General features: G+C 37.8%; 1 protein-coding gene across 2 annotated transcripts; it reads left to right on the top strand.

Annotated features, from left to right (window-relative positions):
- Window positions 1-15,771: 15,771 nt before the first annotated feature.
- On the top strand, window positions 15,772-68,415 carry LOC142626111 (actin-related protein 2/3 complex subunit 4). Of its 2 annotated transcripts, XM_075799898.1 has the most exons (8): window positions 15,772-16,162; window positions 16,273-16,338; window positions 35,717-35,769; window positions 38,307-38,334; window positions 47,424-47,498; window positions 58,320-58,424; window positions 65,167-65,256; window positions 67,961-68,415. In XM_075799898.1, the coding sequence occupies exons 1-8, from the start codon at window positions 16,160-16,162 to the stop codon at window positions 68,048-68,050; spliced, it is 510 nt and encodes a 169-aa protein (XP_075656013.1). In that variant the 5' UTR covers window positions 15,772-16,159; the 3' UTR covers window positions 68,051-68,415. The 2 variants fall into 2 exon arrangements, with proteins under 2 accessions (XP_075656013.1, XP_075656014.1); XM_075799899.1 differs by lacking the exon at window positions 65,167-65,256 and having other exon boundaries at window positions 15,791-16,162.
- Window positions 68,416-72,089: the final 3,674 nt, after the last annotated feature.

Below are 72,089 nucleotides of genomic sequence, written 5' to 3'. Positions count from 1 at the left end.
TGATATTTTAATTCATAAAAGCCCCAAACTAAAAACCTGAGACCTGCACGGCCACATGCATAAAAATTGAATACTTGGCTGCCCTTGTGAATTGGACCTTGCTCACAAGCCATAGCTCCCACCATTCAATCTTCCATGTTTATCAATGGTCTTGGTTCTGTTTTTTTAGGTACTCTTGCTTTTCCTCTATCTTTTCTCTAAATTTAAGTTTTTTTTTTTTTGACTTTCTTCAACCTTCTTAGTTTGTCTACTGATTTTCACTAGGTTTTAATCTTTCTATAGTTCTGTTTTTTTTTTTTCAAATAAATATTTTTGCAAATCGGGATTGGACTCTCTTCAAAAGCACTCTCTTTTTATTGCTATTACATTGTCATTCGGGATTCCAACAAACATATGCACCAAGTGTTTGATAAAATGTGGGTAAGTACCCTTTCTTGCTATTAGTCTATGTGGGCAACTTTTTTTTTTCTCTTTTGATTTTATGTTTTTAGGTTGTAGTTGAATTGCAATGGTAAATATGAATTTTGATAGTTTATTTATATATAAAATAAAAAAATTTCCACATTTTGAAGGGTATGAAAAGAGTGTGGGCAGTTTTTTATTTATATTATTATTATATTATTTTATGGGTTTTCCACTTCTTTCATACTAGTCGCTAACCCGTACAATGCACGGAAGAGTCGAATAAAAGTTGTAAATTTTCACTTATAAAAGTTAAAACTTAAAAGGAAAAAAAATACTAAGACCAATAGCGATAACTCTAACACCAATAATGTTATATTGTCTTAACTTTCAAATGAATAAAATGACTTTGTTAGAGAGTGAAGACAAATAAATGTACCAAATATTGAGTAAAGATTGCTTCAGTCATTTGGCTTAAATAGTAGAACTATTTTTTTTTTTTTAAACTTCCTTTGGACACTTTTAAGCAAATAAACAAAACAAACCCTCATCACGCACACAAATATGAGAAATATGGAAAGAATAGATTTTGCAATATATGAATGTAAAAAAGAGAAAGAAGAAGTACCAATTGAAAGGCAAAAAAGAGCATTAATCTATAAAGGGTGAGGTATTAAAATCAAGCTGAAGATGAGCTACTAATAACATATTACATTTCATAATTTATATCTATAAAGATGTAATTCATGCCTCTTAGCCCACCTTTTCTTTACATACCAACAATAAAAAATAAAAAAAATTATAAATCAAAGTTTACAAAATTATTTTATGTGTTAGTTTTTTATTTATTATAATTTATTATAGTTTCTTGATTACACCTAGCATCATTGTACATAAACGCTAAAATACAAATATATTTGTAATAGATTAATGGTGAAGTATATCTGGTATTCAATAGCAAAAGTGATTTTCAACGGGCAAGAAAAACAAACAAACTAACAAAAAAAATATATCCAAAAGATTTTCTTTCCTTTTCAAATTAGTGGTGAGGGGAAAAAAAAAAACTACAGCTCCTCGATCGATCGATCTTTGATCTCTCTCTATATATATTAGTATTATATATATCCCTACCAGTCCTTCATTGAGGCATTCCCTTAAAAAAGATCATCAACATTGCTAAAATCAATGCTATAAACTCCAATATGTCAGAGTTGGGAAAATCAATTAAAAAAAATTTTCTGCCCAAACTCCTTTCATAATTCATACCCAACAAAAGCTAACATGTATAAAAACAAAAAAAAACAAAAAAACAAAAACAAAAAGGTAGAAATTTTTTATTACCTTTAGCCTTGATTTAAGGTTGCTCTCTAAGAAGCTTGGCTCGCTCCATAATGGTTTGCAACCAACTACAAATCAAAAAATCTCAAATTAAATTGCTGAAATTTTTGAGATTTACCAATTTAGGGTTTTGTTTTTCTCTCTCTAAAAGTAGGAGGCTTCAATTTTTTTTTATACACATATATATATATATGTATATATATATATATATATATATATATATATGTATATATATATATATATATATATATATATTGATTAATGATAATGATGAGTTTTAGTTTAAGTTGGACTTGTTATAAAGATAAAGTTTAGCTCCTTATTAAGTTTGGACTAAACAAAAATAATTTTACTTAAATAAAATGATAATTTTATTTAAATATTGTGCTGATGTGGAAAATTGTGGGAGTTTCAGAGGTTTCGGTTATATATATATATATATATATTCAAGCCTCCCAAGAGTCTGACAAGGAAATAGAACAACTAGAAAACCAGTTTTAGGATTTACAGATAAAAAGACTTTACCAGCCCAAAGTAAGTCCAACCTTGGCTATATCAGAGCCAAGTTTGGCCGGTCAAAGTTGTAAGTTACATTTTATTTGTTCAATCAAGTTGGCTAGCACTGTAGTTATCCAATTATTTTGAGCATTATTATTATTTTAAATTATTTTCATGGATATATCTCCCATCCCCCATATATTATTTTACATCTATTTCATGATAACTCTTCCATTTCCGTTCATTTATTTCTTTGTCTGTTACTATTTCATCATCTTCTTCTGTCTATATCGTTGGTAGGCTGAGCCTCCTTCTTAACCTTTCTGTTTATTATTCTGTGATCATTTGTTTATGCTAACCTTTATATCCCAGTTATCTGCTTCTTCTTGTTTCTGTGTTTAGCCCCAAAGCTTGTTGCAGATATGTATTGTTGAGACGTATAAGTCCGGATCTGTGCTGTTTGTCAATCTAGTAAGTCCCAGTACCCTCCTGGTTTGTGTTGGTTAGCTCGTGCTAGCCGTGTGTCAGGCGTTTTAGGGTGGTCCTGCAATTTGGAGTGGTTGTGGCAATTGGAGGTTGCGTTTGCACGAGATAAGGCAGTTGTCTTGTTTGTATACCCTGTTTTAGATCTAAGGATTAAATCCAAAAGTTGGAGGATAAAGGTTATTAGGTTGTGATTGTTTGTTTAAGCTCATGATCCAAAACCATGAATAGGTTGTTTAGAAGTTATTCTTCCACCAGTTCTAGATGTTCTCAACCATCATCCCTTCTAGAAATTCCACAAGATGTTGGAATCATCAATTCAGAGTCATATGAGTTATCAGATGTAGATCTAGATATAGGAGATTGGAATATCCCTAAAGTTCCCACCATCCAGATCTATAAGTCCTCATAGTCTTGGAAAAAGCCTTTCAAGACAGATTACCATGTTAAGACTATAGAACAAGTTTATGGTATAAACAAGGAGTACGAGACATGCTACTTGTTATCCCCATCCGCCATAGTAGCCCATTGGAAGCAAGATCATAACTTCCTACACATAGGTTTAGTCCAGGTTGGAGTTAAACCTCTAATCAGAAAATGATTGAACAATTCAATCCTCATGGCCCTCAGAGATACTCGTCATATCAGATTTAATGACAGCCTCTTAGGAACCATAGAAACCAGTCTTAGCAGTGGACTAGTTCATTTCAACTGTTTCCCTGATTTTACCATCCATATTCATGATGACAATGTCATCAAAGCCCTTACACTCAATATCAAGACCCATGGAACCCTTATGACGTAGGGAACTAGCCAGATAGCCTTGATCTACAGAGTGTATTATAAATGCATGAGAACCAACATGAATGTTCAAGCACTTGATAAAAGGAGATTGGGTGAAACTACTCTCATCCAAACCACTGACCCTGCAATGGTCCGAGGTCACATTCCTCACAAATTGGACTTTAGAGAATGAGAATCATCCTCTATAGATCTAGAACCCAGCTCGGAATCCAGATCTAGATTTTATCCAACAACTAGCCGACGACACGGTTAGACTAAGTTTTGATAGAACCAGACTTAGTACCCCTTTAGACTATGAGTGTAGAACACCTCTGGATGAATCCTGGTTTAGATCCCTAATAAATATACACCAACCCATTAGGCAGTCACCTATCCTTCTTAAAGATAGACCTGCATACCAGTGTAGCTCAACCAGACCTTTGGCACCCTTCCTAAAGTCTAGAAGAGATTTAGGGTTAGAACTCCAGGAAGTCCAAACTAGATCTCAAGTTAGCACACCTTGTTACATAGCCAAACAGGACTCAGTTGTCAATGAGGAAGACAACAGAGAGCAATCCTCTCCATCCCCATCTGGGAATGATATGGAACAACCATTTCAGCAAGAACCCCAGTACCCCCCAATAGATCACCAGCTTATGGTAATTAGAAGAAACTTCACCCCTGACCTAGTAGCTTTAGGAAAGGAGTTTGATTATGAAGAAAACAGAGTCAAAAGAGAAGCCTATAGAGCTAACCATACCAGAGAGCAAAAGTTAGAAGTTTTGGAAGGATGGAAAACATTCATGAAAGAGATATCCAACAATGTCCCTTTCTTTGAATAGTTTGAAAACCATTTTCAATGGCATAAACAGTCCTGTGTCATTACCAAAACTTGGACCAAAGAAAGACCTAATGGAATTAAGGAAGTTGTCCGGTCTAGTCATCCACCACCAGAAGCCATAACCTTTAAACATCGTAACAGTGATGTAGTAGCCTCTCCTTTCAAGATTCCCACAGTTGAGGAAAAACCAGTCAAGAAAGTGATAGAGCAAAATAACTACACCAACCAGTGTTTAGAAGTTATTGGAAAATAGCTTGATAGGATTGAAGATAGGATTGAAAACAAGGTCATCCTTCAGCCAAGAAGCCCTAGCAAACCTATCCAAACCCTAGAAAAGCCTTTAGTCAAGCTTCCCACAACTAGGCACACTAGCCTCAGACCTAAGGACAAAACAGCCTTAGAAATAGTCACCCAGAAGCTAGAAGAACTAGTGAAGAAGGAACCAGTCACCCCTTCACCAGTTTCAACCAATAATCCCCAGGCTAATGTCTTAACCTCTAGGAGCCCGACAACCTTAGAGATTGTCACCCAAAAGCTAAGGAACTAGCGAAAACAAAACCAGATATCTTTTCACCTAGAAAAACCACACAACTTAAGGTTTTAGACATCTATACAGCCTCTAGTAGTTCTAGTCAAACTTCCCAAGAGTCTGACAAGGAAATAGAACAACTAGAAAACCAGTTTTAGGATTTACAGGTAAAAAGACTTTACCAGCCTAAAGTAAGTCCAACCAGTTTAACCAAGAATTGGTACCCTAGACTAACACCCCTTGACCTCTACTTCGAGGAAAGGAATATCAGTAACCAATTCTCTGTATCCTTTGGTAAACTTTATGAATGGAACATAGACGGTTTATCAGAACATGAAATCCTAAACAAGATCCAGCATATGACCATGGTAGTCTAACTACTTGGACGAAGGTCGTCCACACAAAGAAGTCATAGAAATAGCCTTAGGATTCACAAGAAAACTCCTGCAATGGTGGAACAACTGCCTAACAGAAGAATCTAAGGAAGACATCAAATGTGCGATCCAAAAAGATGAGGAAGGACTCCCCATCTTTAAAGATCCTCCAAGAAGTGGGATCCCTGATGGAGTCAATACCCTGATCTATACGATCATGAAACACTTCATAGGAAAACCCAGCAACATCACATTTAGGATTTACGAACAATTGAGTAACCTTAGATGTAAAACCCTAGGAGACTACAGGTGGTATGAAGATGTCTTTACTACCCAAGTCATGCACAGGAGCGATTGCAACACTCCATTTTGGAAGGAGAAGTCCATCGATGGCTTACCCACACTTTTTGGTTAGAAAGTCAAAGAAACCCTTTGCAGCCCCTTAGGTGTCATAGATTATGATAACCTAACATATGGAGATATCTCTAGCACCATTCGAAGTGAAGGAATGAAGATGTGCAGAGATCTAAAAATCCAAAGCCAAGTCAACAAAAACAAAGCTAAGTACGAAATAGGACATTTCTATACACAGTATGGCTTACCCTCAGTTAACCCTTCCAAAAGGAAATCCAAATACAGAGGAAAGGAATCCTCTGAGAAATTCCATAGGAAGAAAACCAAATCCAAGTATTATAGAAAACAGAAGTACAAGACTGATGATTTCTATAACAAAGGAAAATCCAAAAGAACAGAAAAACAGAAAAACCCATTCCATAAGCATAAGGAAAATGCTTCAATTGTGGAAAAATAGGTCATTTCAGAAAAGAGTGTAGAGCTAAGGCCAAATCCCTTATCGACAACCTTGTTAATGACCAATCCAGCAAGAATGAGATCTTTAAATTATTTGGACTTGACCACTCAGATAGTGAGTCATCTAGTGGTTCTAGTGATCAGGAGATCCAACAGTTATATCAAACATCCTATGAAACCTCTAGAGACTCCTCTAATACCTCTAGTAGTCCAGATGAACCCATACCTTGCAAAGATAGTTGTTGTAGGAACAAAACTATCAATGTCCTCACTAAGCAAGAAGAGCTTCTTCTAGACCTTATTGAAACAATAGAAGACCCAGTCATTAAAGCTCAGAAGCTTAGCCAATTTCACCAAACCTTAGTAAAGGAAACCAGTAAACCTGAACTAAGAATCCAGCAACCCAAAGTAGATTTAGAGAAAATCTACAATAGGTTCACCAAGTCCAAGAAGGAAGTTATGGTCAACGACCTTCAAAAGGAAGCTAAGGAGATAAAGTCAGAAATTAGAACCCTAAAGCAAGAATTAACCATTCTTAGGGTTGATCACAATCTCCTTAACCAAAGAGTCCAACAATTGGAAAATACTTCTCATTAAGGCAATGAGGAAGGTCCCTCATTTCAAAATCCTTCTGATGAAGAAGTCGATGAATCTGTTAACCCTACAGCTGATATGGCCCAAGAACCATCCAGTGAGAAGTTCTTAGATACCATCACTAGGATTAACTTCCAGAAATGGCATTCCAAAGTCAGGATTATCATCAGCAAAGATTTTGAATTCGAGGTCATAGCCTTAATAGATTCAGGTGCTGATCTAAACTGCATTCAAGAAGGAATCATTTCCTCCAAGTACTTCAAGAAAACTACGGAGAGATTGACATCAGCAAGTGGCGAAAAAATGCAGATTGAATTCAAACCCCCAAAAGCCCATGTTTGTCAAGACAACATATGTTTCAAGATCACATTTATCCTTGTCAAAAACATGGCAGACAGGGTTATCTTACGAAACCCTTTTTTGTGTATACTGTACCCGTTCACAGTAAATAGTGAAGGCCTCATTACCCACCCATTTGGCCAGCAAGTCAAATTTGAGTTTCTTAGGGGTCCTGAACCTAGAGACATTAGCAGCCTCCAAGAAGTTTCTGTCTCCAAAACCTTGAATTGGATTAGTGCCAAGACCCAGCATCCTAAGCACTTACAAGATGAAATAAGATACAAGAAAATTGAGGAACAACTAGCTTGCAAAAACATCCAGGATCAGATCAGAAAGTTTGAAGAAAAACTTAAGCAGGAAGTCTGCTCTGATCTACCTACCGCTTTTTGGCATAGAAAGAGTCATGAGGTTGCTCTCCCCTTTGTCAAAGGCTTTGATGAAAAGGATATCCCTACCAAAACTCGACCTATCCAGATGAACCAAGAACTCATGGATATTTGTAGAAACGAAATAGAGGACCTCCTTAAAAAAGGAATCATCACGAAATCTAGATCACCATGGTCCTGTCCAGCCTTTTATGTCTAGAATAAAGCTGAGATAGAAAGAGGTGTCCCTAGATTAGTTATCAACTACAAGCCCCTAAACAAAGTCTTAGACTGGGTAAGATACCCAATCCCCAACAAAAAAGACTTAGTCAATAGGCTTAGTAGAGCTGTAGTTTTTAGCAAGTTTGACATGAAGAGTGGTTTTTGGCAGATACAAATCAGAGAGTCTGATAGGTATAAAACAATCTTCACCACCCCCTTTGGACATTATGAATGGAATGGAATGCCCTTTGGTCTAAAAAATGCACCATCTGAATTCCAAAATATCATGAATGAGATTTTCAATCCATTCTCCAACCATGCCATTGTGTACATCGATGATGTACTTATCTTTTCAGAATCCTTAGAACAACACCAAAAACACCTAAGAGCATTTATCCAAACCATCAAGCTCAATGGTCTTGTTGTTTCAGCCCTAAAGATCAAACTCTTCCCAACCAAAGTTCGATTCTTAGGTTTTGATATTCATCATGGAGTTATCAAACCCATAGATAGAGCTATTCAGTTTGTGGACAAATTCCCAGATGTAATCCTAGAGAAAACCCAACTTCAGAGATTCCTAGGATCCCTCAATTACATCTCAGATTTCTATCAAAATCTCAGACAACAATGCAAACCCCTTTTTGATAGACTTCGCACAAACCCGCCTCCTTAGACTCCAAATCATACAACAGTTGTCCAAGAGATTAAAAAATATGTCAAGACATTTCCTTGTCTAGGAATTCCTTCAATCAATTCCTTCAAAATTGTTCAGACTGATGCCTCTAACGTAGATTATGGTGGCATTCTCCTTCAACAAGTCAGCCCTAATTCCTCAAAACAGATAGTCTTTTCCATTCAGGAATTTGGACCCCCACTTAGCTTAATTATAGTACTATTAAGAAAGAAATATTATCTATAGTACTATGCATTTCAAAATTTCAAAGTGATCTTTTGAATCAAAAGTTTCTAATAAAGATTGATTGTAAATCTGCAAAACATGTTTTAGGAAAAGATGTTCAAAATATTGCATCAAAACAAATTTTTGCGAGTTGGCAAGCCATCTTTTCAGTTTTTGACTTTGATTTAGAATTCATTGAAGGAAGCCAGAACAACATCCTTGATTTCCTCACCCGTGAATTTTTGCAGAGTCACAGCCAGGATGTCCGGGAAGAAACTCGTACAACCCCAGCCCCCAAAATTGCCTAAACAGTATGCCCCTGGTGGTACCAGTCAGACAAAGAACCCTGACAAACTAGTACCAATCACCCCTAGCCAGTTAGTCTCATTCTCCCCTAGTCAGGCAAAGAACCCTGGCCAGTATGCTCCAGCCTCATCTTCAACCATTGCCAATCGATATTTGGTTTCCACAATTCCAAAACCAAATTATCAAAGACCACCTTATGGCCAGCCCAGTTACAGTTCAACCCTAGCCACCCCCTGCACCCAAAACTATCACCCCATACACAGTAGAAGAACCTTTTGGCCCTATACAGTCCCAAAAGCCTTCCTTCCACCTTACCAACAAAGGAAGATCTTCTTATGTTAAAAAGCCCTTCATTCAACATATCTCTTATATTGAACCCCACTTAGTTTATATAAAAGATCCCCTAGCCCTTACCATGGAAGTCTTGCCCCCAGAATGGCATTACCTCCTAAAACATCCAGAGAAAAATATTAAATTCTATAAGAGCATCCTCATCCAGGAACAGTCTGCCAAAATAGAAAATATTTTCAATAGAGGAAATCCCTCTGAGGTCCTCTACCACAAGTTCATCATCACAGGTTTTGTTAGCTGCAAAGATTGGGGACGGCACCCCTCCTGGCTTAAAACACTCACAAATCTCAAGTCACTCGCAGGTTCAAAACTCCATTATAGTCATTATGACTACATGGACACCTTTGAGAAAGTTCTTTTTTATCAGAACAAAAATTATGACCACTCATGGTTCTTGATGTTTGATAAAAAGTTCTTTGGTCAGATTCCTTCATGGTTCCTCAAATGGTGGGAAATGTTTGGATCCATTCCTCAGATTTTCCGAAAACCTTTATAGAATGCCCTCAGGTATTTTGACTCAAGATTCCAAGCACCAAAGCATGGTTCTCATTTTCCAGCAATTCTGCATTTGACAGTCAGGTACAGAATCCACTAGATTAGCATGTGGAGTTATGTAATTAATACCAATCTCTTGGATAGAGAATTTTCAATATAATGGTGGGATAGTCTTAGAATTGATCAGATTATCAATAAACTCTATGAAGACTTCCCTCTTCCAATCCAGAAACTCATTGCTCACAAAACAAAATCTCAGTTTAGCCTAGACTCCGTCCAGATCACTGAAAATTCTAGCAAATAATTAAAAGATCTTGCCCAACAGCTAATTCTCTGATCAGAACAGCTAGAGTCGGAAGAAAAGGCTTTTCTTGCTGAAGGAAAAATTCTGGTTTTGCATCTCATGCAAAACCCACAGCGGAAGCAATGAACAAGAATCTATTTCATTCATGATTGATAACGTGCACAATGTAAATTTCAGAATTTAAGAACAAGATAGCGTACCTTGGTGTGGAGAAATTCAAAACAAAGATTAGAAGCACTTGGGAACACTTTTAATCTTCACTCTAATTCCACTTTACGCCCAAGATGTGTGGTCTCTCAATTAGTTTTTCAAAGGAGAATGAAAGTGTGTCTCTCACTCTCTCACACACCGTTTTTTTTTCTTCTAATCTCATCTAATAAAATTCAGTATGTTTCTCCCTTTATAACTAACTGATTATCTAATTGGGCTGGCCTATTGGGCCTTTCCAATTGGGCTTTAGTGTGTGGCTTGGAGTGGGACCAAAATGGACCAATAAGACACTAGCTCTAATGGGCCTTGGGCTTATCCGTCAACTCTTGACAAGTACAAAGTTACCATTAATTATATTTAATACCACTATATAAATATAATTACACTCTAGGCCTTATTAATAAATTATATCCCAAGACTTTATTATACACGTAACCCCTTCATAAAATATTCGTAGTAACACAAAGTCATAAATATAGACTGCCACTTTGTAAATTACTACATCTTATCCTTGAGTACCCGGTTTAATTCTTTAAAGTTATTCATTATATATTTATGAAATCCAATTTCATAAATATATACTTTAGTAATTTCTTACTAAAGTGGTTAGGCCTAACTCTCTGAATAACTGAAACCATTAAACTTATCTCAAGGGAATATTTTATATCTTCATCAAGAGACTATGAATTCCATCTTGAAAATATATGTTCCATCAACACTAAATGTGGCTGCCCAATATATTGAGGTTTTGACCGTCACTTCAGATCTCACTCTTGATATATCAAAGCAACCTACACTTCATGATCAGGTCCATTATTCTCTCAAGATTAAGAGTTCATGCAAATAGAAGTTGTGAGATTTATTATTCATTTGACAATCGTTAGAAGAATAATAAATCTCACAGCGGTCCTGTTCGATATGTTTTAATTCTTAAAACATATCAACATATCAACTAGAAGTTTCCACTTCCATGATCAAGACAAATCATCTTAGTTGACATGTTATAGTCTTCGCAGATGAAATGCCCAATTTCATCACCGACTACGAACTATAAATTCTGAGTTTACAAAGAACTTGTGATTTACATCTTCTGTGACTTTTCATATAAATCACATACAATGCATCTCATGGACTATATGATAATGTCTCATATTCATGTTACCATTAATTTAGATAATAATAAAATAACTTTATCAATCACAATATTAAGTCATACATCATGTCATACATAATATCATACATAGCATCATACAATAGGGTTTAAGGGCACAAATCCTAACACTTGCCTCCTCAGAAGCTTTGGTTAACCGCAATCCAATTGATTCCTTCCAGGATTCTCAAGATCCGTATGATGGTTACAATTTGGATAGTGATTAATTCTGGATAGCACCAGTCACTATTCAGAATAATTCCAGCCAAGCACATGTCAACATCGGTGAACAGTCAAAGTTTCAGACAAGTTACTATTCAATGAACAGTACTGGACAAAAGTAGCCGTATAAAGACAGAAGACAGAACACTATTCATGAACAGTAATCAGCATCACTTTCCAGCACTACATTCCAGAATTGTTGATAGCTTTCGGTGGAAAAGATTTTCACTCATAGGTAAAAGCAATTCACCATTCCGGAATTTAAGCAAATTTCAGAAGAATCCGAAGCTCCCTTTGGCTATATAAGGCAGCCTTGTTTCCCTTCTAAAGCAGGTCAAATTTTAGGAAAAATTTCAAAATACCTTAGAGGTTCAATTGCAGTTCTAATTACCTCAGTTCAACTTTGCCTCCTCTTTACAACCTAGTAATTGTAATTAGATGGCACTTCTCTACACTTGTATTACCCTAGTCGGTTTTTACATCTGTAACCAGATGGCCTCAGTCGGCCTTTTCTTTTGTAATTATATGGCCCCAGTTGGCCTTTCCCTTAGTCTGTAACTTACCCCCTTTTAGTACTTTATAGGAAGTTTTATTTAGGAGATATCAATTCAAAAATGGAGCCTATACAGACTTACTACCCTCCATTAAATTTATCCTTGATAACCTCCAACTTGCCTTCACCCTATACCACAATGGCATTTTTCAAAGAACCCTCAAAGCACTAGAAATACACCTAGTTAACCTTGAAGCAAGAAATGAAGCCATTACTAGTCAACTCTTTGGCAAAGAGGAAATCCATTCAATGGATAAAAAGACTATTATGGGCACTACTTATGCTAGACTTAGTCTTAAGACTCAGACTACCTTAAGAAGTGCTGTTACCAACTTGCTTCTTGAGATACAAACCAGTATTTTAAGATCCAAGACAATGTTTGAATCATCAGACAAATGGTTTGAACATTTCAAGACATTAGTTACTACTAGTTTCCCGGTCTATGGAGATAATTCAGATGACACGGATGACATCTTTGTCTAGGCTAAATGAGAAGATTACTTTGGGAGCAGTCTCAGAGTATATGAACAAAAGAATTCATTTCCAGGTCTCCTCATCAACTATGAGACTGAACCTGATGACACGATAATGGATCCTAACTGGTTGTCAAGAATGTTTGAATATGGCTTCATAAGAATGATTAAGTTGGCAGGCCATAACCAGATCAGTCAGCTACCACAAATCATCCAACAGGTTGTGACTCAGATTAAAAGTCCTTTTGTTTCTATCAGATGCTGGAGCACAATCCCACAATGGGACAGAAACAACTGGATGACAGTCCAGCCTTCCACACACTTGGTACTCATTAATGGGTACACTCATCAAGGCCCTTGGTATGGAGGAAACTCCTACTTATCTTATGATGATCCATATGCTCTTGCCAATTGTTATAGAAATTACTTCACTAATGAGATCCTTGATACGGTCCAAGACCTATGGAAAGATTACCATCACGTAGGAAATACAGGATGAATTTCTGTTTTCACTACCAAGCCTTACTCCACTGCAATCCTAGATCTCCACAGGAGTGGTTATATTAATCCCAGTCAATTCATTACAATGGAACTAGACTACGAACCATTGATATACTGTGGACTATGAAACCAGTATGCTGTTTATCATGAGCATGACAACAATGATGATCCCCCATGGACTCCTTATGATGGGTATCCATCAGATGCTTATGATACTGATTAAAAAAATTGGTAATGGGGAAGGATAGTCTTAAAATTGACCATATCGTCAATCAGCTCCAGACCTTCTTCCTCCAGATAGGATGGCAATTAGATTAATTCTAGATAGCACCAGTCACTATTCAGAACAGCTTTAGTTAGCACATGTCAACATCGGTGAACAGTCAAAAGTTTCGGACAAGTTATTATTTAATGAACGGTACCGGACAAAAGTAGCCGTATAAAGACAGAAGACAGAACACTATTTATGAACATTTCATGAACAGTAATCAGCATCACTTTCCAACACTACATTCTAGAATTGTTGATAGCTTTCGGTGGAAAAGATTTTCACTCATGGGTAAAAGCAATTCACCATTCCGGAATTTAAGCAAATTTCAGAAGAATCCAAAGCTCCCTTTGGCTATATAAGGCAGCTTTGTTTCCCTTCTGAAGCAGGTCAAATTTTAGGAAAAATTCCAAAATACCTTAGAGGTTCAATTGTAGTTCCAATTACCTCAGTTCAACTTTGCCTCATCTTTATAGCCCAGTAATTGTAATTAGATGGCATTTCTCTACACTTGTATTACCCTAGTCGGTTTTTACATCTGTAACCAGATGGCTTCAGTTGGTCTTTTCTTTTGTAATTATATGGCCCCAGTCGGCCTTTCCCTTAGTCTGTAACTTACCCCTATATTAGAGTTTATTGCATTGATTTTAGCGATGTTCAAGAATTTTATTAAGGGAGGTTTGTCTATAAGTTTATAACATGACTTATAAAATTCCTCAATGAAGAAGTGGTAATAGTACACATATATAGATTAAAAATGATTTTCCCTTTCTTTTTGGTGGCTAACAAGATGAGAGAAGAGAAGGAAAAAAAAAATCTTTCGAATTTCTTTTGTTAGTTTATTTGTATTTGAATATTTCAGATCCTGTTGATAATCACTTTTGCTATGAAATACCAAACATACTTCACCATTAATCTGTTATGAACATATTTGGGGTTTAAAGCTTATACTTTATATAGTTGGTCAGTTTTCAAAACCGAGATATTAGAGCTATTATAGAGGGGATAATGTTCCATTTAAGGCCTGTGCTGCTATGCAGAGTATTGCCTTCGGATTTCATGGAGCATAGTTATGTGCCATTTCATATGCAAATTCACTTTGGTTTCCTTTATGTCTCTAAAACCAAGCACAATAAAAACCCTAGAACCATCCCAAAGCCAAATTCAACATTTTTTTTAAAAAACTTTTTGCTTCCAATTTGTTTATCGTGTTTTCTTTATTTCTTTTTCAGTTTTCAGGAAACATAGCTCTCTTCTCATGAAAGCAATAGAGAGTCCTCGCATGGATTTATATATATATATATATATATATATATATATATATGTACCTCTCTTTTCTTCTTAAAATTTTCATTTTGGATTTTGTTTTTTCAAGTAATCCAGTTTATTACAGGTTATTAGTTTCAACTTTATTCCCATGTAAAGGTTTTTGGCTTTAACTATCCCGTGCATCGCATGAGTTAGTGATTAGTAATTATTAGGAATGTGAAAATGTAACTTAGTACCCATTTGAATAGTGTTGAAAAGCACGTGTCTGCGTTCGTGTTTGTGTCTGTGTTTTTTTTTTTTTTGTTTTTTTTTTGTTGAGAAGTGTGTTTCAGCTTCCTTTAGGCTCTGTTTGAGAGTTCATAAGGGAAGATAATGGAATAAAATGGAATGATCATAAGGGAATGGAATGGAATTGAATGAAATATATTTAAGTAAGAGAAAAGAATGGAAAAGAATGGAATGAAATGGAATTAAGTAACCTTAATTGGATATTTTAAAATAAAGGAATGAAAATGAATGGAATGTAAGTAATCTTGTTTGGGAGTAACATGGAGGGAATGTAATAGAATCATTTTATGACAATATTACTATTAAACCCCTATTTTAAAATAAAGAGTTGAATATATAGGAGCGTGGAAGTTTTAGTAAAAAATTCATTAAATCTAATTTCATTTCCTCCCATTCTTCTCAATTTCGAGAGAAATGAAAATTTGAGGTTTAAGGGAATAGAGAGGAATGAGTATTCCCTCCTACTCATTCCATTCCCTTCCACTTAAACTCCCAAATATGAGAATGAACTTTCCTTTCCCTCCATTAAAACTCCCAAACAAGGGAAGAAAAGAATATTCTAAAATTATTCTTTTCATTTCTTTCCATTCTATTCTCTCCTCCCAAATGAGTTATGATTTTTCAGTGGGTCTCGTGCATTGGTCACGGAACCCACAAACCTTTTTTTTCAGTAAAACTTTCATTAAAAATGGGTTTCATAATACTATTCACACATTTAAAAATTATTTTGTTACAGTATTTTTAGTTTTCAGCAAAATAAGTAGTATCCAAAAACATCATTATTATCAAATAAAAAGCATAATATAGCATAATATTGTTTTTGAGTGCCTAGTAGATAAATAGAGAGGTGGAACAAAATATTAAAATAATAATATAATTAAGTTTTGGGTTTCACGAAAAGCAACGGCAGCAACCCCATTCCCTATTAAAATCGGTTTTCCTCTCTCTCTCTCTCTCTCTCTCTCTCTTCCCTTCTTTTTGCAGCGAAACGTCCATAACCACCCGCTCCAAGCTCCATTTCGGTTCAAACCTAATTTCGGCCTTGGAGGGAGACCCGAGCCTCCGATTGCCCAACAGAGATCCGATTCGGGTCCCTTGAGGTGAAGGTTTTATTATCTTACAGAATCAACGGCCCGACCTTAGCTCAGTTGGTAGAGCGGAGGGCTGTAGTCGGGTCAGCCCACAGCCAATCCATAGGTTGTTCCTATTTCCATTTACTCTTCGAGATCACAGCTCAAAACCCATAGCCAAGCCAGAAATAGCTTCTAAACAGTATTAGAAGCATTTTACAAAATGGTAAAAGCCCAAACATTTTTGTTGTCAAAAATTTAACATTCCTTTCCGAAAATTTCAATATTATTCCTCTGTTTTCTGAGCTTGAATTAAGCTAATTGTTAATAATGTAGGCGAACACGCTGCGGTTGTACTTGACGTGCATAAGGAATACTCTCGAGGCTGCCATGTGTCTCCAGGTTACTACTAATGATCTTCTAGCTTTATACAAAAATTTATCGTTTCAAATTCTGAACTTTGGTCTGTCTTGTGTTATCTACGTATTACATAAATTGTGCGGATTTAAATTGATTATTTATTTATTTTTTTAGCGTGTGTTGTGCCGGCTTGTGTTGAGTCCCACATTGTGTGTTTACTGGGTGGATCTTGGGTTTATAAGTGATTACGAGGAATCTCAATTGCAACTTAACTAGTCCTTTTGGAGAATAAGATTAGTAGATGTGGTTAGCGTGTTCCTTAGGTTGTTATAGTTGCTTTATTTTATAAGCTTATCGTAATGTGATCCTACAATGAAGTAAAAGTGACATAGAACATATTGTCCCATCTCAACACCATAGGGGATTATGTGCTCTTCTTTAGAAAGGCTCCCTACATTACCAGGAAAAAAAAGGGCCCATGCAGATCATCTCTGGAAAGTGCAATGAGTCCTAAAGCTGTCAAAAATTCAAAAGTTGAAATCACCTTGAAGGTAGATTCAGTTTTATTGATATGTTGGTAAAGCATCGGCTGCGCTCTTAAGCGGAAAAGCCTTTTGGAGCTTTTGATTGAAGTGAAGCGCACATTTTGAAAATAATGTAATGAATTTTACATTAATTATTAATTATAAAAACTTATCAATAAAGTATTAATTTAATCATATAAAATTGAAACATAACATTTTATATTATTCTCGTCCACCAAAATATACACAAATATGATATTTGATAGCCATGATCAAAACGAATACTCAGTTTACTCCTCATGGGTAGGTCCAAAGGCTCCTACAGATGCAGGAGGCAATGAGAAGATAGATTTATTATATTTTATTTGATTTAAGTATCAAGGGCAATTTTGTAATCTCATAATACTCTGGAATGGGCTATGCCAACAGTCCCTTAGATCTTCTTTTGGGTGTTATTTAAGTTTGGTTATTTAGTTGGGCTTAGTAGAAAAAGCCTAAGGAGTCCAAGTCTTATTAGGGTTTTAAGAAATCCTAGTTCAACTAGGATTAGGTATTAGTCTTCTATTTAAAGAGTTGTAGTACTTTCTATTGAGTTGATTGTTAATGAATGTTTTCAAAATTTAAGAGCTATGCTTTCTTTTATGGTTTGTGTGATGCAACCTTCCCAAGGAACCCTAGGTGTGATGCTTAGGAAGTCTAGGTGTGATTCCTAGAATTTATGTATTTTCTTTAATTTTTCTATTCACGGTTACTATTCACATTACTGTTCATAGCAACCCAAATCTTGTTTTTCACCTTTGTTTCATTTGAAAACCCTAGGTCGGATTGAGCATCATCTATTACTCATAACTCATTACTCAAATTTCATAACTCAAACTCAATTCTCATAACTTATTACTCAAACTCTATTTTTTCACTCACTCAAAATAAAACTCGTTTGGTTTCATATTTTTTTTTTAATAAGTAAGAATGATATATATACGAAAGGCTACTCTATGCATGAAAAACATAGAGCAAACCTAGAAAAACAAGAAGAAGAAAACAGAGAGAAACAAAAGAGAAAACCAAACAATAAAGAAATTATCAGAGAAAAAGGGAGTAAAGAAAAGAAGGGAGGGAATCACTAGATGTTAGTCCCCACTCCCGAGACCAATCAAAAAGAGTTCCACTAAAAGAAGCAAGCAACTGGTCACTGGAGCTATCCAAATCCTCTAAAGTCCTTTGATTCAGTTCCTTCCAAATACACCATAGGATGCACAACGAGACTAAGTTCCAGATCTGAGAAGAATGCTTCCCCAGCCAATTCCACCATCCATAAAGCAAGTTTGGGATCAATCTAGGAATAACCCAAGACAAGCCAAAAATTATAAAAACAAAGCTCCATAACTGATAAGCCATCTCACAATGAAGAAGTAAGTGGAGGGGAACGTGTTTCACATCTATTATTTGCAGATGATACCATCCTTTTTTGTGATGCAGATGTGGAGCAAATTCTTCATATTCAGTTGCTGTTACTTAGTTTTCAGGCGGTAACAGGTTTGAAGGTCAATGTGCATAAGAGTGAAATGGTTCCAATAGGGGAGGTTGTTGATGTGCATGCTCTGGCTGATATCTTGGGCTGCAGAGTTGGAACTTTGCCTATGTCGTATCTTGGCATACTGTTGGGGGCTTCTCATAATTCCCCTTCAATTTGGAATCCAATTTTGGAAAAAATTGAGCGGAAATTAGTTGGGTGGAAGAAGTTGTACCTGTCTAAGGGGGGTCGATTGATATTACTCAAGAGTACGCTATCTAGTCTTCCAACTTACTTCCTATCGTTATTCACAATTCCTACTCATGTGGCTAATAAAATTGAAAAGTTGCAAAGAGATTTCTTATGGGGTGATAGCAAGATTCATTTGGTAGGATGGGATAAAGTTTGTGCGCCTATAGCCAAAGGTGGCTTAGGGATAAGGAAACTTACTACCTTTAATAAGGCATTATTGGAGAAATAGTTGTGGCTCTTTGGGAAGGAAGAGGGTCGGTTATGGAGGAGGGTGGTAGCTTTAAAATATGGGGAAGAATGGGGGGGATGGACCTCAAAGCTGGGTAGGGGAGTTCATGGGTGTGGTTTGTGGAGAAATATTCGCATGGGATGAGAGAATTTCAGCAAAAATTGTCAGTTTGTTGTTGGGTTGGGGAATAGAGTGAGGTTTTGGCAGGATGGGTGGTATGAGGATCAACCTTTTCAGTTGGTATTTCCAAGGCTGTATGGTATTGCCATTGATAAGGAGGTTTCTGTTGAAGCTTCTTTGCCTAGGAAGGGGGCGGAGGAGAGAAGATTTTGGAATGTTCGTTTTAGTAGATTTTTTAATGATTGGGAGATAAATGAAGGGCTGCAGTTTCTTCGTATACCGGGTGCCATTACCTCTCCTATGGATGTTGGAGACCGGATGAGATGGTTATTGAAGCCTAATGAGGCTTTTGACATCCGGTCGTATTATAAAAAATTAAGAGATTCTCCCTCAACTGTCTTTCCTTAGAATGCTATTTGGAGAGTAAAGGCCCCTAGGCGAGTTTCTTTTTTTGTTTGGTGTGTAGCTTGGAATAAGATCCTAACGGGAGATAATTTAAGATTGAGGAGATTGGATTTTGTGGATTGGTGCATTATGTATAAAATGGTGGGACCCATTTACTGTGTTGGGTCAGAACGGGTAGTTGCCTACCCGCGTGCCCCTTCTCTTCCTTCTCTTCAATGATTTCTTCATTTCAAGCCTCTTTCATTTCTTCAGTTCGGACTTTCTTTTCTTCCATTTTTGTATGGATTTTCCAAAAGAAAACTCAAACTCACAATCAAAACAAAGAAACCTACCAACAATGTGTAAAACCCAAAAGCAACCCACTAATAAAGAAACTCAAAAGCAAGCTCTAGCCATGGCCCCAAATTTGGAAACACCAAACCCAAATCAAATCCCATTTTGAAACAAACCCCAAAACCCAAAACAAAAATCTTTTATTTAGAAACACCAAACCCAAATCAAACTTCATTTTTCAAACACCACACCCAAATCAAACCTAGATCTTGATATTTTCTTTCGGCTCATTGTTGGTGATTGGTGGCGATGGTGGGCAGATGTGGACAACTTTGGAGGGTCGGTGGGCAACTGTGGTGGTGATGGCAGAATTGGCCACCATCAATAGCAAATCCAGCAGCATCATCCACCATCAACAACACCACCACCAACAGCCAAACAAAATCCAACCATCAGCCAGACGCACCAACATCCATACAAACCCACCTCCATCATAGCCCAAGCCTCAAACCACAACCACAATAAAAAATTCAAACCCATCAACATAGATCGAAAACTCAAAATTGCGACTCCCTCACCAACACCGGAAACTCAAACCCACAAACATAGCAAATCCAAACTCATAAATCTTTAGATCAGAGACCCGCTGGTTCAATTAATGGCGAAGGAAGATTTTAGGATTTTGGACCCTTCCTTGGTTGAGCTTGAACTGAGAGTTTGTGGTGGTGGCTTGTGGTAGCGGCAATTGGTGGTTTATGGAGGAGCAGTGGAGGTTCGGTGGAGAGTTAGAAGAAAAAAAAAAGAAGCAGATAAGGGGAGAGCACCGGTTAGAGAGATTGATTTGAGGCCAACTGAACGTTCATTGTGATTAGACAAGTCAATACATGGGTCTCGCTTATTTGCTTAGTTTTACAAATATGCCACTGAAACTCAATTCTTTAAACTTGAAAACATCAAAAAATTGTTTTTAATTTTCATAACTCAAACTCAGTTTTTCTGAGAACTGAGTTATGGAAATTAAGTTAGGAAACTAATCCAAACAAACCACCTTGCTGTGGGACCCACAAAATTTGAAAACTGAGTGATAAAAACTGAGTATTGGGTGATGAAAACACTAAAACCAAACAGCCCCCTATTAATCCTTGTCCCCTTTGAAAACCCTTAGTCCCTATTATTTTCTAGCCTATTCCCCACCAAAACCTAACCCTAATTCTTCAAAACCCAAGCTATACTGGATCTGCCCTTGGTGTTCTAAATTAGATTTTGTTGTTCCCTCTTGTAGGTCACCTGCCTTGGTGAGGTTCCACGTCATTAAAAAAAAAAAGATCAAAATGAATACATGAAATACATGATTGAATCACAATATACCCCAAAATGCAAAGGCTAAAAAGCTCTAGACTATTAAGCAATCATTTCTATGCCTTTTAAAAGCAATGCATTGCAATCCTAAAAGTATATAACCATCATCCTCTCTAAGCACAAGGCCATTATCATTGTCATCACAAGATTTGTAGCCCTCATCATCTTCCTCATCTACTTCATTTAAATTGATACTCTTGCATGAAGGGTATGTTGTGAACTAGAACTTTACTTTTTTTGCCCTCCCTAGTGATCTCATTCTTGCTTGATGAGGATGAGCTGTATATGGAGAAGGGTTCTGAGTGAATTTTCTACTTCCTAGAATTTGTAAAGAGGCGGACAGGTGTACTTAGGTGCATGATATCATACCATAAAATTGACTTTTGTATAAAAAATCGATGGGGTATATTAACAAGATTAAGATATGAAGGCTACATTTCACATTTGCATTATTTATTTATTTTTCATTTGAGACCATTTGTACTAAAACTCATAAGCACTAGTATCCCAGATTAGCCATAATTGATGGCTACTCTGATAGTTTGATGTCTTTATTACTGGTAGTATCAGAACATTTGTTTACACAAGGTATTTTAGGAATATATTTTGAGGTTTAACCTTGTTTTGTCATTGATTTTGGCTCCTTATATCCTTGCCTTTGTTAAACAGATAGTGATAGTTTTGCTATACGGTGGTGTTATATGTGTAAAAACTCTAGAGAGTCTGTGGATCAACTTTTGCTTCACTACAGACTTGTGGAATATGGTTTTTGTCTTGTTTGGTGTTCAGTGGGTTATGCCTTTAAGAGTATTGGATGTGCTAGCTTCTTGGCAAGGTTGGTTTGGGCGCCATTGGAATAGAAGGATTTGGGAAGCAGTTGCTCATTGCTTTGTGTTGCTTATGGTGTGAGTGGAATGCTTGAAGTGATGGAGGAAATTGGTGAAAAGGAAGGTTGTTTTAAAAAGCTAAGTTGCTTAGAGAAAAGAAAGAATGTACTAGCTCTACAAGAGACACTCTCGAATAATACCTCACAGGTAGAGATTTCTTGGATTCAAATTCAGCTAGTTACAATAAGGGCAGCCTTGCCTATTTCTAGTTACATAAGCAAGCTGTTGATTTGGTTACAAGAACCTACCATGTGGCTGCCATTTGATTGGCCATAGCCTAACAAAATTCTTGAACTAATTGATAAGTTATTGCACTTATCACTAACAATCTTATCAACTAACTAACTTTCAGTTATAAGTAAATGAAACTACTTATCATACAACATAGGCCTTAGTAAATAGCTAGCTTTAAAAATGAACTGCATAAGGATTGTCCCTCTTTGGAACACACTTGTCCTCAAGTGTGGCTATTTGTAAGCTGATCTGGTGCATGATACGGCAGCGCCAGCAAGTGATGCACATTGAAACTTTTGGAGATGTGCATATGATCTAGTAGTTCCACTGATTTGCATTCTCGGCCAAAGATTAAGGATTGTTGTTGCTTTGTGTCAAGGCTGCAAGTGTAAGCAGCCATGTAGATGTTCTTGCATCCAACCTTCTTCATTTTGACCATTGGTTTGTGGCTAGCTTTCCCCTTCTTTGGTTGCAATGTGTAACAATCTCCTTTCTTGTATAAGTTGAATGTGTTGCTCCTTCCACCCGGAGTGGTTTGATATGGACATGATCTTTCACACCCAAGTAAGAGATGGCAACCATCCATGGTTGTCACATCATAAAGAACATAATCTTGAAAGTGATTAATTAAGAACACTAAGCACTTTTATTGAATCTCTAACTTCACCTCCTTTCTTGAAGCAAAATAATTTTTGTGGTTGGGGCTAGTCTTGATTCTTTGATTCAAGATTGTTAAAAACTACTTGTGACACCATATCCTCGTAACTACTACTTCTAAGCCACCTGTTATTCTCCATTTCTTTATTTGGAACTTGCAAGATGTTTGTTAATAATGATAAATCCTCTTCTTTCTTTATATGAGCATCTACTTCTTCCACGTACAAGGATTCTAATGGGGCTGTTGTTTAGGCTTAGAATTGATTAAGGGAAATGAGAGTTGCTTAGAACAGGGAACAAGGTGTGACAAAATCTTCTTAAGAGAAATCCATCTCTTGAAAATAGCACTAAGCTAATCTATGTAATTGCATTCAAAACTAATCACAAAGCAACTACAATTTGGTTCTTATACTAGTTGTTTGGCATTGGCAACCTCTAATGCTTGACAAGTGTCTAAATCCTATTGGCTAATGCTTAAGCGATCATCTAACTAACTAACTAACTAGTAACAAGAGGATTGGGATGCAACAGGGCTTCAAGACTCCTCCCTCTTAAGAGGCACTTGACCTTAAGTGCTCTTGGTTGCCACAAGCTTTGTATAAATTTCTAGCTTTCTAGGATGATGCAATTGCCTTTTATAATGAGTTTGTTGCTATTGGTAGCACACCAAAGGCTGCTACATCTGCACAGTGAAGTCCCACACAACTGAACCAGCCTTCATCTTGACCGTTGGCTTGGGGTTTACTTTCCTCTTCTTTGTTAGCAAGTAGTAGGGCTGTACCGTCTTGTAGATAATATGTGCTACACCTTCTACCATGGATGGTTTGCCTATCACGTTGACATGGTCTTCCACTTGCAAGTAAGAGATGACAAACATTCATGGTCTTCTTATCATAAAGAACACAATCTTGAAAGCTATTGATTGATTAGAACCCTAAGCACCTTCTTGAAACTCTAACTGATCATACACAGATGGGTTCTTGAATGCATTCCGTCTCTTTATTGCTTTCAATTGGCAATATGCTACCACTCACTTCTTCTTCTTCATATTGATCATACATTTTTTTTTTTTTGATAAGTAGAACTTTATACTTGTAAAATGAATGCACCTATGTATGATCAATATCAATTCATATTGATCATACATAGGTGCATTCATTAGCATATCTTCCTTGGGTGCTTGCAAGGTACTCCGTACAAGACTGCATCCATTTGGAATCCTATTTTGGAGAAGATGGAGAAGAAGTTATCTGGTTGGAAGCGTCTATATTTGTCTAAGGGTGGTAGACTTACCCTTTTGAAGAGTACCCTCTCTAGTCTTCCTACATACGACCTATCCTTATTTACCATCCCTGGAGCTGTGGCTGACAGATTGGAGTGTATTCAGAGGGATTTTTTATGGGGATCTTCTGAGGAGTGTTTCAAACATTCTTTAGTGGCTTGGGAGAAGGTGTGTTCACCTTTAGAGATGGTTGGCTTGGGGTTTAGGAAGTTAGTTCATTTCAATCAAGAGGAACTTATCTCTGGCGGAGGGTTATTGCCACCAAATATGGAGAGGATCAAGGGGGGTGGAATACTAAAGTCTGTAGAAGGGCCCACGGGTGTAGTCTTTGGCATGGTATTAATGATGGTTGGGAGAGGTTCTCCAAACATTTGGCCCTCATGGTGGGTGATGGCTCTTGCATTCTTTTTAAACATGATAGGTGGGTTGGGGATACTTTACTTAAAATGCTCTATCCTTAGTTATATCCGTGCTCAAATGACAAGGAAGCTTGCATTTCTAATGTATTGTGTCATTAGGAGGGTGGGAATAATAGATTTTGGAACTTGAGATTTTATAGGAATTTTTATGAGAGGGAATTAGAAGCTGCCTTCTCTTTCCTGGAGTTCATTCAGTCTTGGATTTCGAGAGGCATTGGGTGTGATAGTCCCCATTGGTGTCTTGATGGGAATGGTAAGTTCAATATTTGGTCCTTTCATAATAAGATTAGGGGTACCTCTCTCTCTAGCTTCCCTTGGAAGGGGTGACGTAGGACAACCACAATAGTATAATAGAGAAGAAAAATGATAGAGTAAACCCTAGGAGTCAGCACCTAAGGGCTGCTTGGAATCAGCACCAAGCAAACTGGAGTCGGCACCAGTGTAAAAAGAAAATAAACGTTTTTTTATATTTCTCAAAAGCTGTGTTACAATAATCAAAAAAGTGTTTAAATAGCTACAACACAAAACCCTAACAACACAAAACCCTAATTATTAAATGTTCGGGCTTGCTTAATCTCAAGCCCAATAACTAATAGGCTCCATCCATAAGGCCACAGGTTGGGCCGTCTTCTTTTTGTTTTTCCTCCCATACGTGTGTATAATTGGGGGCCTATATCTCGTGTCCGCACCAACTCCCCCCGGGTGAGAGGAACTCGACCCCATCGAGTGGAAAGCTGAAGAGCTCTGATAGTACTCCGAAAGTCGGGATCCGGTGTTGTAGCTCATCTCTAGTAATCCATGTGCAATCGGAATCTGGTCGCCCGCGCCACCGAACTAGGAAACGGTGAACTCCTCCATCCCTAGTAGAAACAATTTGCTCATCTAAAATAGCATCAATAGATTCTTTATGTGCATAGGGCAAATTTAAGGGTAAAGGGGTAGGCATAGGGTCATCAATAGGATTAAGTAAAGGCTCATCAAAAGGAGTATCAGGAATAGCTGTAGGGCATTTATAAGCAACTAGATCCTCAATATTAAAGGAGGAGCTAATACCATAATCATGAGGGAGGTCAATGACATATGCATTTGGGCCCATTCGTTTCAATACCTTGAACGGACCGGCACTACGAGCCTGCAATTTCTTAACGGTCCCAGAGGGAAACCGTTCAGGTCGGATCCGAATCATGACATAATCTCCTACCTGAAACTCTGCATGACGCCGATGAGTATCAACATGAATTTTATATTGAGAATTACTTACCTGAATTTTTTTGTGAATCTCAATATGCAAATCATGAACATGTCGTGCGAATGCCTCAGCAGATTCAGAAATCCTAACATGTGGGGACATGGGCAAAAGATCTAAGGGCTTCCTAGGCGTATATCCATGCACAACCTCAAAAGGACTAACGCCTATAGACCTATTGACACAGCTATTATATGCCAGTTGGGCTATAGGAAGAATTGAATCCCAATTCGATTGGCTTCACCCACTAGACACCGAAGGAGGTTCCCTAGGCTACGATTAACCACCTCGAAGTTTGACCATCGGTTTGAGGATGAAATGCCGTGGAAAATTTCAATTTGGTGCCTACTAAATGCCACAAGGTCTTCCAAAATAACTCGTAGAGCGAACATCCCTATCGACACTATGGTTTTGGGGAGACCATAAAGCTTGACAATCTCATCAAAGTAAAGCTTTGCAATTTTAGAAGCGTCGAAGTCTTAGAACATGGTAGGAAATGAGCCATCTTAGAGAAGCGATCAACAACTACTAGGATAGAATCATGCTTCCTAAAGGTGCGGGGCAAACCTAGCACAAAGTCCATACTCACGTCTCGCCACGGGCGATCCGGCACGAGGTAAAGGCGTGTACGGACCCGGTGTTTTGCTTGCGATGTTTGGCTAGTTGACATGTACGACACGACCAACTATCTTAGCAACGCCCCTCTTAAGACCGAGGCTAATAGAATTGACGTTCCACCTCCTCAATTGTCTTATCTCGGCCAAAATGACTGCCCCAAGGCCTCCCGCATGTATCTCCCAAACTAGAAAATCTCTCCGACGACCGAGGGATACACAACTTGTTGGCTTTGAACAAGTAACCATCTTGAAGGGTATAATCATCCAAGACGGGATGTGAAGCATTACTTAGGCTAGTGTAGAGCTCCCCAAAATCTTGGCATGATTGATAGTCATCCTTAAGTTGTTCAAACCCAGTGACCTTAACACTCATGACTGATAGCAAAGACACTCTTCGACTCGGTGCATCGGCCACTTTATTCTCGACTCCCGCTCTATGTTTCACCACAAAGTAGTAGCGTTGCAGAAATTCAACCCAACTACCGTGCCTAAAATTTAGCTTCTTTTGGGAATTGAGATAACGCAAAGTTTCATGATCAGAGTAGATAATAAACTCTCGAGACAACAAGTAATGACGCCAATGCCAAAGAGCTCGTACAATGGCATAAAATTCTTTGTCATACGTGGAGTACTTCTGCTTAGCATCATTCAACTTCTCACCTTTGAAATAGGCAATTGGGTGACGCTGCGGCTAAGTACTCCCCTATGCCAATACCTGAGGCATCACATTCCACTTCAAAAGGCTTGGTGAAATCAGGGAGACGCATGACAGGTGCCTCAGTCATCTTCTGTTTCACCTCCTTGAAGGCCTTAGTAGCAGCCTTTGTCCAAGTAAACTCCCCATGTTTCAAATAGTCAGTGATGGGGGACATAATGGTACTAAATCCTTTGATGAATCGGCGATAAAAGGAAGCGAGCCCATGAAAGCTTCGAACCTCATGTATAGTTCTAGGCTCGGGCCAATCCATAATGGCTTGAACCTTCTGGGGGTCGGCAGAAACTCCTTCAAATGACACTATGAAACCTAGGAAAACAACTTTATCTGTAAAGAAAGAGCACTTCTTGAGATTACCATATAAACTCTCCTTCCTAAGGGTTGCACAAACTTGAGTTAGGTGGTCTAAGTGTTGCTCCCTAGACTTACTATAAATGAGGATATCATCAAAGTACACAACCAGGAATTTTCCCATAAAAGGCTTAAGCACTTGAGTCATTACTCTCATAAAGGTACTAGGAGCATTGGACAATCCAAAAGGCATAACCATCCACTCATATAAGCCATCTTTCGTCTTGAAGGCAGTTTTCCACTCATCACCAGGACGAACCCTAATTTGGTGATAGCCACTTTTCAAATCTATCTTGGAGAAGATCGTTGCTCCAGCCATCATATCCAACATGTCATCCAATCGAGGGATAGGAAAACGATACTTCACAGTGATCTTGTTGATGACACGACTATCAACACACATCCTCCAAGTCCCATCTTTCTTTGGAGTTAAGAGTGCAGGGATTGCACAAGGGCTCATGCTCTCACGAACAAAACCCTTCCTCAATAGTTCTTCCACTTGCCTTTGCAACTCGGCATGTTCTGCAGGGCTCATCCGATAATGGGGCAAGTTAGGTAGGGTCGCTCCGGGCACAAAATCTATGGCGTGTTGGATATCACGCATGGACGGTAAATGATCGGGGAGTTCCTCAGGGAAAACATCCTTAAATTCTTGGAGCACAGACCTCACTTCCTCAGGTTGCTCCTTACAGGTCTCTCCATGAAGTTCCCTAGCAACTAAGACAAACACAATGGATTCCTGTACTACTACCCTTTCAAATGCCTTTGGGCTTATGATGTTTAGACCTTTCGCTCTCGGTACTTCTGGCTTCTTGCTCATGTCGATTGGCTTGGGTTTCAAGGGATTAAGCACAATCTTCTTGCCTCCAAACATGAATGAGCAAGAATTGGATCGCCCATGAAGGGTAACATCCAAATCATAAAGCCAAGGTCTACCTAAGATAATATGCCCTACATCCATGGGAATTACGTCACACCATATTTCTGCCTTGTAGGTGAGGAATTGAAGTGGGACAACACATCTTTCTTTTATGGCTATGGAGGAAGTATCCACCCAAGAAACTTTATATGGGTTAGGGTGTGGGATCAATTTCAAGCCTAGGCGGGAAACAACGTTAGAGGACACCGCATTAATGCAACTCCCACTATCTATAATAACCTTGCACGTTTTATCTCCACACTTAGTGTAAGTCTGGAAGATGGCACTTCTTCGCCAATCATCAGTTTCCCTTTGTTCTGTCAAAGCACACCTCACCACATTCACTCTAGGGACACCAAAAACAGCCTTGGAATCATCAACCTGAGGAGAGATGGCTCTAATGCACGTGAGGTAGCTGGGATCATCTTCCCATTTGGCCTCAACATCTTGGACTTCTTCAGCATTTGGGTCATACACTAGCTCATCAACATTTTCTACCTTTTCATCATCCTCTTGAATGACAAGGGTCCTAGAGGGACATCTAGCTGCGACATGTCCAATCCCATTGCATTTGAAGCATTGGAGGCAAGAGCCTAGTCTTGAGGGCTCATTGATCACACCTTTTCCCTTGTCCTCTTTTTGTATCGGGATGCTATTGGGGTTAACCTTAGGGGGTAAGGTAAGTTTAGGTTTGCTACCAAACGGTTGAGGGTTGGGAGGAATGCTTCGAAGCTCAGAACGTCGCCAAAAGATAGATTTGGATGCTAACTCACAATTCCTAGCAAGGTCATAGGCTTCTCTTAAGTGGTGACTCCTCGGGTGATAATCTCGCCTAGTAGGTTAGCATTTAAACCTTTCTTGAACCTATTGAGTGTGACAACCTCTTCCTTAACTATTCGAATTCGCCTTTGGAATTCCTTGAATTTCTCTATGTATTCGGTCACAGGAGCAGTGCCTTGCCTTAGGCGATCCCATTCTTCAAGGAGAGAGCTCCTATAAGTTGGAGGAAGATAATTCCTCGAGAGGGCGTCCTTCATCTCCATCCAATCAATAATGGGGGGCTCACGTCGTCGCCTAAGGGTTTCCTCAAGGTCCTCCCAGAAAAGATCAGCTCTCCCAATTAACTTCATCCTAGCATACCTCACCTTCCTATTCTCAGCCCAATGGTAATAGTCAAAGAATTTCTCCATTTGACGTAACCAATCAGTAAAAACCCATGGGTCAAGGCAGCCATCAAAGGTGGGTGCTTCTATCCTTTCCTTAGACATCCTATCATCATAATCCCTAGGACCATAGTGATTATAGTGATCAGGTTCAAAGTGTGGAGCTCTATTAAAGTGACCATTATTATATTGCCCATGCATGTTATCTCCTTCATGGTTAGTGGTCTCTCTTTGAGATGTTTCAATTCGCTCTACTCTATCCAGCAAATCGCGGACACTCTTAGCTAGGTCTCCTATGGTCTGCTCTAAAGATGGCCTAGATTCGGAAGTGGATTGATGTTCAGGGTTTGACATGACGCGACCACTACGTAGATGCATGCAACACAATATTTATGAATGCAGTTGAGATTCCCAAAAATTCAAGTAATCAATTCTCAATGTAAAATTAAAGGTCAAGCAAAGTGCATGTAGAGACTAGATCGATGAATCAAAGGAAGGAATTGCAGACAAATAGTGACAGTGTTCACAGTATTACGAGATAGCCCAAATAAACATCAAATTCCAAGAAGCTCCACAAAAAGAATAAGATATTTCAAAGAAATTGTTTTTTTTTTTTTTTTTTTTAGAATTTTAGAGTGGGTACTAAAAGAGGACACAAACAGTAAAACGATTAATCTGAGCACAAATTGGATAGGATAATGGAGTATGGTGGGATATGCACATAAAAAACATAAAGATAATATTTTTTAATGAGATAAAATTGAATCCACCAAAAAAATAGAGTCAGAATTGTACCCTAGTCAGTGGCTCCACGTATTGCATTAGGTAGCCACGATGCCTTCAAGTAATGAATTGACTTGACCGAGGAACTGTGAGAACAATTAAAGCCCAACGTGGTACAACGGCAATAGTTTTTTTTTTTTTTGAAATACAATAAAATAGCTGTAGCTTAAATCAAGTCTCTGCTAACCCAACTCCCAAACATAACGCTGAACGTTCTAAGGAAGCTACTAGAAACAAAAGAAACTAAAAGAGGAAGAATAAAAAACAGTGGAGTCATCGGCTGGAGCCATCGACGGAGGCGGCGACTGGAGTCGCCGGAGCTGGAGGCTGTTCGTCTCGGCCTGGGCATCGGCGGTGGTCGAAGTCCTCAGCAGCGGTGACGGTTGGGCTTCGCGGCGGTTGGTGAAGTGCTGGGTTTCGCGGTGGCTGGCGGCTGGTGGCTGGTGATGGTTGGGCTTCACGGCAGTTGGTGGCTGTGGTGGCTGTTGGGCTTCGCGGTGGCTGATGGTGGTTGGGCTTCGCGGCAATGGGTGTAGTGCTGGGTCCATGGGTCTCTGCTTCTCCTTCTCTTTTTTTTTTTTTGATTTTGTGGGTGTTGGTGGCTGGGTCTTTTGTGGTTTTTTTTTTTTTTTTTTTTTTTTTTTTTTTGTGGGCTGTGGGTTCTGAGATTAGAGGTGGGCACGGATGGTGGTCACCGGCTTGGGAGGCGCCGCTGGCTTCTCTGTTGGTTTGGGGGTGAGAAACTCATGTGGGGCTTGGGGGAATACACGGATTGCAGGGGCTGGCTTGGGCTTGTTTAAAATTTCATGGGGAAAAAACTTGAAAGGTACTGTCATTGTTTGCTTGCTCTTTTGTTTTTGATGGTTTTGCTTTGACGTGGTTGTCTACGGTTGTGTTGAACGGACCGGAAATCTGCTCTGATACCAAAACTGACGTAGGAAAACCACAATAGTATAATAGAGAAGAAAAATGATAGAGTAAACCCTAGGAGTTAGCACCTAAGGGCTGCTTGGAATCAGCACCAAGCAAACTGGAGTCGGCACCAGTGTAAAAAGAAAACAAACGTTTTTTTATATTTCTCAAAAGCTGTGTTACAATAATCAAAAAAGTGTTTAAATAGCTATAACACAAAACCCTAACAACACAAAACCCTAATTATTAAATGTTCGAGCTTGCTTAATCTCAAGCCCAATAACTAATAGGCTCCATCCATAAGGCCACAGGTTGGGCCGTCTTCTTTTTGTTCTTCCTCCCATACGTGTGTATAATTGGGGGCCTATATCTCGTGTCCGCACCAAGGGGATTTGGAAAGTCAAGGTTCATAAAATGGTGGCTTTTTTCATGTGGACTACAGCTCATGGTCGGATACTTACCTTGGATAATTTGATGCTCCGGGTTCTCCCTTTGGTGAATAGGTGCTCTATGTGCTGCTGTAATTAGGAATTTGTGGACCATCTTCTTTTACATTGTCCTGTAGCTCATTCTTTGTGGGTGCAAATGTTACAAGTTTTCAATATCCAATGGGTCATGCTAGGTTCAGTGGAGAGTTTGGTGTTTTGTTGGAGTAATTGGCTGGGGAAATTTTCTTCGGACATATGGAATATGGTTCCTGGCTATTTGATGTGGATTATTTGGATGGAAAGAAATTGGCACTCTTTTGAGGCTAAAGAAAAATCGCTTGTTCAGTTACAAGCTCTCTGCCAGAGTACTCTTTTTGATTGGGCTAGGTGCTAGGGTTCTTCAAATTGTTCTTCTACTCTGGAGTTTCTTACTTCCCTTAGTATAGCCCCTTAAGTTGCTTTTCATATCTTTGTTGTTTTTTGTTGTTGATTCTTGTGTTCACCGTCATGAACACCTTGTTTTTTCTGTTTTCGCTTTTTCTTCATGATTAATATGATTCTTATTACTTATATAAAAAAAAAAGGTATTATCAAAGATCAGAGTTATACCTTCTTCTTCAATCCCTTCCATCATCAAGGATTTTCTTTATGTGTGCATGGCTAACTTCCACTTGTTAGAGGCTTCATAGACTTGTCCTCCACAATTGTAACATTTGAAATTCCATTGCTTGTGCTATGTTTGCATGTAATGGCTGCATTTGATAAACCAGGTACTACATTAATAGAAAAACACTTTGATGCATTTCCTTTGTCCTTCTTGGTCTGCCAATAATCATTCTTATTTGGCCAAGATTGTTGCCAAGGACTTGCACTTGCTGGTACTTGTTTCTTGAGGCTTCATATTGCAATGACTTCCTATGCAAGTTTGCATGTAGTTAAAAGGTAGGAATTTCTTTTGTAATTGTCACGACATTTTGAACCATTCTTGTATGTTCCCTTTTTCCATTCTCACTCTTTACTTGCAATTGCTTCCGCCAAACAAATGCCCTGCCCTTGAGTTTATTTGCTACCAATTTCACCTTCTTGTAGTTTAATACCTCATAAAATTGGAGATTCTTTCCACTTGGTTAAGCTAGTCCACGAATTCTTCATGATTTAAGCTACCATAAAACTCAGGTAAGGTAACTCAACCTTGAAGTTGGATTCCCACTTTTGCTTATGATCCCTTGGCTCCAGAATAGGAATTTGCCTTCCATGTATTATCCTTGGGTTATAAGCAAAAGGGTCCTCAGAAGTCTCTCAATGCCACTCTTCTATGTTTGATCTCCAAGAAGGTCATTGCAATCAATATTATAGACTTTCGTCCCATAAGTCTTACGGGTAGCCTTTATAAACTTTTGACTAAAGTGTTGGCACATAGACTTCATGAGGTTTTGGATTGGTTGATATCTCTTGGATAAGTTGATATTTGCTTCATAGAATTCTTTTGTTGGAGGGAGACAAATCCTAGATTAGGTTCTAATTGCCAATGAATGCTTGGATAGTAGATTGAAGAGTGGCATCCCCGATGTTATTGTTAAGCTGGACATTGAGAAGGCTTATGACCATGTGAACTGGAATGCCTTATTTTATCTTATGGAAAGGATGGGTTTTGGGGTGAGGTGGAGGAGATGGATTAGGGCTTTTATTTCTACAGTTAGATTCTCAAGTCTTGTGAATGGGTCTCCTGTGGGTTTTTTTTTGGTAGTTTTCATTGTATTTGACTATTTGCCAAGGGGATCCCTTGTCTCCATTGTTATTTTTCTTGATTATGCAAGTGTTGAGCAGTTTGTTGAAGAGAACAGAAGATGGTGGTTTTTTTTGTGGTTTTCAAGCAGGGTCTCATAGACATGGAGGTTTTCTTTGTTGTTTTGTGATGCTTCTAGAGAATAGTTATTATACATACAGATGGTATTGATTTTCTTCGAAGCTATTATAGACTTGAGAGTCAATGTTGGTAAGAGTGAGATTTTGCCGATGGGTGAGGTTGGGAATTTGAATGTCTTGGCCCGTGCTTTTTGCTGCAAGGTGGGTAACTTGCCCATGACTTATTTGGGCATGTCGCTTGGGGCCTATTATAAGGATTCATCGATATGGAACCCTATCATAGAAAGATGGAAAGGTGGCTCTTTGGTTGGAAACGCCTATATCTGTCGAAAGGTGGTAGGCTTACTTTATTAAAGAGTACTATCTCTAGTCTTCCCACCTATGTTTTTTATCCCTGTTTACTATTCCCCAAGCAGTGGCAGCTAGACTAGAAAGTATTCAAAGGAATTTCCTTTAGGGAGCCTCTACGTATGTTTATAAATGTCCTTTGGTTGCTTGGGAGGAGGTTTGTTTGCCATTGGAGGATGGTGGTTTGGGGATCCAAAGGGTTGGTTTGTTTAACCAATCTATAAATGGTAAGTGAATATGGAGTTTTGGGAAGGAAAGTAACAGGTTATGGCATGAGTTTATAGCAAACAAGTATGGTGAGGTTAGAGGAGGCTGGTGCACTAAAATTGTTAGAGGTACTAATGGGTGTGGGTTATGGAAAGGCATTAGAGGAGCAGAGAAGTTCTTTGGAAAAATAGTGTATAATGTGGGGGAGGGTCGTCGTATTAGTTTCTAGCATGATCCTTGGTGCAGGCTTACTCCTTTAAAGGAGTTTTTTCTTGATCTGTTTGCTTGTTCTTTGTTTGAAGAAGCTTGGATTTCTGACCTCATTGTATCTACTTTAGAAGGAGGAAGTAGGAGCTGGAGTTTTCAATTCTGTCGAGCTCCTTAGGATTGGGAGCAGGAAAATGTTTGTTCTTTAGTTGAGTTTCTTTATTCCTTTATGCCAAGGGGTGAGGGGGATGATAATTTAACTTGGAAGTTGTCTAAGACGAGGGTGTTTGATGTGCGTTCTTACTATAAGTTGTCTGGTCCTCTTACTGAGGTTTTTCCTTGGGAGTGTATTTGGTATGCAAAGGAGCCTAAACGAGTGTCTTTATTTTATGGACAAAAGCTAGGAATGAGATACTCACCATTGATAATTTAGTTAAGAGAGGTCAGTCCTTGGTTAATGGACGTTGTTTATGTAGTTGTGATGAGGAATCTGTGGATTATCTTCTACTCCACTACACGTTTTCTCATATATTACAGAGTGCAATTTTCGAGGTATTCAAAATTTAGTGGGTAATGTCGAAGACAGTTGGCTCTCTACTTTGCTTGGAGAAACTAGTTTGGAAAGTACCTGTCAACCATGTGGAATATGGTCCTAACATGTTTAATGTTGTTGGTTTGGAAGGAATGTAGTACACGCATCTTTGAAGACAATGAGTGACCCTTAGATCTCTTAAAAGCTCTTCTCCTCGGTACTTTGTTTCAATGGGTGTATGTTTGGGGTTTTACGAATTATATTTCCATTTTTGAATTCTTGTACTCTTTTAGATTAAGTTTTTGTACTTCTTGTATCTTTTCTTGATCAGAATGTTCACCATCATGAACATGATGTTCAACATTTTTGAATTAAAATTTTATTACCTATATAAAAAAACGAAAATAGCACTAGGCTAATCTATGTAATTGCATTCAAAACTAATCTCAAAGTAACTACAATCTAGTACTTATACTAGTTGTTAGGCATTGGCAGCCTTCTAGATGCTTGACAAATGTCTAAATCCTATTGGCTAATGCTTAAGCAATCATCGAACTAACTAACTAACTAAGTAGTTACAATAGGGATTTGGATGCAACAACTTGAAATGCCCTGCATCACGAAGTTTTGAAGACCGTGAAAGAACTATCATAGAACTGAAGATGTCTTTTGTTACTTCCTTGTTTGGTGGCTGCCTTTGTTGGGTTTCTTTTCTTTTTCGTCTCTTTTAGATTTTATTGATCATTGTACTCTATAAACATGATTGGTGGTCTCCGGTATACTCCACTCTTTTTCAATAAATTACTGTATTTAAAAAAAAAAACAGATAGTGATAGTTTTCCTTGATTCATGGGAACATGCTTTCTTGAATTTAATGCTTTGGGCCTTGTAAACCTTTTTCTTTAACCCAATTCTCTTTAACATGAATTTAATGTCTGATTGATCTTAACTCTGTCTAAATGGTGGTTGCAGAACTTCCCTTGTCAAGAAGTTGAAAGGCATAACAAGCCAGAGGTTGAACTAAAGTATGTTCTTTTGTTTCCATTTAATCTTAAATACTTTTTCTTGTTCTGCTCCTTTTAGAATAGGTTATGTTTGTCAAGGTAGTCAAAGGCGTTAGGCGACCTTGAGGCGCTAAGGCCTTGTATCGCCCAAGGCGAGGCGCCAAAAAGGCGCTAGCCTGAGTGAAGCAAGGCGCTAAATATTAAATATAGTTTTTTTACACATATAGAGCTTAAATCATATGTATTAATGTACTGAAAATTATAATCAAGCCTCTCTTACTTTGTTCCTAATGCATAGGAATTAGTCTATAAAACCAGTTTTTGTGTTGAATCCAATAGAGCTCAAAAAAAGAAGAAGAAGAGAAAGAGTATAGGAATAAAAATAAAAAGAGGAGAGTTGCTATTAGGGAGTAGAGGGTAAAAAAACGGACAGAGGGGAGCTACGTGGGAAAGAAAAGAACAGAGAGAGCTGCTCTGAGTAAGAAGGAGTAGAAAAAAGGAAAGACAAAAACAAAAAAGAAAAGAGAGAAAAGAGGTCCGGAGAATGAGAAGTAAGAGTAAAAAAGAGAGCTTTTTAAATTAAAATTACATGTAGGAAATAGGAATAAAATAATGTTATAAAATTTAAGAGTAGAAATAAAACTTGCTGAGGTAGGGTACTGTTGGGCAACTGTTGTAGTGGCTGGAAGGTCCATGTACTTATATTATATTTTATTATTTATTTATGGTTCTAAAAAACTGAAGTCTGATGTGCTTTTTATTAAACATTAGTGGTTGCCAACTCAAACCCCACTAATGTTACTAAAAGACAAAATTGAGTTATGAAAAAAAAAAGCCAGTCATCTTGTTTTTAATGAAACCAAGTCCTCTGCACCAGAAAGAAAACAAAAGCAACGGAAAGAAAATAAAGGCAACGGAGGCTCTCGCCTAACACCTGGAAAAACTGTTCAAAGTGAGCGACTAGTCGACAGAGGTGCTTGCCTCACTAAAGGCGCCTCCCCTCATTGACCTTGAGGCACTTTTATGCCGCCTTGCCTCGCCTGAGTGCCTAGGCGCTCGCCTGAAACGCCTTTGACTACACTGATGTTTGTAATTAGGAAATGTTTAGCTATTGGCAAGTTGGCAACAGATGAAAAATACATAGAAAGTAAACATTGCCTAGACGGTTGCAGATCTTTTTAGCATTCTATTTGCCTTTACAGAATCATGGAAGCATTGCTTACCTTAAGCTAATTATTTGAGTTAACTGGAAAACTGAGTTTCTGAAGCAAATTATTCAGGACTTGGGACATTTCTCTAGTTCAAATTTGACTCCTGTAACTATTTGCTTCAGAATTTGGTCCTGCCTTGTGAGTTGAAGCCATATTGCTGGTATAATAGAAAACACTTTTTTCAATAGGTTACAGACACACTTGGTGGGTCTTGAAATTCCCAAATTTTCTCCTTCCCTTTATTCACAATTCTGTTGTTTTTCTGCCACCCCTATTGCACTGCCACAGTAGGATGCTTGAGTTCACCCTTTCTGATTCCAGAATGTCCCTGTTGGAGAAGATAATATTCTAATGTCTCCTTAGGTGAAGACCAAATCTGCCCCATCCTCTCCCCAATTTTCCTTCTGCTATCACTATGGATCCTTTACATTGTCCATGAATGAGTTTAGAAATAAGCAAAAAATTTCCATGAGCATTGGACCCCAACTGAATAATAAAAATCTTATTTCCTTCCTTAAATGATTTGGAAAACTGCACAGGTGATTGTTTAGATGCCAACTCTTTCACATTAAACAACAGCCTCTTGGCACTCTCCTTCCCCAAAGTGACAAAGCGTGAAGAATCTTAGCCTTTTTCGAGAATACGTAATAAATAAAAAGTACCTCCTTCGACAAAGAAAAACATGGAACCTCCCATAATTTTAGAATCAAAAACAAAAACAATAAGAAAGAGAGCAGAAATCTGTGACTAATCCGAGGTAGCCAGGCCTCCTTCCATCATAGTATGAGGTTTTAGCTTCATTGTTTTGTGCTAATGCTATCGCAAATTGTTGGTATGTGTTGCTTACTACAAGAACATTTTCAGCATATTTAAAGTTTTACAATTAGCTCGGGAATCCTAATTATTGTTTCACAAAAATACCCTTGAATTTATAAAAATACTAATAAACCTAATTAAATACTGGGGCTTAAAATAAAATGTAATTGACCAATAAAAATTACAATTGACTTCAAAATTGAATAAGACCAAAATTAAAATAAAAATATCTTTGTGCTTCTTGTATCAATTTACCATGTGTGTGTATGTGCGCCCTAAATATGGGGTACCTCACCATTATGTTAGTCACATAAGCAAGATGTGAATGGAAAAATAGATAGAGGGGTCTAAATTGTTACACTTTAAAAATTGGAGGGTACAAAAAATGCATATTTACTATATATGTGTGTGAGGGCATGCTGTGTGCCTATATATGTATTTGCCCTGCATTGATTGATTTGGTTTGGTTTGCTCTTCATGTTTATTATGGTATGTTACATCTAAGGTTTTTAATCTTCTCTCTGTTTGCAGGACCAGTCCGGAACTTCTCCTAAATCCTGTAAGAACAATGTTGTTGACATTAAATTTTCTGTGTCTTTTTCCCTTTTTCCTTTTTCCTTTTTAATTGTTGTTTTATGTTGAATTGACGGTATGTTTTAAGTGATTAGCAGTGCTGTTAGCAGTCCATAGATTTTGTTGAAACTGTTTCATTGATCTCTATGTAACCCTTCATGTTTGAGGAACTTAAGTAAGTTTTAACTTTAAACTCCTTTGCTAGAAACTTTAAGATGTGGTTTTTTGTTGTTGGTTCTTGTATTGAAAAGAATTAATGTTGAGGAGAATTATTTTTTTGTGATATTTTCATCTTTTATTCTTTGGCAGTAGGGAAGACAACAGAAGGTGATGATTCTCTAATCATAGATGTCTCTTATCTGAAGTCATTATTTTCATCTCACAGTTTGCCGTTCTTGGTTCACCATATAACTTTCCTACCTAATGTCATGTCACATTCATAAAAGTCAAAATAGGTTCTCATATGAAAGGCATAAACTCTTATCTTTTGTAAGTTTCTGATATTGTGGCCTAGCCTTTGTATGTGTTGGGGTCTCAAGTTTAGAAGCCTATAGAGAATCAGCTGGGCTAGAGTGAGTCTTGGGGTCTGATGCTACTAGTGAGATAGGTAGGTGAGAGTTCAAGTGGTGAAGGGAAGTTGCCGATGAGAGCTTTTGGTGCTCCAGAGACCAGAAAAGACTCGGTGTCAAGGTGTAGCTTTGCTGCGGTTAATCTCGATTTCGTCAAGGCTGAATTTTCAGTGGTCACGGGCTCTGATGCCAAGGTAACCCATGGAATAGTTAACCGAAACTCTCAGTTTACCGAGAGATGGTGGTTAGCTCGGTGATGGCGGCGATTGAGTCTTCGATTCTGAAAGATGTGTCGCCGATCCTTTGTCGGCATACATGGGTGGTTCAAAATCGATTTTCTCCTCTTTTAGACTTGGGTAATGGGGTGGAAGCTGAGTTTGGGGAAAGGGAAGATCATGAAGAAGCTTTTGGTGTGAGCAGTGAATAGAGGTGTAGCCACCATGATGATACGACGCAGCAGAGGTCAGTGGATTCTGTTGGGGAATTTTAGAGGGAACTCTATGAGAACTATAGAGGGAACTCAGGTGACAGAAATTGGGCCACATTCGAATTGGGTGTCCCAGTTGATGAAATTTTTTTGTAATATGGTGGGTTTTCCAATTGTGAAACATAAAGCTCAATGTCTGGCTCTATTTCGTCTTCTTGAATTGGAATGTCTCAAGGTGACCAATGATGAGGTGGCAAAGCGAATTGTTCACCCAAGGACACGAGGTCTTAGAGAGCTTAAGGGGCTGATTTCTTTTGTTAATTATGATGGTTTATCCTCTAGGAGCAGGAATAAAGTTTCTTCTAAGGTTGTTGGGGGGGGGGGTGTTGGTTATTTTAAATGAATTCACGTCTATTGTCTTGGAATGTGAGGGTGCTCAACAATCCCTGGAGGGGAGAGGTTTTTGAGAATTTTTTTAAAGAGTGGAAGTGTGACATTGTTTGTTTCCAAGAAACAAAAGCGTCTTCTATCGATTGGGTGGTGTTGGATGCGGTCCAATCTTCAGGAGGGGTCTTGCTGATTTGGGATAAGAGGATTTTTGATGAAATGGATGTTATGGTTGGACAACTTTCTGTCAATTTCTTATTGATAAGGGTGGTGAATGGTTTTGTTTGGGCTTGTACAGGTGTGTATGGCCCTAATGATGATGGTTAGAGGGCCACTTTGTGGGAGGAGTTGTCAAGGGTGCATGATAGGTGGACCATGGCATGGTGCTTGGTAGGTGACTTTTAACATTATTAGATACCCGAGTGAGAGACTTGGTTGGGAGTCTTTTAGCCCAGCTATGTTTGTTTTTTCAAACTTTATAGAGAGCAATTACTTTGTTGATCTACCGTTAGAGGGTGCTTCTTTCACGTGGTTCAAAGATTCTGGGATATCCTCTATGTCGAGAATAGACAGGGCTTTGGTATCTTTAGATTGGGAGGATCACTTTGGGAATGTCTCTCAAAGGATGCTTCCTCGGGTTATTTTGGATCATTGTTTGCTTTTGTTGGAAGCTGGTGGGTTTCGTTGAGGTCGTTGTGCCTATAAATTTAAGAATATGTGGCTGAAAGCTGAGGGTTTTGTTGAAAGAGTTCAGCAATGGTGGACTGGGTACTATGTGGGCTCTCCAAGTTTTGTTTTGGCCCAAAAATTAATGGCTTTGAAAGTTGATCTGAAAAAATGGAATAGGGAGGAGTTTGGGGATTTGGCCTTTGGAAAGAAGAGCTTACTGTCTGAATTATTGGGTTTAGATGCTAGAGAAGAGTTGCTGGGTCTTTCGAATGAGGATCAGAATCGTTGTATTTAGATCAAGGTGACAAAACATTTAGCTTCTATGGAGGAGACTTTCTGGAGACAAAAGTCTCATGTCTTGTATGTGAAGGAGGGTGACAACAAAACTCGTTTCTTTCATAGGTTAGCAAACTCCTATAGAAGAGCTAACCAAATTAAGAGGATTAAGGTGGATGGTATTCTATATGAGGATGAGTTTGATGTGCGATCTGAAGTAGCTCATTTCTACCAAAAGTTTTATGAGGAAATTGAAGTAGGGCACCCTACTATGGGTGGGTTAGATTTTGCTTATATTGAGGAGGAAGAGAGGTTTTTCTTAGAGAGACAATTCATGAAGGAGGAAGTCATCCGGGTCTTAAGGGTGATGGAGGGGGATAAAGCCCTTGGTCCAAATGGGTTTACCATGGCTTTTTTTCACAAATGCTGGAGTGTTGTGGAAAAGGATGTCATGGATTTTTTTGAAAACTTTCATCAACACTTTGTGTTTGAGCGGTCTATGAATGCTTCTTTTCTCACTTTAATCCTTAAGAAGAGTAATGCCATTAATATTAAAGATTTTCGTCCTATCAGTTTGGCGGGTAGTGTGTATAAGTTGCTGTCAAAGGTGTTGGCTAACACATTGAGGGCAGTGTTGGACAATCTCATTTCTGAGTCTCAAAATCCATTTGTTGGTGGATGGCAAATTCTAGATTTAGTGCTCATTGCTAATGAGTGCCTGCATAATAGGTTGAAGAGTCGTTTACTGAGTGTGGTTTGCAAGCTTGATATTGAAAAAGCATATGACCATGTGAATCGGAATGCTTTGTTTTATCTATTGGGTCGGATGGGATTCAGGGTGAAATGGAAGGGGTGGATTAAGGCTTGTGTTACTTTTGTTCGTTTAAGTGATCCTCTATCCCCCCTTCTTTTTCTTTTGATAATGGAGGCCTTGACCAGAATTTTGAGGAAGATAGAGGAGAGTGATCTTATTCGGGGTTTTCAAGTGGGAGCAGTGAATTCTGTCAGCATGTGTATCTCCCATTTCTTGTTTACGGATGACACTATTTTATTTTGTGATGCTTCTAGGGTGCAACTACTCTCCATAAGGCCTTTATCTTGTTTTCAAGCTTTTACGGAGTTGAAGGTTAATGTTGGGAAAAATGAGATTATACCTGTTGGGGAGGTGAATAATCTAGATGTCTTTGCTAATATTCTTCGGTGTAGAGTGGGTAGTTTGCTTATCAAATATTTGAGGATGCCTTTGGGTACTTCGTTTAAGACAGCTTCTATTTGGAACCCTATTTTGGAGAAGATGGAGAAGAAACTATCAGTATGGAAATAGCTCTATTTATCTAAGGGTGGTAGGCTCACGTTACTAAAGAGTACTCTCTTAAGTCTCTCAACATACTATTTATCTCTGTTCACTATTCCTAAGGCTGTGGCTGCAAGATTGGAAAGTGTCTAGATGAATTTTCTTTGGGGGCCTTCAGAGGGGTTTTTCAAATACCCTTTGGTTGCTTGGGATGTGTGTTCACCCATTCAGGTGGGCAGATTGGGGATAAGAAATGTGGTGTTTTTCAACCAAGCCTTATTAGGGAAATGGTTGTGGAGATATGATTATGAAGTTACTCATCTTTGGCGGAGAGTTATCTCCACTAAATATGGGGAGGGTCAAGGGGGGTAGAGCACTAAAGTTTGCAGGAGGGCTCATGGATGTGGCCTTTGGCGTATTATTCATGAAGGGTGGGAGAGCTTTTCTAAGCATTTGTTGTTTGTAGTGGGTGATGGTACTCGTATCTGTTTCTGGCATGATAAATGGATTGGTGATAACACCCTTAAATCCCTATATCCGGAACTCTACGTGTGTTTAGCTGACGAGGAAGCTTGTATTTCTCAGTTTTATGGCTTCTGGAGGGGGGAAATGTTAGAGTTTGGAATTTGAGATTTTATAGGGAATTTCAAGATTGGGAGCTAGCTGCATCTTATTCTCTTGCGTTTATTTAACCTCACATCCCCCGAGGTACTAGAACTGATGCTCTTTGTTGGCGTCTCAAAGGTAATGGCAGATTTGATATCCGGTCTTTCTACCACGAGATTCGGGATGCTTAGGGCCCGTTTGTTTTCCCATCTCAAACTCACATTTTTACATTTTAAACAACATTACACATATTTTCGTATACTTTTTCACCCACGTATTTCAAAAAACTACAAAAAACTACAAAAATCTCATCTCAAACTACTCTACCAAACACCCCCTTAATGTTCTTTGTTGCGTTGGAGGGTATTTGGAAATCTAAGGTTCCCAAGCGAGTGACTTTCTTTTTGTGGATGGTTGCTCATGGTCGGATTCTTACTTTGGATAATCTCATGCTTAAGGGATGTTCTTTGGCGAATCGGTGTTGTTTGTGTCGTTGTGATGGGGAGTTGGTGGACCACTCACTTCTTCATTGTCCTGTTACACATACATTATGGATTTATATGCTTTAGGTCTTCGACATTTATTGGGTCATGCCAAACTTAGTGGCGGGTTTACTTTTGTGCTAGCATCAATGGCTTGGGAATCATACTTCGAATGTTTGGAACTTGATCCTAGGTTGTTTGATGTGGATTGTTTGGTTGGAATGGAACCACTGCTCTTTTGAGGACACCGAGAAGACGTTGGAAGAGTTAATTGTTCTCTACCAGCGTAATTTTTTTGATTGGTCTCGTTGCTGGGGTTTTACTGTTTGTTCCTCTCTATCTGAGTTTATGCTCTCTTAGAATAACTTCTTGATTTCTTTCTTGTTGTAGTTGGTTTTTTTCCGTTTCCTGTTGTTCATCATCATGAACTTGTGTTTTTTTTTTTTCTCCTACTTATTTCATTAATAATATTTCTTCTGATTACCTATAAAAAAAAAATAGTGAAAGCCAGGGGCGGAACTAGAATTTTATGAATGGGGGGCCAAAATAATAGCAAATATAAAATCGAACCAATTTAATAGTGTCATGCAAGAAATATGAAGAGTTTGGGGGTGAAAGCTCAAATGGTGTGAGTACACTATTTGCTTGTTTAGACCATAATTTTTTAAAAAAAAGGCTTAATTGCTTTTAATCAACTACGTGCGGAATAAGAGTAATCAAGGCATAATTAATCGGGACTACTTCCTAGTGCATAAGCATACATAATCAAAAATTGAATGTAAAGCATAAAGAGTAAGGGAAGAGAGATGCAAATACAAGATAACACCGAGATGTGTTATTGAAGAGGAAATTGAAGAACTTGGTGAAAAATCTCTCCGTGACCCTCCAAGTCGAAATGATTCACTTGTAAATAAGTTGGAGTATAAGGATACCAAAAAGACCCTCCAAGTCTAATCTACCCAAAGTATTTTAGCCCTCCAAGCTCCAGGTACCAACGGACTTCTCGGAGTTTTGTCTTCACTAGCTTTTCGGATCTCGCAATACCACCTGATTGCATTCGCCAAGCTTCACCGGCTTATTTTGGCAAATCCTCAATGCTTCCTAAGCTCTAAATCACTCTTTACACGTTGAATAGGTGTGAGTTGTGTTTGGATGCAAATCTCTTTTCAAGGTATAATAATGGGAGAGGGAAAATAGAAGAGACTACAAGGATTTTTCTATTGAGGATGTGTAGCTCTCTCTAACAGGGTGGGTGTGTTGTAGAAACCTTTCTAAGGTTTTTTTCTGAATAGCCTCCCTACAATTTTGTGGGTAATGAAAGTATATATAGTATGGGTGAAGAGTATAAGAGTCACACTTAAAATTCCAGCTGTCAGTGCATTTTGCAGGTCATCTCACGTGTTGGCCAAGTTGTGAGATGAGTCGCGAAACACACTGACTCTTCAACTTCCGGCATGTACTCCTCATGCGATCTTCGTGGGTTGCACCACTTGCGAGATCAACTTCTTGAATTACAATTTATGAAAGTAATGAATTTACAACACTTTTCGTCATGGATTAAAGCCAACATAAATGTTATTTGCAAAACCATAACTTAACAGGGGGGCTAGCTGTATTTCTTTTGAATGTTTTAGGTAAATTTAAAGGGTAAAAGTCTAATATTTGAAAAGTTTGGGGGGAGGGGGGGCCGACCATATATTTTTTGAAAAAATTAGGAAAATTTAGGGGTAATTTTATAAAATTGGAAAACTTTGGACCATAGCCCCCCCCCCCCTCCCCACCTTTCTTAGTGGGTCCGCCCCTGGTGGAAGCGATTACCTGCTAGTTTTGTAGCTAGTTGTCAAAAATAATTGATGCCGGACCATACCAAATGGGGAATAAAGAGGAAATTGAACTAAAGGAAAATGATAAACCCTAAGAATCGGCACTTAGGGGTTTGGTTGGAATCAACAGCCAATTCCAAATTTCATTTCATCATAATCTCTCTTTGATCTTGAAAATCAACATTATGAGATTGGGATGGATAATTCTATTGCTCACATTGTGATGCATATATTTTCATAAGATCGGCTTTATTTTTTCTCAAGTATTACACGACTATACCATTTGAAGTAAAAGACCCAACAATCATTAAAATGCTCTAAAGCTTTACTGATAACACGCTTTCTAGAAAGACCAACTTTCTCAAGTTCATTTGATAAACCCAAAAGTTCAAAGAGCTGGGCTCAAATACCCAATTGGTGAAATTTCATGGGTCGAGCTTTTGACAACAATAAAAAAATAGTTGGCTTGAGTTTTACTATGGCTAACTGGAATTATAAGTCTCAACAAATAATTGGAACAAATACTTGGATTGCTGACTAGTCCTGAAGTTTAGATTGATCATATTGTAGGCCCTGCTGGATATATAGTGAGTGTACAACTTCTAGTTATGCAATTTTCCTATGTGCTAAGGGTTGATAAGTGGATTTTTTATTTTTTTTTGGTTTTTGGTTGAAGGCTCGGGTTTAAAACTTGGAAGAGTTGTTTGGATTGGGTCAGCCTAGGTCTATCTGGGTTGGGTAATAAGATTTTGGGTCAAGGTGGGTAAAGGCTATTTGCCCAAAAATTGGTTGGGTTGGCAATTTGTAGAGCTTGGGTTGATGGGTTTAGTGAGGCTGACGGCTTTCAAGATTGAAGCTCTCTGATGAGTGGTGATGTGTCATGGGACAAGAGAGTGCCAATGTGGCGTTGATGAGGAGGAGATGGTGGTTGAGTTTGGGCAAGGTGGATGCTATTATGGCCTTAGAGGACGATGCAATATAATTCAAGTGGGTTGGTTGAGATTCAGTCGACTATTGGTGGCTTATTGAGGGCAGCGACTATTCGATGGGGTGGAGTACTTGGCAGCGATGAGGTTGTTATCTGGGGTCTTGGGATGTTTGGTGATGGTGGCAGGATGGCTTGTGGGTGGTTCACAGCTGCAAAATGGATCAGTTGTGGTGGATTTCCAGCGGGTGATGGTTTTGGCTTAGAAAGCTGGGTTTCTAGTGGCTGGTAAGAATACAATGGTCACTGAGATTTTTGATGGGTTGATTCATAGTGACTTGGCGATGACGGTTCAATGGATTACCAAAAAAAAAAACTGTTTTGTTTATTATCTTCCCAAGTTTATAAGGAAGATGTTTACAATTTCCAGAAGAAATGATTAAACCCATGTCCTCCCCCCCTCCCCCCCACCCACCTCTCTCCCACCCACCACATACACCACCACAACCTTATTTATCACTGCCACTTTTACAACCTGTATCCTCCTTTTCACATACCACCATACCCTCATCTTTCCCAGCCCAGTAACCTCTTTTTCCTTCTTATGCCCCTTTTTTATTCCCCCAATCTTTCTTCTTTCCTAATCAGCTTGGCCAGTTCCTTCCAGCAACCACACTTTTTCCCCACCAGCCAAAAACACCTCTACACAACCTACCTACCAATTTTTTATCCCCCTCCCTCTACAAAGCCTTCCAAAATTTCTCCACCCCCCTCTTCTTTACCACAACCTATACTGCAAACCAAGCTTGTTCTTAAACCAGAGGTGGTGGAGGGGAAATCAGATTTCTTTTGTTTTGTTTTGTTTTTTTTTTCCAAATAGATTCAAAAGCCTTTTCTTTGGTTTTTGATGGTGGCAGGATGGACTCTTTTTCCATTACTGAATGCCGGGGGTAAGTTTCATGGCTCTATTTGAGTGTCTCGATTGGGTTTGGTCTGGATCATTGCTTGCTTATCTGAATTAAGCCGTTGGGATTTTAGGAAACAACATTTTTACAAACGTTTTTGGGAGAGCTTTAAATGTTTAGAGACTACCAGCAGATCAAATAATGAGGGTTTGTTTGTGGAAATTTCCGAATGCCATAATGGGGCAGGAAGGGGTTGCTTGTGTGTTCCGGAGGGAGTTAAAAAGTTGGCTGGGATCTCCTTGAACTAAAACTATGTGATTATTTTTTGGGAAAATTTGCATCTAGGCTAGGGAAAGAGGCGGTGGTAGGTGGCGGTGCAAGTATTAACTCCACCGGTGCTTAGGGGCCTAAAGTTTGGCAAAATATTAATATACATGACAAGAAATCAGGAAGGGATTTACATTTTGAGGAGAAATTTCCAAAAACTTACTGGCAATTTTAAACAGGAGGAGAGATTTGGACTTAAATAAAATCCAATTGACTTCCTAAATTAAAATAAGATTTTCTTTGCACTTACCACATCAGTCACAAATGGCCTTTTTAGTTTTTCTGCCTTTACTAACCCATAGTGTTGAACTTTAGTTATTTGTTATTGCTTCACTTTTTTGATTTCTGCCCAAGGATTATATTTTATGTGTGATTGCTATTGCAGGTTTTGATATGTCGAAATGAGGCTGAGAAATGCTTGATAGAAACATCTATCAATTCACTGCGGATAAGCCTCAAGGTGAATCCAAGTTATACTTTTGATGTTTTCTTGTGCTTATAGAATGAAATGGTGGCTTGACATCATCTGTTGCTTTCTTATGCTTAAATAGAACAAATACACAACATTATGAAAGTATATCTTTACTCCCATAGTGGTGATCTACATTTTCTAGGATAAACTTAACTTTTGATAGTGGTCTTTTATGTGTAGATTTCTATTTAAATTATTTTTCCTTCTGTTGGCTGTAGGGATTTGTTGTTTCTATGAGGTGTTTGAATATTCAACTTTCACTTGGTTCAATCAATACCCTAGGGTGCTTAATCGGAAGTCTTTAGATAATCATTCCGGAGATTAAATTTGAGGATCAAGGAATAATATATTATCAAAAATACTCTGTTGTATAAAATTAATAGTTTTACAAAAGCATTGCACATAAATAGACTCTGTTGTATATACAGGTATATACAAGATAGGTTGTAATATATATTAAGTTAAAAGTGGTGAGAATTTCAAGTGCTGTTGAAGAGGCTGTTAAAGAGATAATTTTAAAGTTTTTCGATTGATTGAGTAATGGCTTGATTTCTGGTGATCGATCAAAGAAGATCGATTAATTGAGTTTTAAAGTTTGATCGATTGATTTCTTGGGAAAAACAGTCTTCTGCAAAAAATTTAGATAATGGTGTTGAGTGTCTAGTATGCTTTGTGAACATTAAAATCAATCCAAGTCACTTCCCAATGGTGCCTTTTAAAGGGTGATAACCCCTTGGCTGTAACTAGTGATCCATATTCATTTTATGGGTGCTTTTTCTCCATTTTCAGTGAAATTCTCTAAGATTGCTACATGTAGAATTCTTGACTTAGTTATCTTAGGGACAAGTTTGCAATAAATCCTTAGCTATATTAGTGTGGGGGAAAATATTGTCCAAAGAAAGAGATTGATCGTGACTCTAAGCCCTTGTTCTTTGATTAATTCTTGCTCTTTTCATAGTTCATTGAAGAAAATTTTCCAACATACTTGCAATTATTGTCTGATACTCCCTTCAAGAAAACATCTTTGAGATGTTGAGAGAAGGCTTAATACCCATGATTTGTTTGAGAAGTGAAATTTTATTAATAACAGAAAAATCGAGTCACCCAAGTATACAGGAAGAATACGACTGGGGACCATACAATCCATTATGCAAATTACTAAAATCTATCAAATCAGTAATCAAACAAAGAGGTTGACTACGTAAAATAGACACTTAATCCAACAAAGTTCTAAAGAAAAGAAAGTTGTAGATTAGAAATAGTTCTTTCTATATCTTCAAAGCATCGGTTATTCCTCTCCTCTAGAGACACCCATAAAGCAATGGGGTGTAGCCATCCACATAGACCCAGTCCTATGATGCCCAAAACAACCTTGCCAACCAGCTAATAATTCAACTAGACTTTGGCATCACCCAACAAAACTCCAAATAAACCGAATACCATCGACCATAACTCTTAAGCAATGGGGCAATGGAGTAATAAATGATCTACTGATTCCCCATTACATTTGCATTTGCACATATAGCACCAATCCAAAGTTCGCACGTCTTCTTAAATTGTCATTACTCAAGATTTTCCCTAGGGCTGCAGTCCACACAAAGAAAGTAACTCTAGAAGGGACCTTCGGTTTCCATATGCTTTTCCAAGGAGAAGATTAGACATTAGAATGAAGCAAAACCTGATTGAAACCACTGACTTGGAATCCTTTTCGCTTATCTGGTGCCCAACACCATATGTAGTATCATGAAGTTCACAAAAGGCTCCAATTCCCAGTCCTGCATAGCCCTTACAAAACTAACATCCTATTAGATAACTTCATTAATAAACCTTAATAAATCAGCTACACTTGCAATAAATCAGCTACACTCGCCTCCTTTGCTTGGTAATTGTAAATGAATCTGGAAAACGTATGGCAAGAGCATTCTCTCCATGCCATCGATCATGCCAAAACCTCACCTTAGATCCATCCCCGCCCCCAAAATGAATGCAACAAGAGAAAGCGGGCCAACCCCGTCTAATATTCTTCCATAAACTTACTCCATAAGAACTAGGAACTGGATTGGAGCACCAGCCTATACTTCACCTCTATTACTCTCCTCTAAAGTGCATCCCTCTCAATACCAAACTTCCACAATCATTTTCCTAACAGAACTTAATTAAAACATCTCATATTCCTCATAGCCAATCCACCAGCTGAAAGAGGAGCACAAACCTGATTCCAATTAACCAATGAAATTTTGACTCATCCCCTAACTTACTCCATAAGAAATCTTGTTGAAGCTGTTCAATACAGTTTGCCACCTCAATAGGAATGGGAAATAAAGAGATGAAATATGTCAGTAAGTTAGATAGAGTACTTTTAATTAAAGTAACGTGATGCACTTGTTTGTTCTTATGGTTGTGTTTAGAAAAGACATGATTACTGATGATTTGTACATCCAACCCTAAGTTATTTGGATAGAAGGGGCCAAGAACCTTGTAGCGTAATTGGCACTTCCTAATGTTTCAAACAGAGATGTCTAAGGTTGAAATGCCCCCTCCCCAACTATTGAATTATAAACAAAAATTTATTAGGATACAAGGTTTTGTTGAGTACTATTGTAGCAACTGAAAAGAATTTGTTATAAAGGTTACATGGTTTTTAAAACTGGACCAGATTGCCTGGTCAGACTAGGTTAACAGGGAACTGGCCACCAGTCCCGTTTTTAAAAATCAAAATGCCAGAAATCTCTTTTTGGCAATGAACATTCAAACTGTGGTCAAACTGTTCAGTTTGCTAAACCAGACACAGGTTCGAAAATTTTCTACCCATAAAATTTCATAAAAAATGGCCAATGTCGATATTTTTTTATCACCATCTGAAGCTCCACCATCACTAGATCTCATCGGTTAATTTCTGTAAGAAGGGTCTGATATGTTCTTTTTTTTTGGGGGGGAAGAGAGATTGAGATGGAGTGGGAGAGAGATGAGAGTAGCGTAGTGAAGAGAGATTGGGGGATTTGTTATGGTGTGTTTGGTGAAAGAAAAACTAAAAGGCAGGGAGTGAGAGAAGAGGCTGAGTGAACGAGAGGGGGAATAAAAAAAAGGGGGGGGGGATCATGATCTGTTATTGGGAACTGTGAATGGATTTTTTCTAATTAAAAAAAAAACTTTAAAAGTCATGCTCATGATGACGTGACCTTTGATTTTTTCTGTTTTATTTTATTTTATTTCCCCCTGTTTTTTATAAACTTGAATTGCCGGCTGTTTAAGTTTTGATGTATCATTTTTGTATAATTACATTAGTATATTTAGTTTATGAGATGTTATCGTGTAGTACAAATTTACTAAAATATTTTAAATAATAAGGAAATATTTGTCCAAGTAATAAATTATGAAAAATATCATCTTAGCTTTAAACAAGATATATTTTGACCTCTATAAAAACTATTTTAGTTAAAATTGCTAAAATTTTCATATTTAGTTTTTTAATTTCATATTAATTATTATTAAAATAATTAATGTGTCATCACTGTTCGACCTTTGGTTGAACCCTGGTCCAACCTTAGAACCTTGTACTGATTTAGTTTTTAATAGCATGCTTACATGTATAGATAGTTCTAGTGGAACTTTTAGATTCTGCTATAGTGCTATTTGAGTCAACTTTGATTTTTGTATGCACACAATGTTATATTGGTTTATGATATTCAGTTAATATAAATTATTTTGATGTTAAATGTTAACATAAAGATCTTGGAAAGGTATAAACCTAAAATATGCGCTGAGGATTCCTACTTTCATAAACAGCCAAAGCAGACATAATCTAAAAGGGGCCTGAAGTGCATTCCTTTTTCTGATAGGTAATAAGATTATAAGAGTAATATTATTAAAAAGAAAAATAAAGAAAAATACAGGGTGTTCAAGATGGTTAAAAAAAAAACAAACAAAGAAACATAGAAATCACGATTCTACTTTAAGAGAAGAAGTAAACTCTATGATAGAAGAACAATCCAAGAGGCCCCAACACTTAGACCAATAGAAAAGAGTTTGTTTGCACAAATCTTGCAATTGAGTCAATGATCTCTTAGCATTCTCGAAAGAACTACAATTCCATTACATCCAAATGATCCACATCAAACATCCTGGGACCAAATTCTAGCTAGATATATGAATTATGCTTCCCAACCCATTGCCACCTACAAAATAATAAACTAGCTACGGAACCTGGCATGACCCAATGAATCCCAAAAAATTGAAGCATATGCACCCACAAAGAATAAGCTATAGGACAAAGAAGAAGGAGATGGTCCACAGTTTCCTCATTGCAACAACACATACAACACCAATTCGCTAAAGAGAGACCCCTAAGCATAAGATTGTCCAAAGTAAGAATTCGAGCATGAGTTGTTGTCCACATAAAGAAAGCCACCTGTTTAGGCACCTTGACTTTCCAAATGCCCTTCCAAGGAAATAAGGAAGTAGGACCACCCCGAATCTCCCGATAAAAAGATGAGTATCAAACTTCCTACTTCCATTAAGGTACCAACGTAGACCGTCACTCCTAACATCCCTAGGAATACGAGATTGAATAAAATCAAGAAAAGAGAAAGCATCCTCTAACTCTCAATCATGAAATCACTGTAAAATCTCAAGTTCCAAACACTTTCAGTCCCATTTACTTGATGACACAAAACCTCAGAAAATAAAAGCTTATTTTCAGAATACACAAATAACTCAGGATAGAGGATATTAAGTGGATTATCTCCAACCCACCTATCATGCCAAAATAGAATACAAGTACCATCACCCACCACAAAAGCCATATGCTTAGAAAAACTCTCCCACCCTTCACTAATACTTCGCCATAGACCACAATGATCTTTTGAATACTTTAGTACTCCACCCTCCTTTGCCCTCTCCATATTTAGTGGCAATAAACCTCCGCCACAGATGAGTACCTTCATTACCAAACCTCTATAACTGTTTTCTTAATAATGCTTGATTAAAAGACACCAACTTCCTAATCCCCAACCTGCCCAACTCATAAGGTAAGAAGGCCTTTTCCCAAGCCACCAAAGAGTACTTGAAACTCTCCTATGATGACCCCCATAAAATATTTCTTTGAATCCTTTTTATTCTAGCTACCACAGCTTTTGGAATGGTAAACAAGAAAAGATAGTATGTTGGAAGACTTGAAAGGGTACTCTTCAACAAAGTAAGTCTTCCGCCCTTTGATAAATAGAGTCGCTTCCAACCTGATGGTTTCTTCTCCATCCTTTCCATATTAGGATTCCAAATAGAGGTTGTCTTATACAGAGTACCCAAAGGCATTCCCAAATATTTCATAGGCAAATTGCCCACCCTACAACAAAGGATATTGGTCAAAGCATCTAGATTACTTACCTCCCCAAAAGGAACAATCTCACTTTTTCCTGCATTAACTTTCAAGCTTGTAAAAGCTTGAAAACAAGACAAAGCCACTCTAATGGACAACAATTACTCCCTAGAAACATCACAAAATAAAATGGTGTCATCAACAAGCAGAAGATGAGAAATACGAACACCAACAAAGTTGGCTGGTCCTACATTAAAGCCACGAATAAGACCGTTGTCCTTAGTGAGTTTCCTTGTACCTAAACCACTGTTGGCTATGGGGGCACACAAACTTTATCCTATCCTACCAGATGAGTCTTGCTATCACCACATAGAAAATCCATTTGCAACTTTTCATTTCTATTAGCCACATAAGTAGGAATGGTGAATAGCGATAGAAAAAAGGTAGGAAGACTAGATAATGTACTCTTAAGTAGCGTCAATCTACCCCCCTTAGACAGATTCAACTCCTTCCACCCGGCCAACTTTTGCTCAATTTTTTCCAAGATAGGATTCCAAATTGAAGGAGAGTTATGTGAATCCCCTAATGGCATGCCAAAATAAGACATAGGTAAAGGTCCAACTTTGCATCCCAAAATTTCCGCCAAGGCATGCACATCATCTACCTCCCCTCACTCTTTTGCACATTGACCTTCAAACCTGTCACAGTCTGAAAACAAAGTAACAACAACCAAATATGAAGAATCTGCTCCACATTTGCATCACAAAATAGAATAGTATCATCTGCAAACAATAGATGTGAAACACATTCCCCACCACCCGTCCTACCCTCAGCTTTAAAACCACGAATTAAGCCTGCTCCCTTTACTTTTCTCAACATCTTACTGAAAACCTCCATCATAATTAAAAACAGCATAGGAGATAGTAGATCCTCTTGTCCTAAACCCCTTGAGCTACCAAAAAAATCAGCTGAATTGTGGATATACAAGTGCGAATCCACTTACACCACTTCATCACAAAGCCCATCCTATTCAACAAATCTAGAAGAGCCTCCCAATTCACATGATTGTAGGCTTTTTCAACATCAAGTTTACATATGACCCCAAGTACCTGACTCTTCACTCAACTATTGACACATTCATTCGCAATAAGAACTGAATCGAGGATTTGTCTCCCACCCACAAAGCTATTCTGAGTTTCGGAGATCAGCTGATCTAAAACCATTCTCATACAATTCGCCAAAACCTTAGCCAATATTTTATACTCCCCACCAAGCTAATAGGCCGGAAATCTCTAATATTAGAGGCATCATTTTTTTTTTTTTTTTGAATTAAAGCAATGAAAGTAGCATTAAGAGATTTTTCAAACTTACAATATTGAAAAAACTCGTCAAAGACGGCTAAGACGTCTTTCTCCACTACTCTCCAACAATGATGATAAAAAGCCATAGTAAACCCATTCGGACTTGGAGCTTTGTCCCCTTCCAAGTCTCTTACAACTTGAAAAATCTCCTCTCTCTCAAACTTCCTTTCAAGCCAAACCCTTTCCATATCCCCAATACAATCAAACTCCAAGCCTTCCACAAAAGGCCTCCACCTCTCAGATTCCTTATACAATTTTTTATAAAACTGTAATACCTAAGCAGTTACCTTGGATTCCTCCTCAAAAACCACCCCATCCACCTCCAAGATCCTCAAATGATTATGCCTTCTATGGGAATTTGCCATCTTGTGGAAGAACTTGGTGTTATTATCCCCTTCCTTAATACATAACATCCTAGATTTTTGTTTCTAAGAAATTTCTTCCAACGAAAGAAGATGCTCCACCTTGGACCTCAAATCTACCCTATAACATTTCTCCTCATCAATGAGTCCAAGCTCCTCTTCCTTAACATCTAAAATTTTCAACTCCTCCAACAATTGTTTCTTTTGACGATCTACATTACTAAACTCTCTACAATTCCACTGAATTATGTCCTCCTTCAATGTCTTTAATATCTTGGCAAGCACAAAACTAGGTGTACCTACAAATGAATGCCGATTCCACTAGGACTGAACTCTATCCACAAACGCATCTATCTTCAACCACATGTTTTCAAACCTGAAAGGACTTTTCTCCCTTGCCATTCCCCCCGCCTCCAAAAGAATTGGACTGTGATCTGAAATGGGATGAGGTAAAATCCTTTGAATAACATCCGGATAGTGTTCCTCCCAATCATAAGTGATCAAAGCTCTATCAATCCTAGACATTGATGGTTGATCTATACCACTAGACCAAGTATAGCTATCTCCTTCCAGCGGCAAATCAATCAAATTAAGGTCTCAATAAATTCAGAGAATCGTTCCATAGCTGGAGTTAGACGTGTTCCACCCAAAGTTCACTTGGAAACCATACAATATTTAAGTCCCCAAAACAACACCACGGTATCCTCCAGGATTGCTGAATACCGACCAACTCATCCCACATGTCCCCTCTCATTGTTATCATTTGGGCCATAAACCCTTGAGCATGCCCATATAAAACCATCTGCCACCCCTTGTCACTTAACCGATACTAAGAAAGTACCAACCGTGGCCTCCATCTTTTCCAAAGCCCTCTTATCCCACATAATCAATACCCCACTAGCAGTCTGATCCACCTGCAAAGCAACCCAATCCACATATGGACAACTTCACAAACTACAAACCATTTGTCTATCCATTCTAGCAATCTTTCTCCTATAAACACACTACGTCACACTTCCACTCTTGTAACAAAATTTTCACTACCAAACGTTTCTGAGTTTCATTTAAACCTCTAACATTCCATGAATTCATTTTTAGCTTCATAACAACTAAAGTCTCCTAGCTACTGACAAAAGTACCAATTTAACATTCTATTTGCCATCATAATTCACTGAAGAGACCAAATTTCTCAGCTCTCTTGTTCTTAGATTTAACAACTTTTCGATTACCACTGACTTCCCTATGTAACACATTGGCTGCCTCCATCGCAGATTCCAGCCTTTGTAATAGTGGAATGCATAGTTTCTCATGACGGCTCATTGAAAGCCCAACCAATTTACTGAAACTAGGAAGTCTGCGTTTCACCCATCCAAAAATATTCAACTTAGCCTCATGACTCAAAATCTCAGCGTCCCTTTCTTTTTCTACTGAAGTAGTCAACCTATTTGGAGGAATAATCTTCAGAGGAGCACAATCTGAAAATTCCTCGCTCTCACCGAAACCCACTAATAAAACCTTTGCATCTACCGCTAAAAAGGAAACCCCAGGTAAGCTAAGAGAATCTGCATGAAACACTGCATTCTCCTCCCCACCCGTATCTCCCAAGCCCAAAAGACTAGCTCTCAACAACCCCATAAGAAGATCGGAGAAAGAAGGGCTGACCAATCGTGGCAATGGGATGAGGTTCGACGACCATAGGATTGTCGAAACCGATCCTCCATTCATCAGCTTGAAGCCAAAAGCACAAATTCCATCGTAGATGACACTCTCTACCATCTTTTGAGGCTTTTGGAGGCCGTGCGTGACCTTTTCCAGCAATTCTATACTCATTGAAGACACTGAAGGAATCTCTTCATCCTTCTTGGCATCACAACAAATTTTCTGAGGCTGCACCACTTGTGCCAACGTCACAACACTCGTCGAAGACATCGAAAGGCTCTCTAGCCTTCTTGGCCTCATCCTAGTCCTTATGAGGCGTTGCAATACATCGCGCCACTTGTATCGGCAGAACAATACTCATCAGAGGCACCAAGAGACTTTTTCAAGCCTTCTTGCCCTCAACCCATGCCTTCTATGGCATCACGAGACATCCCGCCACATTGCCGGCACCAATGTGCTCTCTCCAGCCTTCTTGGCCTCATCACAGTCCTTCTGAGGCGTCATGGTGCATCGTGCCACTTGTATCGGCGAAACAGTACTCATCAGAGGCACTGAGAGAATCATTCCAGCATTCTCAGCCTCAACCCATGCCTTTTGTGACATCACAAGACATCCCACCACCTATGCCGGCACCATAGAGCTCATCGGAGGCACCAAAGGGCTCTCCCCAGCCTTCTCGAGACTATGGGCAGAGAGACAAGGCCCTACAGAATCTTTGGAGCACTCCCCAGGCTCAAAAGTGTTTGGGCTTGTGGTATTTGGGCCTAGACCAGAAGTACTAAATGTCTGTTGGGCTACCAACTTGTTAGGGCCCAAACCCAACTTACACTTGCCAAGTTCTGTAGAGGCCCGTGCTACCCATTTAAAATTTTTTACTCCCCCTTTAGTGCTATTTCAAGAAACCCGTCTCTTTCCTTTCTCATCAACCTCCACAATTAATCCACTCCCTATCTAGCATGATCTCCTAATATCATTCCCCTTCCCATTTTCATTTGATTTTGAATTTGAACTGAAACTTAATGGGAATCGTTTCCTATTTTCTGCCGGGATTTGCTCTCCTAAATTAGTATCCACTAAATGCATTGTTCCCTCCTATCCCTTCCTCCCACCATCATCATACCAGGCTTGCCTACCGGAATATCCCCCACCTTAGCACCTGTAAGCTTCAGAAACATCGCCAACAACCCCCTTGACTGATTTTGCCTCTCCACAAACTCCTCCTGAATCATATTCTTATCTTTATCCTTGGTTGTATTACGTTGTGACTGAATCATATCCCTTGACTGCACCTAACCCTTCAATGTCTCAACAAAAGACCGAGAGGGATGAAATCCTGACATTCTCCTCTGTGGCTGAGAAACAAATTTGGCTTGGCCTGAACCACCTAAAGCATATTGGTCAGGTTCCAACATCTTTCTCAATTCAAGCCCAAAGACCTTCCAACCATTTTGTGCTTTGCCTCCAGGGATTACAACAGACCTTTGACACTCGCCAACTTTGAGTTCAGACACTAAAAGGAACTGACCAAGAGTTTGATCCCTGCTGCAAAGTGTACGCAGTATCTCCTTCCCTAAGCGTAAAAAACTGTTTGGGATTGATTCCGACCACAGCGTGTTCTATATTCTTCATCAGCCATAATGCTGCATTCTTGCCCATGAATACTGACTTCATGAAGTGTTTGCCCCGTTCAAAATACGTAAGGAGAAAAAATTTCCTCCTTCCTTAACCAACAATTGAAAAGGCTTAAATTCAATGAAAAAACTACGAATCCCACCCATATTGATCAAAGCGAGAAAAAGTTTTATAAAAAATAATCTGACTAATTTGAGGTAGCCGGGCCTCTCAAACATGTTTCAAACCTGTTCATCCCTAAAGCATTTATCCCTAAAATATCATTTTTGCTCAGTTGTTCCTCATGTCATATAATACTCACACTTGGCTCATGAAAAGCATCATTGACTGCTCCAGGAATAGCATAACTGTTGTCTTGTTCCTTTCATTTCTGGGATAGGTTACCAGTTTTTTTTCTGAATTTGGACATGTGTATAGGATCATAAATGTATAGTTTGCAATCTTTGGTCTTTCGCTCATTTTCTTCTTTTCCTGTTTATAGGTAAAGCAGGCAGATGAACTCGAAAACATACTAACTAAAAAATTTCTTAGATTTTTATCAATGAGAGCAGAAGCATTTCAAGTATTGAGGAGAAAGCCAGTACAGGTATGTGTGCACCCCTCTCTTTGACTCAATGTTGCTCTTTACTTTGCATATACTTTTGCTTGACTAGATCAAGGAATTGTCTTAATGGGTCTTTGTATTGGGTTATACTGTCATAATGACAGTATGCTTGTCGACTGGGGTGATGAAGGTCAGATGCTTTAGAGGGCTCTGATATCAATTTGATTGATCTTATAAAAACCTTTATAGGCTACTGCTAATCTTTTTCCTAGAAAGACTAGGGCTCATAAATGATAGAATAATATTTAAAGGACTTCTAAACCAAAAGGAAACTACTACTGCAAAATAGAAAAAGTACTCAAAACATAAAATAATATTCATGGAATTAATGTGGACAATCAAGAGAAAAATAAAAGAACAAGAAAATTAAAAGATAAACCCTAAGAATCAGCACCTAGGTGTTGCCTGGAAACAACACCAAGCGAGAAACTTAGGAATCCGCACCTAAGGTGTTAGGAATCAACACCCAACATATAAGAAAATCTATAATTTGAAATTTCATTAATCATTCATCGCTTCTCCAAAATACAACCATCTAGAACCCTTACCTAGAGCTTCTAGGAATAGAAGATAATCATTTCTAAAACTGAAAATAATACTGAAACTAATCCCTATCTAAACTCAAATCTAATCCTTATCCATATTCAAAAATAAAAGTCTACAATTATCCAATTTCCTATGAGATAAAGACAAAAATCTGAAAATATAAATTCTAATTTTGGTTTTGCTCCTGCATCAATGGGCCTTTGTTGCAGACCATTTTAGCCCAATCTAGAAAATCTGGAAACTACCCAGCTATGCCTACACTGGACTAGCAACTATTTAACTTTAAAAAACTTAATACTAAGACTCAGCAAATATTAAAGTAGCCTAGGAAGGTGCTAAGAATTCCCCACATCAAAACTAGAACACGATTGTTGTATATTTTGGTGTTTGATGTTGCTTTTGCTCAAACTCTTTGTTTGCTGTATCCTATGGGCATGGGAATGTGTTTGCTCAGATCTAAATTATTTCTTTGTGTATGTTAAGCTGGTTCAAATCTGTGTTCCAGAATAGCCTACTTTTCCTAATTGAATAGTTTTTGCTCTTTTTTATTTTTTATTTTTTTAATTTTTAATTTTTCTATTGGTTCATTATGCTGGGTCCAATGAAACCTTTTTCTAACCTTGGAAATGGAGAACTTCAGCATTACTGGGCTTTGAAATATCTTAAAATTTGTGTTTCCATACTTTGCTGAAGATTCACGGTCCTCTTTATATTCAGGTAGTGAACGTTGGACATAATTGTATTATCATGTTGATTGTCTTGCTTATTTAGTCCTTGTGTTAGTCCATAGTCTATATGTGCCTATTTTCAGCATATGAATAATGTCCACCATATACTTCATGAAGAAACACCAGTTACTCTTGGTGCTTTATGCTGCAGAATATTGATAATTTATCATGATAAATGCCATTAAATGGCACTCAGAGCCACCTATCAAGAAAAAATAAAGTTAGTATTGATATTAGGTACCAAGGTCATTGTTTATCCTATTTTAATGCTTATGTAGACACTTAGAGGTCATACCCAGTTAAGCACCTTCTAATTGAGAAGCAAACACATGAATCCTAAAGGCAGTTTCGAATAACAGTACAGAAGCATGTTGTGTTTGACTAGGGAAGTCTTATGAAATCTGCCATGCCCTAGTTGTCTCCTCCATCCCTCCCCCACCTTCATCCCCACCCTCTCCATCACCCTCACCCTCACCCTCACCCCCAGCCATTACCAAATCCTTCCCTTTTCCCATTCCTAGCACCGCCAACCGCACATATTCCTCCTCTCTCTCCATATCCTTTTTTGTTCCCTGCTCTGTTCCCATCTTTTAGTTGCCCACCATACCCCTTTTGTTATTCCCCTATCCCACCTAATTCAGCCCCACCACCACACCCTTCACCATCACACCCTTCAACTTCACAACCCAATAAACTTCCTGTGACTAAACCTCCACCCTCACCAGTGACAACACTACCTAAAATTACCATCAAACCTGCTGCTTCTTCATCTGACCATGGGGGCAGGGAAGTTCTTTTCATATTGATGCAAAACTTTTCTCTTTTTCTTTCAATGGTGGGCAGTCCAATTCGTATGCTATTCATGAGAGTCGTCAAAATGTTAAGAGTGCTATTTGGGTAGGACATAAAGGCATTGAGTGGATTCTCTCTTGTTTCGCTGATATACATGATTGGGTGCCAGGGAAGTTTTCTCTTTGCAAATGTTTCCGTGAAAATAATAAGTTATTGGAATTTTGTGGTAGATCGAATAAGGCAGGCACTTTTGTGGTTATAGCAGTGTATCATGGTGGGGCTCGTAGAGGATGTGTTATGATTCCCAAAGGCACTAATCGTTTGGGGTGATCTTCTTTTATTAAAGAGTTAGGTTTATCTTTTCTGGTGACAAATCAAGGCCGGTGAATGGAGGGGAGGGTGGTGCTGTTCAGCCAGCCATTGATGGCTGGAATAGGCATATTGTGGACAATTATGGGAATCAGCAAAAGTCAAGGAATTTTGAAAAATTGGGAGATAATTTGGGTTGTAACGTGATTCATGGAGATTCTACTATTAATACTGCCATCAATAGCAGACCCACGCGTGCATTTATTTTTAAGTTGACTGATGAGAACTTAGCTTTGTGAATTTTTAAACCTGAAGAAGGGAAGAGATATTCTACTTGGGTAAAGCCCAGTGATTTAAATAAAGATAGGCCTTTTAATGAAGAGTAGAGTAAATGTAGCACAAAATTAGCTTATTTTTAGCCAACTCTACTCTACTCCCCTCCACTCCTCCTCCTTCCCCCCTCCATCCAAACAAGCCATTAATGATTTTGGTCTTGGGAAAGCCCATTTGGTGGCCCCGAAAGACTCTAAAGCTAAAGGGCCTCTAGTCCAACCTATGTTGGAGGTTCGGGGTCTGAAGTTGATATAGAGGAGGACTGGCGAGAGCTCAAGCTCAAGCTATGCTGGGTGCATGCCAATGGAAGATTCCGGTGTACCGAGGGCCGAGATAGATATGGAGTTAGGGCGTAGCTCCTCCATGGTGGATCTCGACTCTGTTAAAGCTGTTTTTTCAGCGGCAACGACTTGCGATGACGAGGAAACAAATGGTGAAGCACATCGATCCTCTGGGGTCATCAGAAATATGTTGGTTACCTCTGCAGCGGCAGCGATGGAGTCACCGATTCTGAAAAATGGATCGCAATCTCATTCTTGGCATTAGTGGGTGGATCAAAATCGTCTTTCCCCTTTGTCTGATTTGGGTAATGAGATGGGTATTGAGTTTGGGAAAGGGGGAGATCGAACTGAGGATTTTGGTGAGGACCATGAAGTGGCGGTTCAGCCGAGGTTAATGGGTACTACTGGGATTTGTTAGAATGATTCTGGGCCTCCTCCTGCCATGGGACAACAGTGGAGCTAATAACCGAGGTGGTGATAGTGGGTTTAAAGATAATTGTTTATTTGAGTGCAATCGTCTGACCCGATGGGATCCCAATGAACTCAGTGAGCTATTGATGGTTCAGGATCACGTAGAAGGAGCCCGGGTGGTAGAAATTGTACCAAATTCAAATTGGGTGTCCCAATTGATAAATTTTTTTTGTAATATGGTGGGTTTTCCTATTGTGAAACATGAAGCTCAATGTTTGGCTCTGTTTCGCCTTCTTGAACAAGAATGTCTTGAGGTGACCAATGATGGGGTGTCTAAGCGAACTACAAACTCAGGGACACGAGGTCTCAAGGAGCTTAAGGGGCTAATTTCTGATGTTAATTATGACAGTGTCTCCTCTAGGAGTAGGAGCAGAGTTTCTTCGAATGTTGTGGGGGCTGTTGGTAGTTTTAAATGACTCTATGACTGCTTTCTTGGAATGTAAGGGGGCTCAACAATCCCTGGAAGAGAGAGGTTTGTAAGAATCTTCTCAAAGAGTGGAATTGTGATATTGTTTTTCCTGGAAACTAAAGTGTCTTCTATCGACACTGTTTTTGTTTGGAGTTTATGGGGTAGTCCTTTCATCGATTGGGCTGTTTTGGATGCTGTCTAGACATCAGGAGTGGTCTTGCTGATTTGGGATAAGACTTAAGAGGTTATTTGAAAAAATGGATGTAATAGTTGGGTAGTTTTCTGTCAATGTCTTACTGAGAAGGGTGGTGGATGATTTTGTTTGGGCTTGTACAGGTATGTATGGCCCTAATGATGATGGATTATGGTCTGTTATGTGGGAGGAGTTATCAAGGGTGCGTGCTAGGTGGCCTATGGCATGGTGTTTGGTAGGAGATTTTCAACATTATTAGGTATCCAAGTGAGAGGCTTGGCTGCGAGTCTTTTAGCCTGGCTATGTTTGCATTCTTGGATTTTATAGAGTAATTCTTAAGTTGATTTACTGTTAGACGAGGCTTCTTTCACCTGGTTCAAAGATTATGGTATATCCTCTATGTCAAGAATTGATAGGGCATTGGTTTCTCTAGATTGGGAGGAACATTTTGAGAATGTATCCCAAAGGTTGCTTCAAATATCTGGAATTTGATTCCAGGTTGCTTGATGTGGATCAGTGTTGTTAAAAGTGCTGAGCGCACATAAGCGCAAAGGCCTCCTAGAACCTAGGCGCAAAGCGCAAGCGCGCGCCTGATCGATGTGAAGCGCACATTTAAAAAAAAAAAATTTAATAAATTAAAAAAAAATTATTAATGATCAATACAACAATCAAGTGATCAATTAATCATATAAATTACAGTAAAACATTTTATATAATTTATATAACATTTATATGATTCTATTGTGCTTTACAAAATATATGCAACCATGATATTTGATGACCATGATTACAAAACATGATTAAATCAAAATAGAAGATAGAACCAAGAAGGAAAAGGCTAAAAAGTACTAGAATGTTAAGTAATGTTATCTTTGTGAGTGTCTGATTTAGTGTTTGTTTGTGTGGTTATGGATAAAAGTTCAAAAATATCTAAAGAGATAGGATTAGATGTATGGTAGCACACCACACTATTAGTTTTTGTATATTAAACCAATGGCTTATATCAAACATATTTAGATCTAATGGCTAAAAATCAAATCAGAATTTAAAAAAAAAAAATTACAAAAAGCTCAAAAAAGCGCGCTTTGCGCTTAATAAAAAAGCTAAAAAAAACACGCTTTTGTGAGGGCGCTTCGCTTTAGAAGGAAAAAGCCCCAAGGGCTTTGCGCTTAAGTGCGCTTTTAACAACACTAATGTGGATTGTTTGGTTGGAACAAAATCGTCGTTCCTTTGAGGACACTGAGAAGATTTTGGAAGAGTTAAAGGTTTTATGCCAGCGTAGTCTGTTTGAGTGGTCTCATTGTTGGGGTTTTACTAATTGTTCCTCTCTCTCTCTGAGTTTATGTTTTCTCTTAGATTAGTTTCCTGGTGTCCCTCTTCTCTGTTGTTTGATTTATCCTTTTCTTGTTGTTCATCATCATGAACAATTTGTATTTTTATTTTCTATTTTCATTAATAATATTTCTTTGATTACCTATCAAAAAAAAAAAAATGCTTATGTATATAAAGGTGTAGACACTAGTTGTAGCCAATGAGCTCTAGCTCAACTGGTATCTCCTCCCCATATGAGGTCTAGGTGGGGGGTGAGGCTGTGAATTCCAGGCCTATTGGATGTGTCACTTACCAATTTAAAAAGCATAGACACTGGCTGTAGTTTTATTTGTAGAATGAAGTATTCAAACTCAAATTAGATGTAATTTGTAACCCCCTGAAAAAATCTGCATGTATTGAATTTTAATGAATGCTCCTTTTATCAATTCTACTGTTTGGATAGAACTCTGAGATCTAGTTAGAATTCAGAACCCTATGTCTCAGTTTGCATGTGCAACAGAATTTTTATATTGAAACTGCATTAATTTTAGACTGTCAATCATATCTTTTAGAAATTAAGTGGAGGTCTCATTGGAAGAAGGCAAGTTTGTATAACCTTTTTCATGAAGAAAATGTGATGCTTGGTGGAGACTTTGAGCATGTTCTATATTGCACCTAAAGGAGATCAACTTAAATCCTTTAAAATTGATTTACAGCTGAAAAATATGAAACCAACTATAGAAATGTTAATTTATAATCTTCTGCAAAAGTAATAAACTACTTGTTGCTGGCCCCTTCAGTCAACCAGCATAATCACTGCTTCATACATTTGAGATTGTGGGAGCAAGTTAGGTTTGAAGCTGTTCCGTGAGAGGAGGTTAGGTAATGTTTATGTTTTTTTAGTGTGTGCGTACACAGTTGAGCTTCACTTCACCTTGACTAGATGCAGTATATTGGCAATACATACATTTGTTTATGGCCCAATAAATTGCAATCTCCTTGAGGCTCTTGGGAATGTGAAATTCTCAACAAACTGAGGTTGCTCTGTGGAAAATTTGATGTTGTAGATGTGTTTCTGCAAATGATGTATCAGTTTACATCACTTATTGCTGAATCGAAGAGCATTTGAACAAAAATTGGCTTTGGTTTGCTATGTGTGCACTTGCCTAAAGGTCTTTATAACTCTACTTCAAATGAATAAATGCAAAATTACCAGTCTCAAATATATTTTTTCTCTGTTGTTTGTACTAATTAATAGTATTCCAAAGCACTATTTTTGCAAGATGTATTTCAGATGACCTTCAAATTATTTATTTTTCTTAATTATATGTGTTGATGCTTCGATTTACAGGGTTATGACATTAGTTTTCTGATAACAAACTACCATTGTGAGGAGATGCAGAAACACAAACTCATAGACTTTATCGTGCAATTCATGGAGGCAAGAATTTGTTTTACCCTATAACTTGCCTTTTCAATTTTCACTTGATTTCCTTCTAGGAGATGGCTGTTGAATGCATTCCTCCAAATTATTTCTTGTTAATTGACTAAGCGCATAGCACTTGAACTCTCCAAGTTTATCATAATGATTTAATGAAGTTCTTTGTTTAGGATATGCAGCCATATAACTTGTGTTTAATTCAAATTCAATAGTTTGTTTTTCTATATTCTTCATATATACTTGTATGAAAATAGAAAACTATTCCAGACATGTTCTGATTGGGTAATAAATTCTCTGATTGGGTAATAAATTCTTTTTCCATTTTGACTGTTGTTTTAATGGATGGAATCACCTGCCAAAAAAACTCTACTGAATGGAATCCAATGGATTGGCCAGATGATTCTACGGTCTGCCAATAAATATGCTGAACTCCATCTAACAAAGACTTGATTTTGTAACTACTTTCTGCTGTGCATACAAAGCCACTCAGCTCTTTTGACTGACATATATTGATTAATAGCTTTAATATGAATTAACTCTACTGTTCTCATTGTTTAAACAAGGGTTTTAATATGGTACATTGTTGTTAGCCTTGGGTTGCTGGCCTCAACAAGAAAACAACGAAAAACCTAAAGTTCAAAGCCAAGCAATTTTTTTCCCATACTTGAGTTACTCTCTGAGCTTTGGTTCTTTAATGTGATTCCAGCCATTCCTTTGTATGTAGTATACATATTGTACAAACTACTAACTATTAAATTACACCATATTTGAGCCTTTGATACTAACTCCTATTAAGAGCAAGCTACAGGTGTTCTTTATTGATTCTTGAAAACACATCTGTATTGTGGCAGTAGTGTTTGTTGTTATTGTCAAAGCACTTCTTACCGTAGTTTTAAAACTAGACTGCCCAGTCAAACCGAGTTAACAGGGAACCGGCTCAAGGGCTGGTTTTTTAAGCATAGAGAACTGGATATCATACATCTATTGCGTAGACCGATTTGCACCATCATTAGAAGAGCTCATTAATATGTCAGCTAGACAACCCCTGGACCATGCACTTTATGATGAACTAAAATGGAAACTAATAAATTTAAAGTGAAATAAGAATGAATTACATACATTAAAAACTCAAATGACACGTAACAATAAAATAAATAAAAATTTCATATTATTTTTTATTTTAATTAATATATTTATTATATTCCATCATGTTATTTCATTGTATAATTAAACTCATAAATTTTGATTTTGATTTAATGTACCTAAAATTATTGTGTGACACCAAAATTATTTGTTTGTTCACATAACTATACTTTTATAATTAGTGGATTAATTGTAATTATGGTATCTTCGTATCCGAGAATCCACGAATTCGCAATACTTGAAACCGCAATCCACAAAAAAACCCTAGTATTGAGATCAGCTAAAAAAAGGTGATAGTCTATATTTTTTTATGCTTTAAGATTTTCTATTCTCTAATAATAATAGTTGTGAAAATATACTCAAAAATTATTTATATTCTTTAGATTTTTTAATTAAGAGTTTTCATTTTTTAATTACTAAATTATTTATGTCGTTATCACAGTCTGAGCTTCTATTGAACCCTAGTTGTTCATCCTCAAAACCTTGAAACTTTTTATTTTCCAGTTCTTTTAATGGTTCGGTTTTTAAAACCATGCTTCTTACCTACAGAAATGTGCAACTATATGAGGAGGTTTGCAAGGCCCAATCTTGGACTTACATTAGCTAAGTTATTAGATAGCCTAGTTATTTGGATCCTGAGATTTCTGTTTTGGTTTGTGGGTGGTGCCAGTGGGTGCTTTTGGTGGTGAGGGGGCTGGGGGGAGGGGGTGCCGGGGGTGTTACAAAATTCAATCGCTTGCCTGTGTTGCTATTTACTCGTTATGTTATTGTGTTGGAGGATGGTTGCAATCTATCCTCAGTAATTGTACCTGAAGCTTTGTGCTTAATACATTAGACCTCAGCATCATAGTTGAAGTCCAATCATGTCTGATACATGGTGCAAAACTTTTCATAATTAGCTGATTTGGGCTACCTGCTATGGACCAATTATAATATCTGATAATCACTTATCTTGTCGCCATTAGGAGTGTTAGCGTATAACGGTGTCTAAATCCATCTTTCAAGATGTGATACTTAAAAGTACTGATACCAGGGTGTTGGTTGTTTTGCTGGTGTCTAAATCCATCTTTCAAGATGTGATACTTAAGTACTGATACCAGGGTGTTGGTTGTTTTGCTTATACAACAACGTATTGGACCCGCATATTCCAGGCCCTTAGTAGTTCTTCAAGCTCTAGCGGATGGGACAAAATTACTTTTCAAAGAAAATATTCTTTCATCTAAAGGAGATAATCGGTTATTCAGTATTGGACCATCCATAGCAGTTATAGCAATTCTACCAAGTTTTTCGGTAATTTCTTTTGACTATCACCCTGTTTTAGCCGATCTCAATATCGGGGTTTTATTGTGGATTGTGGTTTCAAGTATTGCTCCTATTGGACTTCTTATCTCAGGATATGGGTCAAACAATAAATATTCCATTTTGTTCTGTTTTTGTTATTTTCTTTGATGCTGTTTTACTCTTGTTATACAACTCACACATGCATACGTGTATGTTATGTCAAATATGTTTTCTTGTTATATTTAGGTTGATAGCTTTCCAAATTCTTGCTTCTTCACAGGATATTGATAAGGAGATAAGCGAACTTAAAATGTCAGTGAACACAAGGGGGAGGCTGGTGGCTACAGAGTTTCTGAAGCAATTCCTATGATACTTTCAGGAGTGCACCCATCTCTCTTAGAGTCCTCAGGATATAATGACAACTATGAAACAATTCATCTGATTTTCTCAGTAATGCACCCACCTTTCTTAAAGTCCTCTGACATAATAACAAGCTATACATGTGTTGAGAGAAATGCGATCCTATACTTCATGTTTGTTATCGTACCTACAAGATGTATAATTTCTTCAATTTTTTTATTTTATTATTATTATTATTTTTTGTTTGGGACTTTGATTGGAAGAGTATATTGACTGGGGATGAAAGTTTGTCATGAGGTTTCTTATGAAAGTCTACATATATGCCGAACCCACTTGAAATGGGAAAAAAAAAATTTGTACTTTACCCTCTTTAAATATTGTCTCAATTTTATCCCTCCTTTCCCTAAATTATAAAATCGACCAATGTACTGAGGAATATACAAATTATCTCTTGCCATTAATAAATGGACAAAATTTAGCTACAAAACTAGTTGTAGCCGTACGTTACAACCATACTCAATGTCTTTTTATTTGGGGCACATTTGGAAAAATTCATCATTAGATTATATCTTCTTCTTCTTCTTCTTCTATATCTTTCATGCTTGCAAAATTTTAAAAAAAATTAAAAATCAATAGTTTTGTTATCAATAGATTGTTTAAATTGCAAATTTTTTATAGTTTAAAATAATGTATAGTATATAAGTTTATAGATTATATAGTAAATAATATCTGATTGACACAAAATTTGACATGTGTATTAAGAGCGTAAAGAACATGTAATTCAACGGTTAGATTTTCAAAATATATAGTAATGTTTATTTTATTAAGTAATGTTGTAGTGTTAAGTTACAACTATTTTTGTAACTAAATCTTATCTTTAATAAATTCCATTAAATTAAAATGTTTAGTGGAAAATGTAAAATTTTAAATTTTAAATGTGTCTTATTTACATTGAGAACATGCAATTTAACAATTAGATTTTCAAAATATATATTAATATTTATTTTATTGATTAATATTGTAGCTTTAGGCTACAACTAGTTTTGTGGCTAAATTGTCTTTCATAAATTCCATTAAATTAAAATGTTTTAGTGGAAAATGTAAAATTTTAAATTTTATCCATGCTAAAATTTCTATTACGCCCTTAACAACACAATTTTTTTTTTTTTTTTTTGAAAAAAAAAACACTTCGGAAAAAATTGTTAAGATAATGGTGGATGACATCTTTTAACGTAAGGACTTAGTTCTATTGAGGGTAATTGTGTCAAGTCAAGCAATATGTTTCATAAAGAGTGGGAGAAGATGCATAGAAAGACAATGGAATATATAAGGCAATGCATCGACTTTAGCGTGTTTTGTTATGTATCTTAGGAGATGGGTATTTTTGCTATGGGTGAGGTTTGGGTCCAGTGTCCAGTTGCACTGGATCTGTTGAGATTATAACATGTGTTCACTTTTGAACACATGTCATCTTAATGGGTCTAGTACATTACATGCACTAGACCTAAGTCTCACATTTTTGCTGTTAAGCTAATTTTGCAAATATATTAGTTGTGTTCAAAAATAAAATATAATAGTTACATGGCAACTTTTGGAACTTAGGTTTCGTAGAGAAAATCACAAGATGATATATGTATTTTTAATTTTTTAGTGGAACTTGTGTTCTTTACATTGGACTCAAGTTTCGAAAGTGGTCACATAACTAATATGTTAGCAAAAAATTAACTTAATGAACAAACCCTTAGGAGACTAAAGGAAAGGTGTAAACATTCTTTTAAACTAAAAAACGTACAAACATTGAAAATTAAATGTTTGATATTGTTTTCACTACGTAAGTCCTCACTCTGAAACCAAACCCAAGATATCAAAGACAAACCTCAACAGGAAGGTATTTGAGCACAATTTGATTTACCCATTATCAAATCCCAACCTAGTTAGATCTATCCTTCAATTTGAAAGTCTCACCCATCTTGTCCATGGTCTAGTTCTCTCTTTCAATGATTCTAGAAACCTCTGGATTTTGATTTTGAGCTTAGAGCTTGAAGAAAGAAAGAAAGGGTTTGAGAAACAGGACAACCGCCACTAGTGGTGATAGCTAGCTATTGCTTTGGATGTTAGATGAGTGTCAATTGTCATTTTCAGGACATTTTTTACAAGCCCGATTCAACTGAGCCTGACCTCATTTGTGGGTCAATTCATGTATTATATTATATTTTATTATTTTAAGTATGACTTAAGCCCATTTTACATATTGAAGAAATTGAGAGAGTGTGGTTTGCAGGGTATGAGTCAGTTTCTTTCAGACCTTTTGCATAAGCCTGTAATCACGCCATTTTATAACTCTCATTTAACATCATTTTCATCTCATGTGCATATCATCATCACATCACATCACATGGGTAAAAATATAATTTTGACTGTTTAATTGCTAGTTGCACTGCATGATAGAAATCTTGAAGTCATAACGATCAAAACAAAAATTCATGAGTTTTAATTGAATCTCCGAGTTGAAAGATATCATGTAATCACATGTATGAAGCCCAATGCTCAAAAAGCCCAACTTGTGACCTTTAAAGTTTAAAGACGCAAGTCTTGGCCCAAAACCTTGGCGTACACCAAGAATTGGTGGCACCCATCTACTAACGTGCGCTTGTGGGCGTGTTCGCCTTTCACCTTTATCTTTTGTAGAGTACGTCTTGGCCAACTGGACTAGGGAAGAGGGTGTGTAAATGGAGTCACTACCTATAGTGGGCAAGTTGGGACATTTTGATCATTCTATTCATTTCCTATTTAATATTTTTTTTAAATAAATGATAAATCCATGAATACCCATTAAACCATCTATTAAAAAGGCAACTTATAACCTTCTTATAGTGGGTAAGTTAATTAGATAAATGAATGTGACTATTAATAGGCTTTATACAAATGTATAGATTTTAATTTAGAGGGGAACATAAGCCTGACTATTAGAAACCTCCCTGACATGTAATATACACCAATGGACTTTTCATCCCTTTTTTTTAAAAGGGTTTTGATTGGAAGTGTTTCTTGGTTAGGTCGGGTGGGTTGAGTTTTAAAAGAGGAAACTCGCCACTCAACCTGCTGAATTTAGTTTCTGAGGGCTAAGACTTGGCGCCAACTATCAGAGGCGTTGGATCGGGCTGCGACAGGTCAATTCAAGTCAGTTTGGTTGGTTGGGTCGAGTGGCCAGGTTGCTTGGACAACTCTACTTGGAACCACCAAAATAGCTAAAAATACACCCTAATTTCCAAAATACTCACAAAACCTCTTGAGGCAAAATACTCTCAAATCTTCTAAAAACATCACAAAACTAAATAACCAAAATATTTTGGAAATTCCAAGGTATTTTATTCATTTTAATGGTTCTAAAGGTCATTATAGTGGTTTTAGGGATATTTTGGATGTTCTAGAGTATTTTGGTATATTGGTGGTTCTGAAGGAATATTTTTCATTTTGGTGATTCTAGAGTATTTCTGCCATATTAGATGTTTTTGGGTAATTTGATCATTTTAGTGATTGGTCGTTTTGATGGTTTCTAGGGTATATTTTTCATTTCTGTGTCGATTAGGGGGTATTTGGATTACTTTGGGGGTCCAGACATATTTTGGTCATCTGTCAAGTTATGAGGACGTTTTGATCATTTATTTATTACCCATTTACATTTATTTTAAATGGTTGATAAGTTCATGAATACCCATTAAACCCATCTATTAGACTGGCAAATTATAACCTACTTATAGTGGGCAAGTTGGGACATTTTGATAATTTTATTCATTGCCCATTTAATATTTATTTTAAATGGATGATAAATCCATGAATACCCATTAAACCATCTATTAAACATGCAACTTATAACCTACTTATAGTGGGCAAGTTTATTAGATAAATGAATGTGACTATTGATAGGCTTTATACAAATGTATAAATTTTAATTTAGAGGGGACCATACTAGAAACCTTCCTAAATACATGCAGTATACACCAATGGACTTTTCAACCCTTGTTTTTTAAAGGGTTTTGATTCTCACA

The sequence above is a fragment of the Castanea sativa genome, chromosome 2 (assembly GCF_040712315.1).
Source record: "Castanea sativa cultivar Marrone di Chiusa Pesio chromosome 2, ASM4071231v1".
NCBI classification, from domain to species: Eukaryota; Viridiplantae; Streptophyta; class Magnoliopsida; order Fagales; family Fagaceae; genus Castanea; species Castanea sativa.
Note: the sequence above shows the minus strand (reverse complement) of the source record. Positions and strands in the feature narration are given on the sequence as shown.

Excerpts from the sequence above, each read along its gene's own strand:
- LOC142626111 (XM_075799898.1), top strand. Across the intron at positions 38,335-47,423 it reads CGGAACTTCTCCTAAATCCT|GTTTTGATATGTCGAAATGA; the intron begins GTAAGAACAATG and ends TTGCTATTGCAG. Across the intron at positions 65,257-67,960 it reads TTATCGTGCAATTCATGGAG|GATATTGATAAGGAGATAAG; the intron begins GCAAGAATTTGT and ends GCTTCTTCACAG.